The sequence below is a fragment of the Pinus tabuliformis genome, chromosome 6 (assembly GCF_031772625.1).
Source record: "Pinus tabuliformis cultivar Carrire ecotype Pingquan chromosome 6, CPIR1, whole genome shotgun sequence".
Classification (NCBI taxonomy): domain Eukaryota; kingdom Viridiplantae; phylum Streptophyta; class Pinopsida; order Pinales; family Pinaceae; genus Pinus; species Pinus tabuliformis.
Genome location: NC_142292.1, coordinates 1,856,982,939 through 1,857,055,027, shown reverse-complemented (window position 1 = coordinate 1,857,055,027; position 72,089 = coordinate 1,856,982,939).

The following is a 72,089-nucleotide window of genomic DNA, read 5'->3' as shown; positions in this document are numbered from 1 at the left end:
ACACTTGAATAATTGATTATGAGGAGTTTCCTTTTCATTGTCATCAATGCCATACACATGGCTATTTGGCTCAAGATTTCCCCCTTGGAGTTTCGTAGAAGAAGAAGACAAAAGGGAGCCCCAACAAATGAAGTTCCGTAAAATGCAGAGGAGGAAGAAATAGATCAAAATCAGGAAGCAGGGAGCAACATGATGTTGGTTTCGGTCCAATGGAGGTTGAAGAAGTTCTGGTCTCAGTGCATGGATGCTAAGGTGTACAGGATGATGATCGACGACTAGAGCCTTAGGAAGATATTCAAATCATTGACCCTCCTCCCTAGTCTGTGGGTATTTCTTTTCCTCCCCCTGCCTCTTTATTCTCAACTTTGCACTCTTTACTTGATAGTTTAACTAGGCCTAGTCCCTCCAAGCATTTGTTTACAGATATGGCTACAATTTGTAGTCTATATTTTGGTTTGGATAGTATCATCACATATATCCCATCTCTCAACATTTTTGTGTATTACCTGATCGTCCCAGATCCAACATCCTCCCTTTTTTCATCATCTTTGGCCTCCCATTATAATTTTCATCTTCATGACAAGAAGGACATCCCCTTAGCATCCATAGGAGGCCTAGGTGGTATTCATGAGCCTCCTAAATCAGGGAAGACTAGAGGTATGAAATCTAATTTATCAAAGGCTCAAATTAAAGCAAAATTAGATATAGTGGATGGGAAACAACTCTCTTTGAAAGGGGTGCTTAGAACGGTGTAATCCCCTGTGGTGGTTACCAAACAATTGTCTTATATTTCAATTATAGAGGGTTTTCTAGCACCCATAAGAAGCTAGCGCTGAAAGATATTTTCATAAACTTGTGTCCTAATGTAATTATGCTTCAAGAAACCGTGGGTAATGGAGAAGTTGTCTTGGCATCACTCAGTAAAATGATGTCGGGATGGTCATTTGTGATCTCTGATGCAAAGGGAAGATCTGGGGGTTTAGCTATGGGTTTTAAAGACATAAGTCTTAGGATTTTAAACTCTTTGGACTCATATATGGTCCTGGGCATTGAGGTCTATTCCTCGAAACTTTATATTGAACTTTCTCTCATCAACATTTCTGTCCCATGACATGACAGGGTCTCTTTCTAGAATTCTCTTTTATCTAAATCTTTTATGATTGTCCCAAATTTTGTGGTTGGAGAGGACTTTAATTTCTATTTTGGGTTATCTAAAACTTGGGGGCCACAGACACAAGTTTACCCCTTCGCATAAATCTTTGTGAACAATTTGATGGCATGTAAGCTTATTGATATTAACTTGATAAAGAATAGGCCTACCTAGAGAAATAAGCGATCGATTAAGGCTAGGGTGGCTAAGAGGCTGGATCATTTTCTAATGAATGAAGACATTATTAACATCATATCACTTTTTAGGCAATGGGTAGGGATGAGAGGAGATTGAGACCATTTTCCTATTATCTTGGAGTTGAAAGGGACGAATAGGAAGGTTGGACCCTCGTTTAAATTCAATCTAGCATGGCTCAAAGAAATCAATTTTAATGAGCTGGTAAAGGCCACATGGATTCCTTTGGCCCTTGACCAAGACCATTCCATAGCACATCAGTTTATGGAAAACCTCAAAAGAATGAAACAGGCAACTATTATATGGGCAAAATAAAAAAGGATAAGGGAAGATGTTGAACTAAAAATCATAGAAGAATCCCTAGAAAAATTGGAATGTATGGAGGGAGATGGATATGAGACAAAAGAAACAAAGGCAAGGATAAAATAACTGGAAACCTCAAAAAGTAAGATCCTAAAAGGCAAAGAAGATCAATAGAGACTCAAAAGTAGAGAAATTTGGCTAGCCTCGGGGGATGAAAACTCAAAGTTTTTTCAAAATTATGCAAGAGGAAGAAAGAATATAAGTACTATATGGTAAATACAAAAAGAATATAGAGGCACAATTTTTTTTTAATGAGCTAGCATCTCTTGGGAGAGACCAATTCAAAGGATTTTTAGAGCTCCATATCAAGAAACGATAGCAGAAGTTATTCAGGTTTCACAACTTTCCCCTAGATATGCGGAGGAGAAAGAAAATGAACTGCTTATGGCTCCACTCACAAGAGGAGAATTCAAAGTAGTTAGAAAATCATTATAGAAACACAAGATTTCGGGGCTAGATGGATGGAGGGTTGAATTCTTCCAACATTTTTTTTGATCTTTTAGTGGACAAGCTTACCTGGGTGGTGGAGGAATCCAAAATCGAAGGTCAGGTTTATGAGCCCTTCAACTCTACTTTTCTGCCTCTAATTCCGAAAAATGATGATCCAAAAACTTTTGAGTGTTAGATGATCCAAAAATACAATTTTATCATAGGTTATAAAATTAGAATAAAATAATTATTAATTTAAGATATTAAATTAATAATTATTATTCTATAATGTTTAATTATTTAATGGAGACTTTTAGAATTAGCATATTGTTGTAACTAGATATGGCTCTCCAAATGTGTCGTATCTTAGGCTCTATTTTAGGAGATTAGTTAGCTAGTTGGTTTGAATAGCATTTATTGTAAATGGACACTTGTTATTTAATAAGTGATCCATAATTAGAGGTAGTTAGGACATGGAGCTTCTAAATAGCTCATTGCAAGAGTGTTTGGTTGTTCGGGTGTAAACTCTTGCAAAATCAATTATGTAATTGTTTTTTTTCTGATTAATAAAATTACGTGTCTGAGGACACTTCTGCCATTATTGTGGTATCAGAGCTCCAGTAATGCTGCAGTGGATTTGAGGAGATTCCAACTCAACAAAGTCCTGGAAAACTCCATTTAGTTGGCCAGCAAATCATTAGTATGGAAATTGTACAGTTTTGCTTAAAAGGAAAATAAATTTTTATCATTGATTTTAGATTTTTTAAAATCTAAAATTCATTTTTTTATTATAAAAAATTTGCTCCTGCTCAGCCTTCACACTTAGTCACGCAGAGCCGATTGATCATCGAATAATGGCTATGGAGAAATTAATGACGGATTGATTAAAAATACATTGCTGATAGTTTTAATATCAATGTTTTCTTATAAAAAGTCGTATCAATTTCATAAGGCATGTATGTCCGGTTTAATACATCCTTGTCCTTCTGTTCCATTATTTTTCGCTTCTTTCTCTGCACCTCAAAGCATGTTTTGACAGGAGCATCATAAGATTCTTTCAATGGTTTGTACGTCGAAGCTTCCAGCTCCCTCTTGACTCTTTCCATCATATTCTATTTTTCATTAATACTTCTGATATTGGTGTCGAGACTGCGAGAGCGTTGGCTAAACAAGGAGCATGGATTATAATTCCAACCAGAAATGAAAAATTGGCCATGGATGTCAAAGCCCGGATACAGAGAGAGACCCCGGGAGCAGAAATCATTTTTCTGGAACTCGATTACTATAAATACGAATCCCGATGTAGTATCTACTCAGTCCCGCCTTCACTTGTCTTGAAGAAGTTCTGATTTGCTGTTGATCCTGCCTTTGGTTTCCATCCTCCGCGAGGGCAAAGGATCGATTCACAAGCACGCCTAACTGAATTGATCAAAGAAGATGCGGGACACAATCAAATATTTGATTGGAGCTGCAGGACCTAGCGGCTTTGGCTCTAAGTCAACTGCAGAGGATGTCATTGCACATTGTTGTCTCAATTCCGTGACAGCAATTATCACAGGCGCAACTTTCTAGTGAATCTTGCAATGCGCTCTTTACAAACACACATCTCCATCTTTAATGAGTGTATACAAGACTCTATATGCACTGGAGTATGTTCAAGAACACTATTTTTATGGGAGTTGAATTTCCAGGTCCTTACATTCCCTCTCAAGAACAAGTGCCTGGCTTTGAATTCTTAATACCGACCTCTTATGTGCAGCAACTTTGACCGCTTTTATTCTTTCAAACTTCAGCCTGTAAATAGACTTGTATTTCTGATGAAAAGCTGCAGAATCGGCCTCAGAAGGGAAATCTTTAGCCCACAACAATTTCCACAATGGATACTTATGCCCAGAAGCCAGGGGCAAGCACATTTTGTAAATTTGAAGAATATTTTGTGGAGATATAAGTGTTTTATTTTGTATTTGGAGTAATAAGGAGTTTTATTTGTAATTTGTAAATTGGGGAGATATGGTGTGTTGGGTAATTTGTTTTTAAGAAGTTTTTTGGGATCATCACATTGTAACTCAAAGTATTTTTTACTTTGAGGGGGGTAAATTTTTTTTTTTTTGTGCAAAAGAACCATTGTACAAAGTCAAATTTTGAAAGTTGCCTTGTAAAAATTTGAGAAATTGACTAGAGCCAAGTGCAAAGCTCAGTCAATTGTCTCCTGTTTTGACGACTATTCGAGGGTCAAGGCCAAGCCCCGATAGATCGTGTTTTTTGCGTGGTGTGTTGTGCTGACTATCTTGTACTTTCTGTTCTGCTTCTTGGTGCATCTCTTCAACGCTAAAAATGTCTAAGTTGATTAACTTATTTTCTGATTCCGACAAACTTGAAGGCACCAAATCTTATAAAACGTGGCATCGTCTTATTGAAAGCACACTCATTTACAATGAATTATGGCAAGGAATATGTGATGGAGATGTTAAGCCGAATAAACCCACAGATGCAGATGCACTGGCAAAATGGGAAATCAAGAATGTTAAAGCCTTAGCTCTTATTAAATCGTCTGTGAATGATGAAATGTATGTTCATATAGAAAATGCCACAGATGCATGGACTGCCTTGAAAACTTTTAAAGACCTCTTTGATACTCAGCCTGAATCAAAGAAGGTTGATCTACAGTTAAAATTGTTGCAACAAAAATTAACTGAATATGGTGATAATCTTGAATATCTCTCTAGACTTAAGAATATTAAGCAGGAAATTATTAATGCTGGTTTTCCCGCAATTGATGATAGCTTTATGGTCACAATTGTAATTTTTGGGCTTCCTTCTTCCTATACGCATTTTTTAGAGACTTTACAAGTAACTGGAAAATTAGAAAAACTAAAGTTTGATGAACTTTGTGAAATGTTCAGTCAACATGATAAAACTTTTGGGAAGAAGAAGAAAGTTGGTGAAGATGTTTTTCTCACAGAAGCCAACACAAGTAAGTCATTAGCAGATAGTTCTCGAGGAAGAGGCAGATGGAATCAGAATCAAGCAGCACATAATCGAGGTCGAAGCCAAAGCAGAGGAAACAATTTTAACAGAGGAGGAAGAAATAATTTTCAAGGTAGAGGAAACAACCAAGGAAGAGGCAATTTTCAAGGACAAGGATATAATAGTCAAGGTAGAGGACAATCTCAAAATAGAGGTCAAAGCAGAGGCAGAGGACAATCTTCAGGAAGAGGAAGAGACTTAAGTCAAATTGTGTGTCGAAGATGCAACAAAGTTGGCCATTATGTTGAAGATTGTCGAACTTCACTTAATAAAATTCCCAAGTTTCAGCAGCATTCAGCACAATTTGCAAATGATCAAGATGAAGATAACTCAGAATATGTTTTTACTTCCTCACCAGCATCACAAATTTCATCTCATCTTAGAAGTGACTATGAAGATGCCTGGATCTTGGATTCCGGGGCAACTCAGCACATGACTTGTCGACGTGATTTTTTCTGGAATTTTCAAGAATGCCAACTTAATTCAATTTTTCTTGCTGATGATACAAAACATACTCCTTATGGAAAAGGAGTAGTAAAAATTTTTCTCCCTGACATTGGAGAAAAAATGATTTCCAATGTATGGTATGTACCCAGTTTCAAGAAAAATTTGCTCTCTTTAGTCACGATTCGACAAGCAGGACATCAGGTGATTATGGAAGATGGTTTAGTGAAGATTAATTCAGTGAAACAGAACTTGAAAACAGTTATGACAGGTTATGAAGATGGAAAACTGTTACGGATGAAAGGGACAGTTATTCCAAGGCATTCTGATTTTGCAGGGGCAGTGACTACAGGTATTTCACCTATAAGACTATGGCATGTAAGATATGAACATTTGAATTTTGAGAGTCTTTCTCAATTGCAGAAACAAGGAATGGTTAAAGGACTTCCCACATTCAAAAGGGAAAATGCAACATGTGAAGCTTGCATTTATGGCAAACAAAATCAAGAAAGTTTTCCAACAAGTTCATGGCGTGCAAACAGGCGGCTACAACTAGTTCACAGTGATGTTTGTGGTCCACTACAAACTTCATTTGGTGGTTGCAAATATTTCTTACTATTCATTGATGATTTTAGCAGAATGACTTAGGTTTACTTCTTGAAGAACAATTCAGAAGCATTTGATAAGTTTAAAATTTTTCGCCAACTTGTTGAAAATGAAGTCAAAGAAAAGATAGGTACTCTCAGGACGGATAATGGGGGAGAATTCACTTCAAATGAATTCAAAACTTATTGCAGTGAAAATGGAATAAGATGACATCTCACTAATGTTTACACTCCACAGCAAAATGGAGTAGTCGAAAGAATGAATCGCACTTGGTTAGGAATGGCGAGATCCATGTTAACCTTCAAGAGGTTAAGTCCAACATATTGGGCGGAAGCAATTCATACAGCTGTCTACTTAAGAAATAGATCTCCAACTGCTTCTTTAGACGGAATCACACCTTATGAAGCTTGATTTTGTTTCAAACCTTGAGTTAAACATCTTAGAGTTTTTGGGTCAGTGTGTTATGCCTTAGTTCCGAAAGAAAAACGAACTAAGCTTGACTCAAGAAGTTTAAAATGCACAATGATTGGCTATTCTGATGAGAAGAAAGGGTATCGTCTTTTGACCAATGGAAAATTCATTGTGAGCAGGGATGTCATTTTTGATGAAACAAAGAGTAAGAGTGCTGAAGAAATTGAAAATCTTCTTCATAAGTTAGAAACCAAAGGAAGTAAAAGAAATGGAAAAATGCAAAGTCAACCAACTTCACCAAATTGGTATGAACTTGATTTTCCTTCCTCTGAAGATGAGTCATCCATTCAATCTACATCAACAACATCATCTGGGTCTTCTAGCAGTTCATCCACATCTCCAAGCAGCAGCAGTTCTTCAGACAGTGAGTCTTCACATTCTTCACCTGAACAACGAACATCAGTTTATATTAATCCTCTTTACAATGATGGGGACTTTACAGAAGCGCAAACAAGTGAGCACCAACTTCCGAAATGGGCAGTTCAACTTTTGAAAGATGTAAAGCCTGATGAACAGAATAAAACTGGCACCAGAAGGGCACATAGAAGTGAAGGCAATTTTGCCTTGATAGCAAATGATTTTACTGAAACTTCCACATACAAAGAGGCAATAAAACATAAAGAATGGCAACAGGCTATGATTGAAGAATATCAAGAAGTAATTGATAACAACACTTGGAAACTTGTTGATTGTCCAGCAAATGTTAAACCCATAGGGTGCAAATGGGTTTACAGAATTAAGTATAATCAGAAGGGTGAACTTGAAAAGTATAAATCACGACTTGTCGCAAAGGGTTTTGTGCAGCAGGAAGGCATTGATTATGAAGAAACTTTTGCTCCAACAGCTAAATGAAACACCATCCGATTAACACTTCCATTAGCCACGCAAAAAGGATGGAAAGTTCATCAAATGGATGTGAAAAGTGTTTTTCTCAACGGGGATTTACAGGAGGAAGTGTATATGACCCAACCACCAGGTTTTGAAATGGAAGGACAAGAACATAAAGTCTGCAAATTGATCAAGGCTTTATATGGGTTAAAACAAGCTCCCCGAGCCTGGTATGCAAAGATGGATGATTACCTTAAGAAATTTGGTTTTCAACGAAGTGAATCTGATGATACTTTGTATGTGCGACAACAAGGCAAATATCTGGTAATTCTTGTTATGTATGTAGATGATTTGATCATCACTGGAAATCATGATGATCATATTGCACAGGTACAAAAGGAGTTACATGCAGGTTTTAAGATGACAGATTTGGGATTACTTCACTACTATCTTGGAGTTGAAGTCTTCCAATGTACACATCATATTTTCATTTCTAAAAGTAAGTATGCCACAGAGGTTCTTCAGCGATTTGGCATGCAAGATTGCAAGCCCGTTCTCACACCCATGGAGCAAAACTTGAAACTTTCAAAATTTGAAGGGGGGGAAAGGTGGACAATACAACTTACAGACAGTTGATTGGCAGCTTGATTTATTTGACAAATACTCATCCTGATCTATCTTATGCAGTCAGTATTCTTTCACTTTTTATGCAGGAACCACGAGACAGCCACTGGAATGCAGCCAAAAGAGTTCTTCGATATATCCAAGGAACAAAAGATTTTGGTCTTCTTTACACAAATACTAAAAATTTTGTACTTGGTGGATATTCTGATGCCGACTTTGCTGGGAGTATTGATGATCGAGCATCAACATCAGGTTATTTAATGAATATGGGGTCAGCAGCAGTATCTTGGAGTTGTAAAAAACAAGCTACAATGGCCACTTCTTCAGCAGAAGCAAAGTACATTTCAGCATGGGAAGCAGCATGTGAAATTGTTTGGTTGCGCCGAATTTTGTAGGACTTGGGAATTTCTCAGGGAGAAGCTACATCATTGTTCATTGACAGCCAGTCAGCCATCAAACTTGCCAAGAACCTAGTTTTTCATTCAAAGACAAAGCATATGGACACCAAGTATCATCATATCAGGTCTCTCATTGCCAAAGATGTCCTCAAACCAGTTTATTGTCCTTCCGAAGATCAGATCTCCGACATTTTCATTAAACCGCTTGGCAGAATAAAATTTACTACGTTCAGGGATGAACTTGGTATTTGTTGTAATGTATCTTTGGATCATAGGGGGGAATGTTAGATGATCCAAAAATACAATTTTATCATAGGTTATAAAATTAGAATAAAATAATTATTAATTTAAGATATTAAATTAATAATTATTATTCTAGAATGTTTAATTATTTAATGGAGACTTTTAGAATTAGCATATTGTTGTAACTACATATGGCTCTCCAAATGTGTCATATCTTAGGCTCTATTTTAGGAGATTAGTTAGCTAGTTGGTTTGAATAGCATTTATTGTAAATGGACACTTGTTATTTAATAAGTGATCCATAATTAGAGGTAGTTAGGACATGGAGCTTATAAATAGCTCATTGCAAGAGTGTTTGGTTGTTCGGGTGTAAACTCTTACAAAATCAATTATGTAATTGTTTTTTTTTCTGATTAATAAAATTACATGTCTGAGGACACTTCTGCCATTATTGAGGAATTCATACCAATCTCTCTTTGTAATTATCTCTACAAAATAATTGCAAAGCTCCTTGTCATCCGACTAAAACCAATTATCTCCAAAAATGTTTCTAGGGGGCAATTAGTTTTCTAGATGGAAGACAAATTCATGAAGCCATAGGTGTCACTCAGGAATCTATGCACAATATCAAAAAGAGCAAAACAGAAGGATTGATTGTAAAATTAGACCTATTAAAGTCATATAACAAAATCAGCTAGATCTATCTACGCCTCTTGCTTACTCTAGGATTTGGTATTGTCTTTATCAATTGGGTTATGGGATGCATAAAAAATATGAGTTTTGCAATCCTAATTAATAGAGAAACATCCCCTTTCTTCCACAACTAGAAAGGACTCAGACAGGGGTGCCCCTTGTCACCTCTACTCCTTTTATTGGTGGCTGAAGGGCTAAGCCAAATGATTCTCTCATATAAATGTAGGGGAGAAGTAAAAGGGATTGAAGTAGCCACAAATATTTTTGTAACACACCTTCTATTTGTAGATGATATTCTCCTCTTTAGTGATGGATCTAGAGGTGATATTTAGTAGTTGAAAGCCTCCCTTGACCTATTCCTTAAAGCTATTGGTATGTGCATAAATGAACAAAAGTATTCTCTAGTTCATGAAGGTTTCTTCTTGGCAAAAATCAATAGAATTCATATTTTCCTCCCTTTTGATGCAAAGCCTATGAAGGATAGTTTCAAATACTTAGGATTCCACCTCAAGCCATATTCATATAAAAAATAAGACTGGATGTGGCTACTAGAAAAAATTAAAAAGCGTATAAAACACTAGAGTTATGATTGAATCTCGAGGGATGGAAGAATGGTACTAATAAAATCTCTTCTAATTGCAATTCTGGTTTATTGGATTTCCCTCTCTTGGGTCCACAAAGGAAGCCTAGCCCAAATTAGGAAACTATGTGGTCGTTTTTTATGTGCTGGAGAAAAGGAGGAAGTAGTTCTCCCATGGGTATCATGGGATAAGATAACTCTCCCAAAAGCATGGGGAAGATGGGGAATAAAAGACCTCCTATTATTTGTAACAACCCTTGAAGTAAAATTATGGTGGAATATTTTATTGTTGGATAACCTCTGGAATGTTGTGGTCAAAAGAAAATATATTGATCCCATTCCCATTGAGGCATGGGTGCACAATCTAGACAAAATATTTGAAAATGCATCCTTTTTTTGGAAAGCCGCAGTGGAATCCTTCAAGGTTATAGAAGACAGACTTGTGTGGCACATAGGGAATGGGGAGAAGTTCAGAATAGGTATAAATCCATGGGTGGGATGCAACGGAGGATATGAGATTCCAAGGGATTTAAGAACATCTCTCAACAATCAAGGAATTATTTTCTTGAATTAGGTGGAAAAGGCCAGAGTTTCCTTGATTTGGCACCAAGGTTGGAAATCATCCATAGATCTTCACTTAGACCCTCACTAGGGAGCTGAGTGGGAGAGCTACACTAGAGAATTGCAATGAACTCATGTTAGGATAAGGGATTGATCATATGATTTCATATGGGTCCATGCGCCTTCAGGTCAATACTCTCCTAAACATGGATACATTTATCAAATGGATAGGACAGTACAGGGGGTGCAGGCATGGTGGTGGAAACGACTATGGAAACTAAAATTCCCTGCAAAGTCAAGACTATTTTTCTGGTGCCTCCTCAGAAATAAGGTGCCAACATGGGATAACCTTAAAAAAAGAAACAAACATGGTTCGGGTTGGTGTATGCTATGAAAAAACTCTAAAGAATCAGTAAACCATTTGTTCTTAAGTTTCCCATTCACCTTTAAAATTTGGGAGGCCACTTTGAGGCTTTTGGGACTTATTCTGAATTGGGGAGGTGCAAACATTGTTGAGGCCTAGGAAAATTGGTGGAACTCAGTGCAAGATAAAAATATGAGTATATGGTTGGCAAGAAACAAAGGCATTTTTTGTGACATTCCTTCGTCTCCCTCCCTTATAGCTATTGAGTGTGATGCAATTTTCTCTTTGCTTCTAATCTCATAAACAACTGTGTCTCCTCGAATTATTGGAGAGGAACAAATAAACTCATAAATCTCATGCGCTTATTTTGATGGAGCATTTGATGCACATAACAGATCTAGGGCGGGTTTGGTTATAAACATCAATAGACAAAGAAACTTAAAAGCTTCAGTTGGCCTTCGAACTGGAACAAACAACTTTGCAAAACTCCTCTCATTGAAATTATTATTATGTTGGATTTGGGAAATTGGAATTGATACAATACAATTTTTTGGTGATTCCTTAAATGTCATAAATTGGTTTAATGAAGTAAAGAGATGTCAAAATCACACTTTGCTTCCACTCATTGAAGAAATTTTACATATAAAACAGGGTTTTGATTACATTTATGTTTTCCACATATACAGGGAATGAAACTTTGAGGCAGATATCCTTTCTAAGGAGGGTCTACAATAGGATTTGGGTAGACGACATATAAGAGAGAAAAATGAAGGGAGGATTCAAGGATCCAATCAACAGTATGATGGTTGTTATTTTTCATGTTTTTCTTACACTATATAGACAATTTTATCTTCGGTTCGTCTAATTTTTTATGCAGTTTTATCAATTTTTATCTTTACAAGTGTAAGTTTTTCTACTGATACAACTGGTTTCTATTTTGGATCCTATATGCTATAGTTCTTAAACATTTGAATAGTACTTCATGTGGGTTGTTTTCTACAGTACATTGGAGAGGCATGATTTTTGGTTTTTTTTGCATATTTCTCAGTACTGCTTATAGTTAATGTCATACTCTACACAGTCACTATGTGTTTTTGTTTATGGATACATAGGTACAATAATGCTTAATACATTTACAAATACAACATTTTATTTTCTTAATAAAAAGTTGGATTTTTTTTCTTTTTTCGGGAAAAAAATGTTGATATCTAAGAAATCAAATTTACAAATATCTTTATTGGGATGTTTATAGAGAATAATGTTTGATATTTTCTAATAATTTTTTATTTTAATAATCAACTTAATTTAATCATTAAAATAACATATTATAAATTTTTAATATTAAAAAATATTTTTATATAATAAAATAATTTAAAATATAAAAATTATAATATTTTTATTTATTTTATTTTTAAAATCTTATTAGGAGAAATATCTTTTATTTACTAAATAGAGAAAAGTTTAGGAAATACTATAAATGCAATAATTAAAGTTTGAAAAAAAAAAAAAATTATTTTGAATGATCTCGTTAGTCCCTCTTGATTGATGATTCAAGTTTGATAAAAGAATGTTAGAAAGAGGGAATAATGGATGAGTATTTTTCTGCAAATATTTGTGGGCGAGCTCCTCTGCAACTACTCCAATCTCTATTATTCCATCATTTGACTAATCATGGGATACACCGTTTAATTGTAGGAGGAATTTATTTGAGAAATCTATGTAATTAAAATATTTCGTTATATAAAATATTAAACAATTTGTTTGATCATTTACTTTAATGTTCTTAATTAATGTGATGCATTCAAAGACATCAGAGAAAGTTATGGCAATATGTTATCATCAATTTCATGGTATTGTCTTTTTAGTAAGGGGATTGTTGGAAGGTTCGTCCAGCTCATCATCAATTTGAATTGAAAGTGATTGAATTGCAAAAATCTAAAAACATGGAACTAATGGGCTCATAGACTATTTTTAGTCTCATAGACCCTAAAATATCATTTCATTTAATTTCAAAACTCCTTGTCACTTCAAAATTTATGTTACAAACAATCCTCCGTATAACTTCAAAATTAAAGACACATAATATTTTTCTAAACATTCTCATGAGCATAGTTCGAATATAGCACTAAAGTACATGGGAAATTTTAAATTCAGTAAAAGTAATCAAAATATCATGTTTATTTCTTTGTGAAATGGGCCACAACATTATTGCTATCATTATAGCTAAAAAAGTAAGAGCATCATGTTTTTTTTCTTTGTGAAATGGGCCAACTAAAATAGTAAGAGCAATTTAAGTCCATGACACTGCAAGCCTTTTTAGGTGTTAATTTATAAATATCACTTTGAGGTGGTTGAGTGCAGTTGGAGAATTTCACATGGAAAGAGAGTACAGTTAAATTTACAATAATTTCTATATGATAAGAAAAAAGATTTGATCTTAATAAACTTTTCTTTAATGGATGGAATGATGAGCTTCATAGTATTGGGGCTCACAAGGTAGAGGCTTGAGCTTCATAGTATTGGGGCTCACAAGGTAGAGGCATGAGCTTCATAGTATTGGGGCTCACAAGGTAGAGGCCCTTAAGGTTAAGTATGACATTCCAGTATAAATTCCTTATCAAGGGAAAACATTCCATAAGAAAGATTGCATAAATGTATAAATTTTTTCCAACATGTCCCACACTTACTTATAAAATTCACAGAGCAAACCATCCATAGTCACCAATTTGCCCCTTTTGCATTTAAATGAGAGAAAAATAAATCATTCATAAACTATTTTTCTAATCTATCACAATATGTAATTGAAACTTTGTAAGGAACCACTTAGTCATTGGCATTTCTAGCGACAATCAATAGTCACCAATTTGCCCCTTTTGCATTTAAGAGAGGGAAAAATAAATCATTCATAAAATACTTTTCTAATCTATCACAATATGTAATCAAGATTTTGTAAGGAACCACTCAGTCATTGGCATTTTTAGTAGCGATACCTAGCTTGAACAAGTGCGAACTAAAGAAAACATTTTGGAAGTTGTTACTGAGATTTTCTCTCTATGAACAACATTTCATTTTCTGTGCAAAAAAAAAAATTCACATGATATGAGGCATATCACAAGATTTTAAGAGAGTGCAACCAAGTGTGTACTGCATTCAAAGAAGATACATTCATTGTTGAAAAACGACAATAATTAATGTACATGATGTAATTATCTGGGTAAATTTGTTTTTATTGTTAAATCATTTTTTATAATGAAAGGAAGTTATGTAACAAAATAGCCCATATCAATTGATGATTTATCAAGAGGCTTCTAGTAAATTGTAGAATCATTTCTTCAGCAATAAAATTTTCAATCCCTTGCCACATGGAGGTTTCCTTGACACACTCTCAGGGTTTTACCACGTAAATAATTTGTGTGTTTCTTGTTGTGTCACTCAGTTTCTTTCTTGTAAATTTCTTCCTTAATTAAATCTTTACGGGTTCAAATGCAACAAGTGGTATCAGATCTGCGAGGGCTGTGAGGCAAATCCACTCAACTTTAGGGTCCTTGTTAGGGTGGTAAGGTCAAATTAAAAGAAAAAAATTATGTGCACCGATAAAGTTGCAGAGAGATACCGATTGAAGAGTTGTTTGGTTTTCACAAGGTCATAATGTTGTCGCACTCATAGAGCTGACCGGGGCCTAAGACGAGGTATTTTTCTTGATAGTTGCATTCCCGAATTTAATAAAAAAATAATACATTGAAGGTAGCAAGAAATGCAAAGTAAAATATCCTAGCCACAACTTGTACAAAAGAGTAGGGATTATGTTGCATTATGTTACTGTATGCAGAATTTTTTTTTATGAACAAGCAATGAGATTGAAGTGGGGAAGTAGGGTTTCAAAAGAAAAAGGTTCTAGAATTTCTATATAAGGGAAGTTATTGAATTTTTTGGTTTCTTGAAAGAGAATTTGAGCAGGGTGCCTGAAGTTTTTTTTGTAAAGGTGAAACCCTATTTAAAGAAACCAGAACAAAACCTAGTTAAAGAGACTAGAATAGAGAAATTCAGAAAAAACCTTTAGAGAAAATCCTAATTGAAGGAAACATTAAAAAGGGAATACCCTAGTTGGAGGACTCAATGGAATTTTATCACTAATAAAGTAGGAAGAAATGGAAAAAATGACAAATGCTAAATTTGAGGTGGATGAGTTCACCGACAAGAATAATTTTGCGTTGTGGAAACTAAAAGTAAGGGATGTTTTGGTGCAACAATGGTTGCATAGAGCTTTAGATGGGGTTAGCAAGAAACTTATTGGCATGAAAAAATTGGATTGGGAGGAATTGGATGCATGAGCTCTTAGTACCATTAGGTTGTGCCTAGAACATGAATTTCTCTTTGATATTGTTGAAGAAACCTCAACAACAGGTTTGTGGGGGAATTTGGAAAGACTGTATATGACCAAATCTTTAACCAACATAACTTATTTATATGGGAAACAGTACAGCTTTCAGATGAAGGAGGATATTAAAGTTGCAGAACACTTAAATGTTTTTAATACACTTATTTTCCAATTGTCATATATAGTAGTCAAAGGTCAATCCAAGGATAGGGAAGAAAAAAAGAAGTTATTCCAAATCAAAATCAAAAGGCATGAAGTGTAAAGCCAAATGTTGGTACTACAACAAAATAGGACACATCGAGAAATACTTTTGGAAATGAAAAGAGTCCTTTGAAAACCCAAAAAAGGAAGCAAATCAAGTCGAGTCGAGTATGATTCATGAAGTTTTATCTAGAAGTACGTTTTATTTGCTGAATTAGGTAGGGTAGAGGAAGCTTTACCAGTTTTCAATGTATCTCATAATTATGAAAATTGGTTGGTAGATTTTGGTGCTTCTCATCCCATGAGTTCGCACAAAAATTGGTTTAGTTCATATCAAGCTGTGAATGGTAGTTAAGTGTTTATGGTTAATAATGTATCTTGTCATACTGTTGGGGTGGGAAATTCCAGAATTAAGATATATGATGATACAATTATAACATTAACTAATGTTAAACATGTACCTGAGTTAAGAAACAAATTGATTTCTTTGGGAGCATTGGACTCAGAAGGTCACAAGTTTATAGGTCAAAATGGAGTGTTGAATGTTTCAAAGGACGCTCTAGTTGTTATGAAGGCAGAGAAGATCAAAATCCTTGAGAGACTCAAAGGAATTACTCAATTCAATGAGGAAGTGACTATATCTGAGAAGGCAGAATAAGACAATCGCCTATGGCATCAATTGTTCGGTAACATGAGTGAGAAGGGTCTTCAGTAGTGATGAATCACAAATTTCTTCCTAATTTGAAATCCTTGAGGTTGGATTTTTGTAAACATTGTGTATATAGTAAAAAATGTAAACAAAAATTTAAAACTAGAAGTCATAATAGTAAAGAAATTTTGGACCATATTGATTTTGATCTTTGGAGTCCATCTCCTGTTGTATCTTATGGAGGTGAATTATACTTCTTAACATTTATTGACGATGTCTCCAAGAAATTTTGGTTCTATATGTTGAAAATAAAAGATTATGTATTTAATGTTTTTAAACACTTTAAAGCTATGGTGGAAAAGAAAATAGGTAAATTAATTAAATGTTTAAGAACTGACAATCATGGTTGTAACACCCTCCTCCAACATCCACTCAAGTAACCCTGCCAACCAGGGTAGGCATGAGATGGGAGGCTACTATGATCAAATTCAACCTCCTAGGTGACCTTAAGGAAGTGGAATTGACAGAACATCACACACAGTCATCCAACATCATCAACAAAACCCTCAAGACAAGTTAGCCACTTAGACAGCCTATCCCTGGGACCCACTATTGTTATGGACCTCTTAGGCCATAGTCGCTCTCATGCTATGGGAAAGGGAGAGACCAAAGAGCTAAATTCTCTCTCATAGGTCTCCCTACAACTGACTGTGGACTAAAGTTTCTAGTTCAATGCTAGCGAACCCGAGATTTAAGCCACTTTTTTAGGCCTAGAGCCTAGGCCACTGCCCAGAATAGAATGAAAGCTCATGATCAAGTAACTTACAGTAAAAATAATGATTCAAAAGAAATAAGTTGATCAAGACCTTAAACAAACCCCTAATATCCATGACAAGCATTTCATCAAACATATTGTCAAAATGTAGCCTACATGTGTAAACAACATATTAAGTGTAGGGATCTCATACTTATCTGAGAATCGATATGAACCATTGTTCCCTCATGCGATTTGTTGCCTTATCACTGATAAGGTCATAGACACCATATTCATTCAATTACAAGTAAACACATGCTGAGAGCCATACATAGTTTTTGTCACAAAATGTACATATAACCAACATAATAGGAATAGAAATACCATAAACATATCAGCCATCAAAATCCATATATACATTAGTGCATTTTAACTTGAAAATCGAAGGAATAATTTCTCATTAATCAATGCAATGAACCAACGAGAGATGAGACTACCACTTTCCAACCAACGATAGAATGGATGAGCCAAATCTCTCTTCAGCCATTCACCCTCGTTCCATATTCCAAGCATGAATGTGGGACTCAAACCAAAAGAAATCAACTAAGGCATACCAAGGCTAGACCACCTCACCCTGATCAATAGAAGCTAGGCTTTACCATAATCCATCCTGGATCACTAGGCCAACATAATGAACACATCATAATGGACTTTACTGTGATATCCAACTGATCACTAGGCAAAACATGCATGGATGCCACTGGATTTCTCCACCTACATTGTGAGCAATTTTCGTGTCTCCTAGTCTCTCAAGCTTTACTGCAATCCAAAACCCAAATCACTAGGCCCTAAACCGAGACCCACTCTCCAGGTTTTACCGCATATCCCAAACTCGGGATTTCTAGTCCCAATAGATATCAAACCACCTCTAGGATTTACTCTATATCATGCCATTCACCGGAAAGGATTCCTAGGCCATCCAAGGCAACACTAAATCTGGCTTTACCGCAACCCACAATCTAGTTTAGGAGTTACTAGCTCATGTGTTCTATAATTTTATAGATCCACCTCACTCAACTTTGAATCCATCTGACAATCCAGCTCAACCAAACATGAGAACCCCATCACACCATGGCTATCCGGAAATGATAAGGTTAGGCTGAAAAACACTGTTACACTTGGCAAAACTTATGCCATGATATAAAAGAACCACATGCAATACCATGTTTTCCAAATCTAGTAAGGAAAATTCACATGCAAGTCGATACCTGCAATGAAACCTGTTGTAGCTACTTGATCCCAGCTTTCCCTGCTTGATCTTTGCTTCCTCTTGCCTTCTTTTCCTTTCTTACTCCAATGCCAAAGTGCTCCAAGGAAACTCTAGGTGTCCAAGAGTATGATAGAGAGAATAATGAACGAGCTCCAAAGGTAAACTGAAAAAATGTTACCAACTGATCTTCATAAGCCTTTTTATGAATGAGGTCACTATTTTCTTCATTTTCCATTATTTTGCTTCATTTTCCTCCTCACATGTAACCTGTGACTTTTCACCTCCTTTTTCTCCTAATTTCCATTATTTTCATAAATAATTGTGCCAAAAATGACATTTTTCCTTTCTAAAGCCTTAGCCATTTCCTTTGCCAATTTCCTTAGCCATAAATAACCAAATGAACACCCCATAGGATGTATTTCCCAACATTCAGCTTCGAAATAAGTGTCCCTTTTGGTTATTGTTTTTAACTTTTATTACGTGGAATTGTCACCAGGGTTGTTATACCCTCCCCCTTGGGGGACACTGCCCTCATTGTATAATCACACATATACCTCAACAACCCACTGAAAGAAGATATACTACTCATGAAGCTTTATAACCTAGATCGATGTAGTATTTACAATGAAAGATCTGATCAAGAGAAAAACATCATGACAACATGACAACATACCACATAGTGGAGCTTTATAGCACAACTCATTACGGTATTTACTATGATCATCCTATTGACTTCCAACTCATATAACATCATAACATCATGATAACATAACCACATGATAGCATAATAGCATGACACCCATACCACATAGTGAAGCTTTATAATCATAGCTCGTTACGATATTTACATCCATACTCAAGTGTACATATAACAACATCATCAAAAATATAGATACCAAAACATATACCAAATCATATACCAAAGCATATATCAAAACATCATATAGCATATAGAAAATCATCATAAAACAAATACTAAACAATCATAAATCAAATATAAAACCACCATAAGCAAATACCAACCCACCATAAGCAAATACCAAACCACCATATCAAGCTGCTTTACCTCAAACGGAAAACAAGTAAGGATACATGGCCCGCATTTGATCTGTCATCTCCCATGTAGCTTCATCTGGCCCAAAGTGATTCCATTTCATTTTAACATGCTCAATTTCTCAGTTCCGGAGCATGAGCACCTTTTTCTGCAATATACACTAAGGCTCTAGCTGGAATTCTCCATCTAGTTCCACTTGCAATACAGACTAGTTAATTACATGATCAACATCCTTCGAATAATTCTTAAGAAAAGATACATATAAAACATCGTGGAATTTCACTGTCGGAGGAAGTGCAAGTTGATAGGCTACTAGCCCAATCCTCTCAATGATACTGAAGGGTCCACAAAACCATGGTGCCATCTTGGCACATGACCTAGTCCACAAGAAGCTCTTTTTTGTTTGATACGAAAGTACACATGTTCCCAACCTGGAACTCCTTGAACAACCTCTTCCTATTTGCATAACTCTTTCTCCTATCCTATGTTGCCTTTACAATCTTCTTGATCACCTGCATCTCTTGTACCACATCTGATCCAGGTGGATGTTGGTGGCCACCCACCTATCCCATTGGGACCCCTACAATTATCTCTTTCAGTTTTTCAGTTTCCATAATTGTAGCACAATTTACCATTTCTAGTAGTTTTTTGGGTCCTGAACTTCTGGAGCCGTTTCGAGGCCCTAAATGACGTTTTTTGGGAAATTTGGGAGCAACATGGGTCCATGGACCGATTTTTCTCTTCCCAAAGTTATAGTGCTTGGATAGATATTTCTAATGAGCTATTGTACGCATCAAACGGAGATCAGGTGCCAAAGTTACGACCCCCGGAAATTGATGTACCAATTTACCCAAACGGGGCCCACAATTTGGCGTTTCATCTTCTAGGGTTAGGTTTTGGGATGTTAAGGGTTTTCCATTGTTTCTCAACAATAAATAGGCCTTTGATCCTCATTGTAATACAGTTCACAGGCATGTAGTTTCCACATCTCTTCTCAGAGATAAGCTACCATCGCCCTAGCTGGTTTCTTTCCATTTCTGTTTGTAAGCATATTTTAGTATTTTACAGTAATGAAATGAAGTATTATTTCCGCTGCATCTTTGTGTATATGGTTATCTCTGTATTTTGTTGCGTTCCTGTTTAAATCCAGATCAGTGGTATCAGAGCGGTCTACTTTTTCTCTATTTTTCTTTGCATGTCCCCAATGAGGTTGGGATATAAGGAGTTAGGGCTTGAACTGGTTGAACCCTTGCAAGACCAGCCTCGCAAATCTCAACGACCTCCCATGGCGGATGAAAAGAAAGATGAGGTGGCAGGAAATCCTATCAAAATCTTTCTCGAAGAAGCCCTTGAGTAGAAAAGGAACACAATTATGGATAGCTTTGCGCAGATCCTTTAGCGACTGTTGAAAAGTGTGCAACAAGAAATGCTAAATTTAGAGTGTGCTAAAAATAGACCTGCTAAAAGTAGCATACCTAAAAATAGCAGTTTGGCCAGTGAGGTCATTGCCCACATTGGGTGAGAGGTGAAACTGCTAAAAATAGAAATTTCTAAAAATAGCATTTCTGGGTCCCTTCCTATTTACAACAGTGCCTAGTCTATCTATAGGAAGTAAAATTAATTTTGGTCTTAAAAACAGTTTGAAATATTAATTAATTAATTCAATTGAGTTAATTAATTAAGGAAATTTGAATTTGAAGTATTTGTGAGAATGCACATGATTTTCCTCCACTGATTGAGGGAATAAGCACGAGTTCTATAATGAGAGAATCAGTTGACTTAGTTCTAACTAGTCAACTCCAGTTAGATTATTTTAACAAGTTGTTAAAATAATAAAATATAGTTTGTTAATGGTTGCATGCATGTGACAACTATTATTTTAGATAACTGAGGATTCACTCATGGATAACTGTTGCATGTCAGTTCTGTCAGAAACCCAGTTGAGATCAGATGTGGGATAGTGTACTATCAGATGCTTAACTATCTCTAGTAAGTACTTTTTGCATGGTTGAGGAACTAGTGTTCTCAAGGAATACGTAGTTGGACCATTGGTTGTTTTTGGTATGTTGGAATTAATAGCATGTGCTTTTGCTATTATTTCCTAGGCAAACTATGTAAGGACCATGGGGAAAGTCTATATAAATAGTGCTTGGGTGGTTCATGAGACATATCTTCATATCTTCATAGTTCATTAAGAATGAATAGCTTGAGAGCTAATTCTTTTTGTATTGTGAAGAGGATTTCCACTTGATTGATAATACATGGTTGGGGTTTTATGCTAGTGCTTTCCCCTAGATATATCTTGTGTTATGTGTGATTATTTCTCTTGATCAATTATGCATGTTTCTACTTGATGTTGCTCATGAATTCGATTATGCTTCCGCTTAATGTTTTGTAGAAGTAGAACAAGTATTATGCTTTAGGACATTGCATATATCAATTTGTTCTATAGGTGAAATTTCTACAGCGGCTACCCAGAGGCGACGCATCGGCTTCCAACAGCTACTCTGGAAATGCCACACCATTTAAGGTACAAGTTAATTTTGAAATCCCCATCTTTGAGGGTCAAATAGACACAGATGCCGTAGACAAATGGTTAAATCTACTAGATGGATATTTTTCTGTTCATGAATTTTTGAGTCGGGAAAAGAATGTTTTCACTCTTCTCAAAGTAGCCCCCCACATCGAGGACTGGTGGGAAACCTACTACGAACAAAAGAATGAATGTACAGGCTCACTATTTTCAGCGCATCCACTTGGGATTTGTTCCGGGATGCCATCAAGGAGAAGTACTACCCTGTCAAAAGCTATGAGGACAAATACATCAAATAGACCACACTGCGGCAGGGAAGGGACCAAGGTGTGCCGGAGCTTACAAACATTTTTCATACCCTTCACACATAGTTGGGTATCAAATACAGCGACTACCTACACAGATACATCTAGGAAGAGATGGAGTTCCTGAACATCTCCTCGCTCGGCATAGCATATCGATACGTTGTCAAAATCGAGCAAAAGTTAAAATAGAAGAAGCAAGACTTTGGATCTACAAATTCGAAGGCCAAAGGACAAAGCCAAGGCAAGGTGACCCAATACAACCTGTCGAAGCCGCAAGAAAAGAACAACACCACAAAGTTGAAGAAGAACACAGGAAAGTGGTGTGAGTTCCACAAGAGTCCCACTCATAGCAAAAGTGAGTGTCAGACCAAGCAGTCACTGGTGGCCAAGTTGAAGGCTTCAAAATCAGATGCATGTTCGGACTCTGAGTCAAAACCTGACAAGGGGAATGGTAAAGGGAAGTAGATCATTGATGCGGAGCCCAGCGTCATTGTTGCCACCACCAAGATTCAGAAGAATGAGCCCGAGGATCCAGAGGAGTGGGAATGTATTTTCCACTCACAGATGTGGGTGAAGGGTTCGCCTCTACAATTCATTGTTGACAGTGGCAGCCAAAATAACCTCATTTCAGCAGAGGTCATGAAACAATTGGGCCTACTGACTACACCACACCCGCAGCCGTACAGTATCAGGTGGCTTCATGAAGGATGAGATCTCAAAGTTCACCAGCAGTGCCGCCTTCCCTACAGCATCAAACCCTTCACAGACGAGGTATTGTGTGATGTTACACCTCTGGATGTTTGTGATGTATTATTAGGCCAGCCATACTTGTGGAAGCGACATGCTATGTATGAGTCAAGGCCTCACATTGTCGTTATTTCTTTGGATAATTCATTATATAGGATACCGGAGGTAGCCCCACCTATCACAACCTCTTTGTTCTCTACTAAGAAAGGAAGCAAGCTCATCTCGCAGACTAGGAAATTCATTTTGTGTCTAATTCACTCCCAAAGTAAGGGGAAGATCGCCACCACATCCATGACCCCCATGAAGGGTTCCGTCATGCAGCAGCGGCAACAACAAAGAGATACGGTCATGACAGAACACGAGAACAGCTTCTCCTCACCCACATGGGTACCACACAAGCTTCAGGTGGGCAACAAAGTCTGGTTTCATCTGCAGAAAGAACGCCTTAAAGAGCCCATCAAAAGTTCAGACCACTCCGACATGGTCCTTGCACCGGTACCAAGGCTAAGAGAAACAATGCTTTAGAGCATAATATTCCTCCATTCCATTGCTTGCACTGAGTGTTCAATTTGGACTGTCGTCGACCAAGCTTCCCACCATTAGTGGACACATGAGAAGTTACAGAACAGTGCACCATAGACCAAGTTCAACAGGTGGAGGAACTCAATACAATGGGGAACAATGCTTCCTAAGGGGGGAGGAATGGTCCAGGTGGATGTTGGTGGCCACCCACCTATCCCACTTAGACCCCCACAACTATCTCTTTCAGTTTTTCATTTTTTGTAATCGTAGCACAATTTACTATTTTTAGTAGTTTTTCGGGTCCTGAACTTTTGTAGCCGTTTTGAGGCCCTAAATGACATTTTTTTGGAAATATAGGAGCAACATGGGTCCATGGACTGATGTTGCTCTTCCCAAAGTTATATTTCTCGGATAGATCTTTCTAATGAGCTATTGTACGTGTCAAATGGAGATCGGGTGCCAAAGTTACGACCTCGGGAAATTGATGTACCAATTTACCCAAATGGAGCCCACAATTTGGCGTTTCATCTTCTAGGGTTAGGTTTTGGGATGTTAAGAGTTTTCCATTGTTTCTCAACAATAAATAGGCCTTCGAGCCTCATTGTAACATAGTTCATAGGCATGTAGCCACCACATCTCTTCCCAGAGATAAGCTACTATCACCCTAGCTGGTTTCTTTCCATTTCTGTTTGTAAGCATATTTCAATATTTTACAGTAATGAAATGAAGTATTATTTCCATTGCATCTTTGTGTATATGGTTATCTCTGTATTTTGTTGTGTTCCTATTTAAATATGGGTTAATTTCTGCCAACATATCTGGTCCAATCAATACTTTGCTAACCGAATCACTCCAACTAATGGGAGTGTTACAACTCTACTCGTACAATGTCTCAAAAGGACTCATCCTCAGTGACTATTGATAATTGTTGTTGTAAGCAAACTCTAATAGAGGGAGATACTCTTCCCACTTCCTCTGTTGATGCATCAAATACATCCTCCACATATCTTGTTGACCCTCTCTGTCTGTCCATCTGTTGCAGATGATAAGTTTTATTAAAGGCCAACTATGTGCCCAAACCTGCAAATAACTCTTTCCAAAACTTGGAAGTGAACTTCACATCCCTATCTGACACAATATTCTTCAAAACAGCATGTAGTCTAACCACATCTCTGATGAACACCTGTGCCACATCACTAGCTGAGAACATAGACTTCACTGGAATGAAGTGTGCAACCTTTGTTAACCTATCCATAATGACCATGATGGAATCATGTTGCTTCACTGTCTTCGGAAACCCTGTGATGAAGTCCATGGAAATGACCTCCCATTTCCATTCTAGAATCGTAATCAGTTGTAGCAGTCCACCTGGATGTTTTCACTCTTCCTTCACTTGTTGACAATCAAAGAATCTAGCCACAAAATCTGCTACATCCCTCTTCAAATTTGGAAAATAGTAATATATTCAACATTGTTAGTGTCTTCTGATAACCTGGGTGACCTAAATATGGTTTTTCATGAAACTCCCTCAATATCACCTTCTTGAGCTCACTGTTATCCGTTACATATATCTTGTGTCAGAACCTGACCAATTGATATGTTGTAAGATGATAGTCCATGACCTGTGAACCTACACCTGTACCTGTACTTGTACTATCACCATGCTACAACTTGTGCACAATCTCCATATACCTGACATCCTGTTGTCCTGCCTATAAGATCCTATCCTGTAAGTTTGTACCATAGGAGCTCATAACTACTAATTGATGTAGCTGTACATGTGTACTGAGAGCATCTACCACCTTGTTAACTTTACCTTTGATGTACCTGATCTTGAAATCAAACTTGTTGATCGTGGCCAACCATCTAGCCTGCATGGCATTCATATTTGACTGGTCAAGCAAATACCTCAACCCAATGTGATCACTCATAAGCACAAACCACTTGCCAAGAAGATAGTGCCTCCACATCTTCGGTGCATGGTATAATCATTGCTAACTCACGATCATGTGGATCATGTGTTGGGTAGTTCTTCTCATGTTTGTTTAGTTTTCGAGACTCATACATACCACTTGTCCATTCTACATAAGGACTCCACCAAGCCTTGTCTTGCAAGTATCTATTCATACCACAAACTCTTTGTCTAGATCTACAATCTGTAGCGCTAGTGCATGTGTCAACAATTGATTAAGCTTCTCAAAGCTAGCCTCACACTCCTTTGTCCATTCAAACTTCTTACCTTTCCTTTGCAATGATGTATGGGATAAGAAATCTATGAGAAGTTCCTGATGAACCTCTTATAATATCATGTCAGATCCATGAAAGATTTCACCTCATCCACATTCTTAGGAGCTACCCATTCTATGATGGCCCTTATTTTGTCTGGATCTACTGCAATTCCTTCCTTGGAGACCACATGCCCCAAGTAATGTACCTTCATCTGAAAGAAACTACACTTGTTGAGATTAGAATACAACTGATGCTATCTCAACAACCTAAACACTGTTACTAAATTCTTGGCATGCTCTTCCTCTTTTTTAGAATATACCATTATGCCATCAATGAACACAATAACAAACTTATCCAAATATGGATGCAACACACCATTCATCAAACACATGAATGTAGTTGGAGAATTAGTTAAGACATATGATACAACAACAAACTCATAATGCCCGTACTTGGTCCTAAACTCAGTCTTGTAAATGTCCTCCTCTTTGATGCATACCTGATGATATCCGGATCTCAAGTCAATCTTCAAGAACACTGTTGCTCCCTTTAGCTGATCGAACAAGTCATTAATCCTTGGAAAAGGGTACCTGTTCTTGATAGTCACTTTGTTCAACTACTTGTAATCAATGCATAATCTAAGAGTACGATCTTTCTTCCTCACAAACAAGACCAATGCACTCCAAGGTGATACACTTGGCCTAATATATCCCTTTTTCAACATTTCCTTCAAATACAAATTTAACTCAACCAACTCAAGTGTGCTCATCCTGTAAGGTTCTTTTGATGTTGGAGCTGCCCCTACCACTAACTCAATAGAAAATTCTACCTCCCTGTGAGGTGTAAACTCTGTAATGTCCTCAGGAAATACATCCTGCAACTGTTTCAACACTGGGTATCTACTCAACACATTTTCATCCTCAACCTCCTTACCCTTATCAATATAAATGTGTACTGCAAATAGCTTGCACCCTTTTCTATGGCTACGCTTTGCTTCCATATCTGTCACCATCCTAACTGATGTGGATTTCTTCTTACCTTGCAAGAATCTTGGTTCTCCATTTTCATCAACATACTCAAAATCTTTGTCATAGAAGTCAACCTTATTTCTACATAGATAAAACCAATCCATGCCTAACAACATAATTTATGATCCTAATGGTAACACATTCAAATGTGTTGTTGTAGGCATACCATTTAAATAAAATGCACAAGCTCTTACCCAATGTGGAACTCGCTTCTTTGTACCTGTAGCCAACTGCACTAACCAAGAATCTACATAAAATTCCTTATTCAAACCACACAATCTACCAAGTCAGGACTAACATAGCTATAATTTGATCTAGGGTCAGTAAAAGTAGCAATAACTTGATCACAAAGCTTACCATCCATCTCAATGATAGATTCTCGGTGTTCTACCTGCCTACTGTCTAATGTTGCATAGATACGTGGAATACTCTAATGTAGGCCTTAGATATACGTGCATTGTATATCTAAGGCCTACCACCCTGATTCTATGGAAAAACTTTCTTAAGGTATTCCTTGTCACGTGTCCAACACTCCAACCGACCAGTACCAACACCTCTATGTTGTTGTTGCGACTCATGTCTCTATCTAGCTGCATTAGATCTATTTTGCGGTGCCACATTCTCTTTCTCATCTGCATGTTGAGGCCTTGTCCTCTTAGGTACCATTTACCTTTACCTTTCTCCTTTCATTTCCATCCATGCTGAGATTCATTCATATTCTTTGATTGCTCATAGCAATGCTTTAGTTTCCCAATAACTTCCTCACATGACCGAGGCTAATCATACTCAATCTGATCTCTAAATGCTAATGGAAAACCACCGAAAAACCATTGAACTTTAGCCTTCTCATCAATAATATATGGTGCATACCTCAATAACTCCAGAAACTTGGTCGTGTACTCCTTATTTGTCATTGATCCCATCTTTAGCTCATAGAATTATTTTTCCTTACAGTCATAGTACCTTACTGACAAGTAATTCTTCCTAAAAAGCCTCTTGAATTCTCACCAACTCAAGTCATCACTCTTGATGTCCCTAGCCTGCTTAACATCTTCCCACCATATGTATTCTTTACCGCTGAAGATAGCTATTCCAACCTTCCTGTTATCTGTGTAATCATGCAACTCAAATTATTTGTTGATTCCAAGTATCCAAGCCTCTGTGTCTTCCAAATTCTTCATATACCCATCAAAAGTAGGTGGTTTTTCTTTCTTGAACTCATCTGGAAAGTATCCCCTATCATTCCTCCTGTGAGGATGATAGCAACAATGATCATGATGTCTATCAGAACCAAAACTAGAATAATACCTATATTCATCGCCCCTCCTTTCTGAAGTTTCCAATAACCTGTTATCTCTCACTGTATGAGATCTATCTGACCTATGTCTACGAGGAGATCTACTACCATATGACCCATTAGGTTTTTCCTCATGTCCATGGTTGATCTGAAGTGGCCCTTGTCGTTGAAAGTCTCACAAACTCTAAAGAAGTATAGAATTCACCTCTGCCTGCTTCTCTTGCACCTGTATGATCCAGTCATTATCTGCCTTACAACTCCTTATCTCCTCCTTCAAACTTCTCAATGTAACTACCAAATCTGAAGAGTTTACAACACCATAGTGCTCTTCGGATTCATAGGGACAGTCCTTGTGGTCAACCATTTTGCTAGCCATTTGATATTTCTCTTTGTGCAATGCATAATATGTCACATAAACTAAATCACAATAAGCCAACGTACCTTAGTATAGCTCAAGGAAGATACCTTGTCTGCAAGATCACCAAATCAGCATGATACATGTATAACGTAACCATAACAATATGTCGACATGCACAAGTAAATGTATCAAATGTAGACATCGCTCTAACTAGGATCTAGTCATCAATGCAAGGCCATATCAACAATGCATGATATGACCTCATGCATGACAACAACCATTACTCCATTATACACATTGCTACATGCAACCAAAAATATGCATAAGAAAATCCTATCCAACTATAAATATGCATAAACGCATGTAGTCGAACATAATCGAGTAGTTATTGCAATCAACCTACAAGACTGATACATGTGATCAAAACACTCAAAATGTAACTTAACATGCAAGGATGTAAGTAGGCATCATAAAATCAATATGTAAGCATCATATAATCCATATGCAACTAGTCACATGCTAATGACAATCAATCTTCATGAAATCAATATCAAATCATCCATTATAACCATACTACAACCCTAATAAATCATCAAGAAAATGTAACAAGTATATAAGTGTAAGAGACAAACATGCAATTGACATGCATGCATGACTAACATTCAACCCATCTAGTCCATGAGTTGAACTATGCTTTGATACCACTCTGTAACACCTTCCTCCCACATTCACCCAAGTAACCTTGCCAACCAAGTTAAACATGAGACAAGAAGCTACTACGATCATTTTTGACCTCTTAGGTGATCTTAAGGAAGTGGAATCGACAGAAAATCACTCATAGTCATCCAACTTCATCAACAGAACCCTCAGAAGACAAATTAGCACTCAGACAACCTGTCCCTAGGTCCCACCTCTTAGGCCATAATCACTCTCATGCTATGGGCAAGGGAGCGGAAAGAGACCTAAAGTCACTCTCATAGGCCTACCTACCAGTGATTGTGGACTAATGTTTCCTGTTATGTGCCAACGACCTCGGGATTTAATGGAATGAAATATCATAAACAATTAAAGTACTAGGAAACAATGATGAAAAATAAATAAGTTGATCAAGACCTTAACCAGACCCCTACTAGCCATGACAGGAATTTCATCAAACATATTGTCAACATGTAGCCTACAGGTGTAAGCAATAGAATTAAGTGTTGGGATCTCATACTTATCTGAGAATCACTATGAACCATTGTTACCTCATGCCATTTTATGTCGTATCACTTATTAGGTCATAGATACCATATCCATTCATTTATAAGTAAAAACATGCTGAGAGCCATACATAGTTGTTGTCACAAAATGTACATATAACTAGCATAATAGGAACAAAAATACCATAAAAATATCAACCATCAAAATCCATATATACATCAGTACATTTTGAAATGAAAATCAAGGGAATTAATTTCTCATTAATCAATGCAATGAACCAATTGGAGATGGGACTACCATGTTCCACCCAACCATAGAATGGCTGAGCCAAATATCTCTTCATCCATTCACCCTCGTGCCATATCCCAAGCATGAATGTGGGACTCAAATGAAAAGAACTCAACCAGGGCATACTGAGGCTAAACCAACTAACCCTCATTCATAGAAACCATTGTTTACCATAATCCATCCTGAATCGCTAGGCCAACACAATGAACACATCATAACTGACTTTACGGTGATCTCCACCCAATCACTACAAAAAAAAGCATGGATGCCACTAGATTTCTCCACCTACACCGTGAGGAATTTTCCCGTCTCCTAGTCTCTTAGGCTTTACCACAATCCAAACCCAGATCACTAGGCCTTAAAACAAGACCCATTCTCTAGGCTTTACCGCATATCCCAAATCTCAGAATACTAGGTGATGAGCACTAGTATTACAGTAAGAATGTTACAACTCCTGGGGCTACCAACCTTAATTTATCAACCTAGGATTTGTACAAACTTGGAGGTGACATTTTTGTATACATAATCAAATGCGATGGGTCCACTCTTTGTCACTGCTAAGATGGTGATAGACCACTATGGCTTCTCACACTCAAGTTGAACTGGCTCTTTAACTGTCACTGGCTCAGCTGCTTGCAACTCCAAGCTAGTGCGATTTGATGGAGGAATATTCGAATGAGTGAGGATTAAATGAGGAGAATCTATCTCCTACAAACACTCCTCCTTGTTTCATTCAAGTTTCTGCCCTTAATTAGCCAAAATTACCATGATTTTCTCTCGAAAACCTGCAATCAATGCACATTAGTCCACTAGACATAACAATTCACTTTTACTCATCTCATTAAGGAAAATATAATCAAAATATGTAAGGAATTATGAGAAGAGTTGGTTTAAATAAGCTTGGAGGTGTATCAAGGTCCATATAGTTACCCAATGATGACGCTCATCATCACCCCCTACTGAAAGTGTTTCTCATCCTCTAGGAAACTCAATCTATATCCATGTCCTTCATTGCTCTAGTGGCCTCCCTCACATCCCATGCTTATGTTGTAGTTTCCTCTTCCTATGAATAAAATTCATCCATCTTCTCTATCACTTTCCACTTCTTTCTTTCTTCCTCTTCCTTCCTTCCTTCCAACATTCCTAAGTGTAGTGGTGGACTAAGTCTCAAGCCAATCCAATTGACTTCGAGTCTTTATAGAGCTTGCTTGTACATGGGAGTTATGTTCAGTGGCCGTCTCATTCTCTGAGGAGAATGGTATTCTCTGATTTTCAGGGTGTAGGGAAAGGTGTTCCATCTGCTTTGGAAAGCTTACATGTTGTCATCTCCTAAAAACTTGAACATGTCTTGGAAACGTGTGACTACTTGCTCTTGGGCAACAAGGTACCTAGGTGTAAGATTATGATCATTTGCAATCAGGTTGTGTGTGCTGATGACAACTATTGGGTTAGATTTCTTAGCTCTTATCATCAGGGGTTTTGTCTCTTCTCTTGCCATTACCTTCTTCATATCTGTAGCTCTTGCCTCCTCATGATTCATCCATGATGCTAAGGCCATCAATTGCAAGTCCCCTAGTTTTGAATTTGGGTCCCACACATTCAAATCTGTCAAGGCCAAGTTGTGTAGGTAAAACTCAGACATTTTAGCTCTATCCTCCAAGGTTCTTTGATCATATATATCAATGAATTGTCTATAGTCTTGAAAGGGCATAGTGCCTCTCTATGATAAAGTCTTAATTTGGAACTGTAGCCACTGCTCCTTAAGATACAAGGTATAAGACTTTGTTGGCATCCTACACTGGATTGCCTCTAAGGATAAACTATTCATGGCTGCCAACTGGCTTTACCTTTCTTGTAACTATCCCCTCATTCTTGCACTCTTCTTCCAAATAAGCTTTCATCATTGCCTATCTATCCCTTATGCTTCTCAGTTCTCTTCCCATCTCCCTTACTTTCTCCTCAATGTGGCCTACATCCTCCATTATTTTAGATTTGACAATTTGTGCCCACTTGTGTGTTCTTTCCCTTTATTTCTCAAGCTCAAAGAGTAAGGGGATGGAAAGTTTTTGTGGAATGACCCTACCCCCTTCAATGAACTTGTAGTAAGAGTCAAGGTTTAGTTTAGGACTAGGTTCCCTCAGTTCTAGATCTTCCTTCTTTGTTTCTTGCTGAGTGATACCTTCTTGATCCATTTTCTGAGTTTCATGTAGGTTTAGTAGACTTTCCTGTAGGATGGCCTCTGCTTCCTATAGGCCCTTTTGTGTCTCTTGTATAATACCTTTTCCTTTCAATGAGGTAGACCTGGTGACAGGCCTCCTAACATAAGTGATGGGAGATTTGGAGTGGCTTGTCCCGATGATCCTTTTGCCTGACTTTTCTTAAGAGGAGCTACCTTTTCTTGCTTCTTTTGTGAGTCTTCAATGACAATAGGAATTTTGGTGGTTGTGTGAGGTCTTCCTTGCTTGATCCTTGTGCTTTTTCTTGTCCTAAAGTGCAACGGGGTTTGTCTCTATCTCTTCCCTTTTTGCTTGATAAGTGTACTTAGGGAAGTAAGAGTAGCTGCTGCCTCTTTCTCAATGGGTTCTGGAGATACGCTTTGGTGATTCCCCCCCTTATTTACCTTGAACTATAAACCTATGTTCTTCCTTGCCTTTTGTTTCCTCTTTTCCATTCTCCTTCTCATCCTTGTCTTTCTCTTCCTCTTCTTCCTCCAGTTCCTCACTCTGTTCATCTATTTCTTCTTTTGCATCTTCTTTTGTCTCTTCTTCATTTTCCTCTTCCTTTTCTTCCCCTTCTTCCTCCTCTGTTTCTTCTTCATCCCTTTCACTAGCAGTGGGGATTTTTTCATATTCAAGAGCTTTTATTTCTCCCTATGCCTGCATGTCTCTGAAAGTTGTCCATGTAATAGTGATTATTAGGATTTGGAGAGCATCTTCTAGGATAAGTTTGACTAAACCATGATGTGCTAGTTGTTGATATTTCCCTTCTTGCACTTTGATGCTCATATCTATTAGTGATTGAAGAAGAAAGTAGGGTATGCTTACTCTGTTTTGAGGAGGTGTTTCTACTCTAAATCGCAGCTCTTGGAGAAGCCTGAAATGGTATCCATACACCACACTATATCTCCCTTCACATGATATATATTTAATGAGGTGGTAGCTAATTTCATTCCAAGGGTATGGAAGAATTTCTCTTCTGACCCCATTTTTGTCCCCCATTGCCTCCTCCCATTCCAAAAAGAATTTCTTCTTTGCAAGGGTGTTGTCACCCTTATCTTCCTTTCTCCAAGTCAACCCTAAAGGAAGTGTGGTGAATCTACCTATGACTTCAGGGATGATTTCTACAGAGAGGCCTTTCACCACAGTAGTGGCATGGATCCTAGTTAGTGGTATGAGTGAGAGAGAAAAGTCTCTAGACACCTCATCATCATATCCCCTAATTTTTTTAAAGAAACCCATCCAATTGTGCCTTGTCAAGATTTATACTACAGGAGGGTGCTGATGAATTCTCATTGTGTTTGTGGGTTCCCTATTGTTAAAACCCCTCGTCATTTTTCCTCTGGTAATTGTGGAGGATTTTATGGGTATAATTCCAAATTCTAGTGGGTGAGATATTTTTAGATGACAACTTTGTAATATAATTCCCCTAGACTTCAATGTCCTTAACCAAATGGAGGGTGTTTCAATATTTTTTAACTCGAAAATTTGGGAAGGTATAGCTTGTACCTCCTGGTTACTATCTGATGAAACCAACCTTTGATCTCTCCTCTCTAAATGCCCATTGAAATCCTGTAGATGCTTGCTTTGTATCCTGTAGATCCTCCTATAGGATCCTGTAAGTTTTCCTGTAGGATCCTATAGGCGCTTCTATGCTGAAAATTACTCACTGTCTTTCTTGTAGATGCTGCTTCAAGAGACAAGAGAAACCTTGCTTCAATGAATCCTCAAGATTGCGAATTCCTCCTTTGCATGTAAATCAGTGTTTTATTTCCTCATATGGGTGATTGTGTGGGATGGTGTGGTGGCTACTTAAGTACGAGAACCCACTTTTGGACCACTGGTCCCACTACCTCTCCACCATTCCCCCTTACCTCGTAATCATTTCCCACTTCGATCATCTGTAACTTAACCATTTTTTGCCTCATCTCCTTTTTCTTCTAATTTTGACTGCTGCCACATGTGGAGAGATCTAACTATATTCTCCTCGTCGACTGGATGAAGGTGACTAAGTTAATTGGCCACCTTTGCTTATAAAACCAACTCTTACACAATCCTACATTTTTAATCATCTTATTCTGATGAGAGAGATTAAGCGAGATGAAATACCTGTGGATAAGATGCCTTGACGATGCTTCTTATTGGAGAATGATGTCCTTGTGTTGTGTATTTGTTGCATATATTTTTTTATTGGCCTCCTTTGATGCTTGGTTCATTTGATGTTTAAGTACTGAAGAGTTATCCTGATGATCCTACTGCTACTGCTAAGCTCTAGAGGAGCTTCCTTGACATTGGGATCTCTATGCTGAAGATGACTACAACCTGTGAAATTTTGTTTTGTTGGATAGGCTACTATAGGATTTCCTACAGGAAACCTACAAGATGTCCTGTAGCTACCTCTCCCCTTTTCATTTTTTTTCTCTTTTAGAGCATGAGGATTGTTGTCATGGGTAGAGAAGGGGTCTAGTGATTGGTAGGTGAGAGGTATAGCCTCAAGTATTGTCCCCTTGTCCTTCGTTCTCACTTTTATTTTTATTTTTTGAAAACTGTAATATTTTTGCAACTCACTTATTGGATGAATGCAGGGGTAATAATGATGTTGATAGGTATGGTGATGAAGTGGTGGAGTAACATTTTATTTTTTTGACACAGACTGATCATCCCCTTGCTCTAGGGTCACTTTTCTTATGATTCCCAAGCCACTATAATTCCTACAAGATCCTCCTGTAGGTTCTTAGAGAATCTTGTAGGATTACAGGGAATCGTGTAGAAAACATAGAGTCGGTGTAAACTAAGCTGAAGGAGTTCATAAATGGAGGGATTGATGGGATAATGAAGAAGATGGGATGGAGGAATGAAAATATGAATTGTATAGGTCCTTCTGATCCTCTCTTATTGTTCTGGCCCTCCTATTGACCTGCAAACAACATTTTCAAAGTTTTTATTTTCTCTCTTTTTTTATATATATTTTTTTTTTTTTTTTCTTGAAAACAATAAGTCAACCTCCAAGAGCTTTTCATCCTAGCTTCCTCCCCTGGGTGCCTCAAAAGAGGTTTTCACCCATAGATATTTTATTTTTTCTTTTCTCAACACCAATGGGATGCCTCAGGAGGTTTTCACCTCAGCCTCTTTATTTATTTATTTTTCTTCTTCTTTTTTCTCCTTTTTCTTTTCTTTTCTTGTTTCAAGGACTTGATGGGGTAGAGGCCAAGACTTTGTTATGAAACCAGCTCACAAAAAGATAGAAAAGAGAGATCCACGCCTTAGAATTCAGCCTCTTCGAGGGGGAAACCTCCTTTACATTACATAAATGAACAATTCTTGGATGATACAAATGACAAAACCTCCTTTCTATATATAGGAGTCTAAGGAGTCACAATATAATCCAGCCGACCTAACAATAATAATATAAAGCCACAAAAATAACAATAGAGGGATTCTATGGGGCACAGAAATAACAATATGGGGGTAATAGGGGCACAACAATATAAATAGGGGGTATAACTACAATAGTAATGGGGTAATCACTAGTATTATAGGGACCCAACATGCCCCTCTCCTTCAAAAAAGTGTTGTCCTCAACGCTTGAGCAGTTCTGGATACTTCTGCATAAAATTCTCATCCTCCCATGTGGAATCTTCAGCAGATAAGTTCTTCCACTTGATAAGATACTCTGAAATTGATCGATTTCGTAGCTGTCGAGTTCTTGTTTCTGTGATTGCTTCCGGTTCCAATATAATTTTTCCTTCCTCGTCAAGTTCTGGCAATATTGTTTGAATTGGGAGCTTGTCACCTATAACCTTCTTTAAACATGAAACATGGAAAACTGGGTGCAATCGAGAAGCTGCAGGAAGCTCCAATTTGTATGCCATAGTACCAATCTTTTCCAACACCTTGTACGGACCATAATACTTTGGTGATAATTTATTATCCTTCTTAGCTTGCTTTAGGGACATTTGCTTATATGGTTGTAGCCGTAGGAATACCCAATCACCTACATCAAAACTTCTTTCACTGCGATGTTGATCTGCCTGTTGTTTCATTCTATTTTGTGCCAACACGAGGTTATCCTTTAAGAGTTGGAGGACTTGTTGTTGATGTTCGATGTGATGTTCCACTGCCTGAACCTTAGAATTTTCTCTTAAATATGATGTGATGGATGGTGGTTGATACCCATAAAGTGCCATAAATGGGGTCATTTTTGTTGCTGTATGGAAGGAAGTGTTATACCACCATTCAGCCAGAGGCAACCATTTGACCCATTGTGTCTGTTTATCAGATACAAAGCAACGAAGATATCCTTCCAAACATTTGTTTACTATCTCAGTTTGCCCATCAGATTGAGGATGATAAGATGAGCTATGAGCTAACTGAGTACCAAGACAAGAAAATAATTCTGTCCAAAAATTTCCAGTGAAAATGGGATCTCTGTCACTTACAATAATCTTTGGGTTTCCATGTAGCTTTTGAACTGTTTCCATAAATGCAGTAGAAACTGTACTGGCTTTAAATGGATGTGATAATGCACAAAAGTGTGCATACTTGGTAAGTCTGTCAACTACCACCATGATGACACTCTTTCCCTCAGACTTGGGTAAACCTGTGATAAAATCCATTGAAACCTCCTCCCAACGTTGGCTTGGAATGGATAAAGGTTGTAATAGACCTGGTGTCTTAATTGTTTCAACTTTATTTTGCTGGCAAACCAAACATTCCGCCACAAACTTTTGAATATCTGATTTAAGGCCATCCCAAAAAAATTCCTTCTTAACCCTGTGGTAAGTTTTTAAAAATCCTGAGTGCCCTCCTAAGGGAGAAGTGTGCAATTCCATAAGAATCTTTTGTTTTAGCTGGGAATTCTTACAGAGGTATAAGCGATCTTTGTACCATAACGAATCATTTTGCCAGCTAAATGTATCAGAAGTACTGGAATCTTGTTGTAGCTTTTGAATAAGTGCCCACACTTCTTCGTCGTTCTTCCATTCCTCCCTTGCTTCGTTTATCCAATCTGGTTGGATAATAGAAATGGCACACAACAATGCTTCCACATCCTCATCCTTTCTTGAGAGTGCATCTGCCACCACATTTTGCTTCCCTTTTTTGTAGATGATTTCAAAGTCATAACCCAACATCTTTGTGACCCACTTTTGTTGCTCTTCAGAGGATAATCTTTGTTCTAAAAAGTATTTAAGGCTATCATGATCCGTTTTTACCTTGAAGTGTCTTCCCATTAGGTAGGGTCGCCATTTCTTAAGTGCATGGAGTATTGCCAACATTTCCTTCTCATAAATAGCTTTGCTTAAAAACTTTCCCTTGATTGGACGACTTTCAAAAGCAATGGGTCTTTCATCTTGCATTAGAACAGCACCAATTCCATTTCCTGAAGCATCACATTCCACAATAAAGGTTTTTGTGAAGTCCGGTGTAGCTAAGACCGGTGCTTGGCACATTGCCTCTTTAAGATGTTCAAAGGCCTTTGTTGCTTCCGAAGTCCATGAAAATGAATCTTTCTTCAATAATGTTGTTAGAGGTGCTGCTATTCTCCCATAATTCTTAACAAACTTGCGATAATACCCTGTCAACCCAAGAAATCCTCGCAGATGCTTTATGGATGTGGGGATTTTCCATTCCTTAATGGCTTTAATTTTGCTAGGGTCTACCTTAACTCCTTCATGAGATACAATATGACCCAAATATTCCACCTCCTGGACTCCAAAGAAACATTTGGATCTTTTTGCATATAATTGTTTCTCCTCCAATAGTTGTAACACCCTGTCAACATGTTCAACATGATCCTTCCAAGACTTGCTGTAGATTAGTATATCATCAAAAAATACTAACACAAATTTTCTAAGGAATGGTTTGAAAATTGAATTCATCAAACCTTGAAATGTTGAAGGTGCATTGGTAAGGCCAAAAGGCATGACCAAAAATTCATAATGACCCTCATGAGTTCTAAATGCCGTTTTCGGAATGTCTTCAATCTTCATTCTAATTTGATGATATCCCGAACGAAGATCCAACTTGGTGAAGTAAATTGATCCATGCAATTCATCCAGTAATTCATCAATAACAGGAATGGGGAACTTATCTTTAATAGTGAGCTTGTTGAGCTCCCTATAATCTGGACACATGTGCCATGATCCATCCTTCTTGTGCACCAATACTACTGGAGCTGAGAAAGAACTTTGACTCGGTTGAATTATACCAGCCTCTAGCATTTCTGCAACCATACGTTCAATTTCACTTTTTTGGACATATGGATATCTCTACGGCCTGATGTTTGGAGGAACACTTCCTGGAATCAGATGAATAGCATGATCATGATCACGCATAGGTGGGAGACCTTTGGGAGTCTCAAATACCTTGGAATGATTGTCCAGGACTTTTTGGAGATCTGGAGAAATAGATGATTCCAATGTGGAAACATCTAGCGAACATAATTGTGCAATTACACCTCTTTGCTCCTTTTTTAGAAGCTTTGTCATGCCATTAGAGCTGATTATCTTTCCTGGTTTCCCTGCAATACCCCTTAATTCAACTTCCTTTCCTTCCATAGAAAATTTCATGAAAAGTTCTTGAAAATTAAAAGCTATTGTACCCAAGGATTGTAGCCATTGGACTCCTAGTACAACATCAGCACCTCCCATTGGAATGGAAAGCATTGGGCTAGTCAATACATATTCTCCCATGGATAGCTTGATATTATGGCACTTTCCAGAACAATTTATTGTTCCTCCATTTGCAATCATCACTTGACACTCTGGTGCTGGATATAGGAAGCAATTCAATTCTTTTGCTACCCTACAATGAATAAAATTGTGGGTGCTTCCTGAATCAATCAACACTATTACCTTTTTCTTCTTGATTTGTCCTTCTATCTTGATGGTTTGAGGAGTGGTAATTCCCGCCAATGCATTACAAGATATGGTCGGATTTATTTGTTCTTCATCTAGGCTTTGTTCCTGGAATATATCCTCTTCTTTTGACCTTTCTTGCTCCTTTTCTTCTTCCTCTTCACAATCTATGTAGAATAATTTCTTCTCAGCACACTTATGACCTTTTGTGTATTTGCTATCACAATTGTAACAAAGCCCTTTTGCTCTTTTTTCTTCCAATTGTTGTGGTGTCAACCTTGTAGGTTGTGGAAGACTATGGGCAACAACACTTCCGTCTTTATAGTTGTGAATGGTATGCTTCCTAGTTGCCATAATTTTGCTTTCCATTTTTCTTGCTAACCTGAATGCCTTCTCTAATGAATCAGGTTCCCAAAGGTGCACATCATGTTGGATATTATCCTTTAAAGACCCTATGAACACATCAATCCTATGCTCCTCTGGAATATCTTTTACCCTTATGTTCAATTTTTGGAACTCCTCAATGTGCTCCATTATTGAACCCTTTTGTTTGAGACTTATCAATTGGCTAAAAAAAGTGTTGCTTTTTGTATCCTCATAATGTGCTATCAATTCTTCCGTAAAAATTGCCCAAGTGATAAATTTTTTACGAGAACAAAGCCATTGATACCATACAAACTGATTTGGTTCCAAATATAAAGTTGCCATACGTACCTTTTGTGTGTTTTGCACATTATTGAGATCGAAGAATTGCTCCATCTGTAATATCCATGTGGCGGGATCCTTGCCATCAAACTTCCTCATATCGATTTTTGGAACATGGTGAGTCTTCGATCCAACATTAGAGTCTATGGAATCATGATTAACATTTCTTTTGTTCTCATCATGAGTTTCCTTTACTACCTTTTCACCATTAGTGACCCTTTCTTGTAGCAACTTCTTCAATTCTTCCATGTCTGTCTTCAAATCTATCTTCAAATTTGCCATCGAATCCTCCATCTTAGCTTCCATGCCCTTTATCTTAGATTCCACGCCATTTACCTTAGCTTCTGTTAGCTTTTGTGAGCGTGACATTTGTTGCACTTGTTCTTGTAATTTTGATATATCATGTAGCATTTCTTCCTCTTCTTCATGAGTCATGCTAGAGCTTTCAGGTTCCTTACTAGGTGTTTGCATTTTCTTTCCTCGGGGCATCAGTTACCGATAATAATGCTTTACTATGCCCTTTGAATTCCGTTAAACCAAGCTTACACAAAAATTAAAAAAAACTACACACCTTTTTTCACTTTATAGAAGCCTGATATTGAATCTGATGTATCTCTGTAATTTCGGATCATCCAATTCTGAAATTTCTACCTGTAGTAGCCTTCTGTGTCCTCTTTCCAATGCCACAAGTCTGAGCCAAATTGGATTCTCCAAGGAAGAGTTATGTGAAATCTCCCACAGTGACTTGCTTTTAGACTGGTTCAGTAGAGCGAACTTGTACGACATGCCACGAGTCCTTGTTTCAACCTTTGAATCTGAAACACACATACAAGAAACTACAGTCTGTCCTCTTTTTGTACCTTCTTACAAAATTTCAATCCGATCCTCAGAGAGAAAGTTATGACGATTTCCCCAGGTCACTTGTTTTGAATGTAATTCAGGAGTCTGCAAAAAGACAAACTTCCTTAGATCATATCTCCGCAAATGTCACGTGAAAAGCTCTGACATTCCGATCCAAGGTTCAACATGATTTCTTCTCAAATGGGTTTTTTTTTCGGCTTCTGAAACGTCACATAAAAAAATTTATAGCGAAAATTCCACGATGACCTGTTTGGAGCAGCGAAACCCTAGAATCCAAAGCTCTGATACCAAATGTTATGAAACCAGCTAACAAAAAGATAGAAAAGAGAGATCCACGCCTTAGAATTCAGCCTCTTCGAGGGGGCAACCTCCTTTACATTACATAAATGAACAATTCTTGGATGATACAAATGACAAAACCTCCTTTCTATATATAGGAGTCTAAGGAGTCACAATATAATCCAGCCGACCTAACAATAATAATATAAAGCCACAAAAATAACAATAGAGGGATTCTATGGGGCACAGAAATAACAATATGGGGGTAATAGGGGCACAACAATATAAATAGGGGGTATAACTACAATAGTAATGGGGTAATCACTAGTATTATAGGGACCCAACAGACTTGCTCCATCACCATCACTGTCTTGCTGATGCCATTGATGAATTATTGCTTTGACAAGGGATTCTTGTAAACCTTCAATCTGTTCCCATTGACAAGTAAAGGAATGGACTCTGCATCAATGGTTCTTACTTGTGCTGAACCATTATCATGACATTTTTCTATGACATAAGGCCCTAACCATCTAGTCCTAAACTTTCCTTTAAAATCCTTTTATCTAGAATCATACAACAAAGCCGAATCACCTGTTGGCATTATGATGCATGTGTTGTACTTGATGGCAAACAACTCATAGAAGATCAACTCACTTATATATATCTAGATGAATCTACAGAAGAGATATCAGATGACAATTCTCAGTATGACAAGTCCAAAGGGGGAGATTGTTGGTATTATGAGACAAGTGTTGTCCTTGATGGCAAATCACACAAATGATAAATTATAGTGCAGCAAATTTATTTGATAAATTATAGTGCAACAAAGTTTCCTTCATGTAGAGAAAAGTTCACGCACTTTTATGCAGAGAAAATTTTATTCCATGTAGAGAAAAGTTCACGCACTTTTATGCAGAGAAACGTTTATTCCATATACAGAAAAGTGCACGCACTTTTATGCAGAGAAAAGTTTATTCCATGTAGAGAAAAGTTCACGCACTTTTATGCAGAGAAAAGTTTATTTCATGTAGATAAAAGTTCACGCACTTTCATGCAGAGAGGAGTTTATTTCATGTTGAGAAATGTTCACGCACTTTTATGTAGAGAAAATTTTATTTCATGTAGAGAAAAGTTTACGCACTTTCTTGCAGAGAAAAGTTCCCTTCATGCAAGAGAAAAGTTCACGCACTTTCATGGTTGGTTCATGGTATTAGTCTGACAGTTTTTGATCCTATGGTTTTGGTCCGTGGTATTGCATCCAAAAGTGTTGATCTCACGCACTTTCATGGTTGGTTCATGGTATTAGTCCGACAGTTTTTGATCCTATGGTTTTGGTCCGTGGTATTGCATCCAAAAGTGTTGATCTCACGCACTTTCATGATTGGTTCATGGTATTAGTCCAATAGTTTTTTGATCCTATGGTTTTGGACCGTGGTATTGAGAAAGGACTAAGGCTATAAAAGAGGAAGGAGATCATTTGGCAAAGCATCATCTGAATTATTGAGTATCTGATAAAGTGCTAGATCTGGAATACTGTGATTGGGTTATGGTGCAGATTTGGATCTGAGCTAAAGAGGGATATCACCGGTTGATGGAGAACAAGATCTAAGGATAGATCGGGTCAAATGGCTTGAAATGAACTATCTCTATATATTTGATTATGCTTATTCTAGATCTGTATATTGAAAAATGATCTGAACTGGGTATAACTTAAGTTTGAAATCGCCGCAAGTCATGTTTGAATATTTATAGATCTGTACGTGGGTTGGCTTTCGTGTAAGCGCGTATATATGCAGGTTTGGTTCATTGTAGTAGTGTATACAATTTGAGCTATGATATTTGAAGTCACAGGTGGTTCTGGTTGTTGATGGGTTCTGATGACAGTTTAAAGGTGTTAGTATTCTGCATATCCTGTTTGGTTGATTGTGTTTAGCTTCAGTATTGATGGATGAGAACTAATATTGGATCAGGATCATAATGACTCATATTTATGTGATCTAATGGACTAGATCTGGGTGCTAACACATATATTATCCTTGTATATGTATTGATCTGGTGTTTGGGTGATTCAGAAAATTGATTGATTATGTGCTTCAATGATATTAATGGGTCTAGTATGAAAATTGGATGAAACGTGGCCTTTCAGATTATGTGTTGTGATTCAGGAGTATCCAGTCTGAAAATGTATGAAACGTGGTACCTAGAGGAGAGAAGATTGTAGGCCGGCACCTACGTACTAGTATCTTAGCTAGTACAAGATCTAAAGGGGTGGTAGCTCCCTTCCAGTAGCAGTTGAAAACTTTGGAGCATTGTAGTAGGTAGCAGCCTGCGTACTAGTAAATGGATCGGCTAGTACAAGAACTATGGGGGTTGTAGCTCCCTTCCAGGAGAGATTGGAGAACGAGAGAGGGTTGTAGCTCTCTGCAGGTATAAGCCTGCGTACTGGTATAAGACTGCACCAGTACATAAATACTGTAAAAGGATTTTCTTATTAAGAAGAAGATTGAGATGACTTGCAGCAGGTGGTTTTCTCCCACATTGGGTTTCCACCTTATATCATGGTGTTTATGTGTGTGGCTTAGGTGTGATGATCTGTTCTATTTTACTGCACCTGTTTAATGTTAATATGGTTGATAATGTTCTAATGCACTCATTAAGGATCAACTAACTAAATCATAAGAAGTTGTGGAAGTAGCATATATGAATCTGAATATGGAAATGAAAAAGTTTTATTGATGTGAATACTGATTCACCCCCCCCTCAGTATTATTTCCAACAATTGGTATCGGAGCCAAGTCCGTTGGTAGAAGCTTGATCACTTGAAGGAGATCCGTAGAACAATGGGAAAGAAGCTTAAGAAGAAAGCGCCTAAGCAGAAGAAGACATCTCAGAAGAACTATGACAGTGGAAGAATCGATTGGGGATTATGTGGAAGAAGCACTTCAGATTCAGAATCATTTCAGAATGAAGATGAACTATCAAGTATGAATTTGTTATCCTCTGATGTTCCAGCTATCTATCCATTTGGAAAAGATGAAAGTGATAGTGAAACAACTAAATTTGCTTTTATGGGTGAGCAAGAAAGATATCAAATAGAGGCATAAATTAAAAGGCTTACAGACAAAATTAGAGATCAGCAAGATCTATTGAACAAAAGGGAATGTGTCTTCAAAGAAGAAGCTGCCAAACTAAAAGCTCAACTAGAGGAAGGAAACAAGGTAAGGAAGTTATTCAAGGACAAATATCAAAAGTTGCAGGAGGAAGTAACATCACTAAGAGATGAAGTCAATGAAAGAAGCACAACCATCAAGAAACTCAGAGATAGATCCAGTTACTATGAAAGTCTTGAAGCCATGATCCGCTCGCTAAAAGAAGATCTTGAAGAATCAAAGAAGCAGAATAAAGAACTACTCCAAGCTCATGAAAATGAAGTTCTTGAACTAAGACGTCAATTGGAAGAAGAAAGAAATGCTGAAGAAAACATGAAGAAGCAGTATCTTGAAAAGGAAGAGCAACATCAAGTTGAGGTAAATATTCTAAAAGATAAATTAGAAGAAAAGGATAAACTATTACGATTTCAAGATAGTACTAAAGTCTTGGATGATATTCTTAATAGTCAAAGGTCTCCTGCTATCAAAACTGGTCTTGGTTTTCATGAATCTATTGAAGTTTAATCTAGTTCACAAAGTAAGACAAGGGACTCGACTGCAAAATCTGAAATGCTCAATAAGGAGATGAAAGGTCAATCTCATCATCAACCAAGGAAAGAAATTCTTCAAAGAAAATATTTTACTCCTCCTATGAATAATGTTGAATGTTATGTATGTCATAATCTTGGACATGTTGTAGCCAGATGTAGAAGAAGAAGGTTTCAAGACCGTCATGCAGAAAGATCATCACATTCAAGGTACTTTAATGGATATTGCTTTGCTTGCAATATGTTTGGTCACAGAGCTGTTGATTGCTATAGAAGAAATATGAGACATGTAAGATGTTACACATGTAACAAGCTTGGACATATAACTAAGGAATGCAGGAACAAAGTATGGGCACCATACCAAAAGGAGAAAACATCATCATCACACCTCAAGATGTGGAAGAAGAAAGAAGTACAGTCAGAAAGAGGCGGCATAGCACAACATACAGACATAACAGAATCAAAGGGAGCTGGAAGTGTAAAAATTCAGTGTCCTAAATCTCATATGCAAGTTTCTTAAAGAGAATTCACGTATATACGCGAGTTGGTTATGGCATAGTCGCGTATATGATTGTTTGAGGAAAGGCAGAAGGGAAAGGTTCAGGAAAAGGATCAGTTATGATTCGGTTTATTATTTGTGATGTTTGATAATGGTTACAATCGTTGATGATGTGTGGAAATGACTTGATGGTTAGAAGTGTTTTGTTTCTAACTTGATAATGATGATGTCTTGATACTTCTTGTTGATATGCATGATCAGATCTGATAGTAACCAAGATGGCACACGTTTAGGGGGAGAATATGCTTTTAATGAATTGTTGGCATTATGGTTAATATTCCTTGGTGATGATGCGTATATGGATAAATGACTCATTTTTTTATGATTATGAGTTGTTCAGATGATTCTTGGGGTTACATAGTTGATATTTAGATCATATTTGTGGTTGATTCTCTAATGGTGATCTTCATAAGGATAAGGAGAAGTACATAGCTTGATTTCACATCTTCTTTACTTGATGATGAGTCACTCATATGTTGTTTTCCTCATATGCATAAAGATCATATATTATGATTGTTCTTGGCACATATATGGATGAGGATTGTTGGCTGGATACATGGATGATTATTCAAAGTTGCATTGTTGGAGACATGATGATGATGAGTTCTTACCTATATGATAGGTTGTTTCGTACATATGTTGATTAATGCAGGTATTCCCAATTAATGATACTTGGTTCATGCAGATCTAGATGGTTATGGTGTTTCTCACATATGATAGAATGTGAATGATTCTGTATATACAGAATTCTATTCAAAAGGTTGAGTTGATACGGACATACCTTGATGATTCATGCACTAATACAAGTTGCTGGTCTAGTTGTTGTTGACATATGCTATGGAGCAGATCATACAGTGTCGTTGCTGATGTTTATCATGAACTTATTTAGGTGTTTGGTCTCTGTTATAAATGTCATGTATATCATTCGATGTAAAGGTCATATCAAGACTCATGATGTAATAGTGTGTCTCTATCTATTGTAGTCATTTGATGAAATATTTCAGTCATATCAAGGTCATGTAACGACCTATGTTGGTTTCCCCACTATGCCTGGAATGAATGATGTAATGTACTTGGTTGTCATTTTCTGGTATATCCCCACTTGGTTGGGAGATGGATGTATGTATGAGTATTTGGTGCTAGGAAGGTCACGTATGATGTATAGAGTCATGTTCTTGTAGAACACCTTTTTGCAGACTTTGGGGAGCATGAACAACACAATTCAGCAAGAGCAGAGCTTTCAGCATGTGGCATGGACCGATTGGTACACCTTGGCATATACAAAGGGGGAGCTCATTCAGAGATTTCAGCAGGTACTCAGGGGGAGTATGGACAGCGGAATGTTTATCTAGGAAAGAGAATATCTTGGTTTGCCCTTTGCCCTTGATGTCAAAGGGGGAGAGTGATTTGGTGTTGTTTCCATCAAGTCCAAAGGGGGAGATTGTTGGCATTATGATGCATGTGTTGTACTTGATGGCAAACAACTCATAGAATATCAACTCACTTATATATATCTAGATGAATCTACGGAAGAGATATCAGATGACAATTCTCCGTATGACAAGTCCAAAGGGGGAGATTGTTGGTATTATGAGACAAGTGTTGTCCTTGATGGCAAATCACACAAATGATAAATTATAGTGCAGCAAATTTATTTGATAAATTATAGTGCAACAAAGTTTCCTTCATGTAGAGAAAAGTTCACGCACTTTTATGCAGAGAAACGTTTATTCCATGTAGAGAAATGTTCACGCACTTTTATGCAGAGAAACGTTTATTCCATGTAGAGAAAAGTGCATGCACTTTTATGCAAAGAAATGTTTATTCCATGTAGAGAAAAGTTAACGCACTTTTATGCAGAGAAAAGTTTATTTCATGTAGAGAAAAGTTCACGCACTTTTATGCAGAGAAGAGTTTATTTCATGTAGAGAAATGTTCACGCACTTTTATGCAGAGAAAAGTTTATTTCATGTAGAGAAACGTTTACGCACTTTCATGCAGAGAAAAGTTCCCTTCATGCAAGAGAAAAGTTCACGCACTTTCATGGTTGGTTCATGGTATTAGTCCGACAGTTTTTGATCCTATGGTTTTGGTCCATGGTATTGCATCCAAAAGTGTTGATCTCACGCACTTTCATGGTTGGTTCATGGTATTAGTCCGACAGTTTTTGATCCTATGGTTTTGGTCTGTGGTATTGCATCCAAAAGTGTTTATCTCACGCACTTTCATGATTGGTTCATGGTATTAGTCCAACAGTTTTTTGATCCTATGGTTTTGGACCGTGGTATTGAGAAAGGACTAAGGCTATAAAAGAGGAAGGAGATCATTTGGCAAAGCATCATCTGAATTATTGAATATCTGATAAAGTACTAGATTTGGAATACTGTGATTGGGTTATGGTGCAGATCTGGATCTGAGCTAAAGAGGGATCTCACCGGTTGATGGAGAACAAGATCTAAGGATAGATCGGGGTCAAATGGTTTGAAATGAACTATCTCTATATATTTGATTATGCTTATTCTAGATCTGTATATTGAAAAATGATCTGAACTAGGTATAACTTAATTTTGAAATCGCTTCAAGTCATGTTTGAATATTTATAGATCTGTATGTGGGTTGGCTTTGGTGTAAGCACGTATATATGTAGGTTTGGTTCATTGTAGTAGCGTATACAATTTGAGCTATGATATTTGAAGTCACAGGTGGTTCTGGTTGTTGATGGGTTCTGATGACAGTTTAAAGGTGTCAGTATTCTGCATATCCTATTTGGTTGATTGTGTTTAGCTTCAGTATTGATGGATGAGAATTAATATTGGATCAGGATCATAATGACTCATATTTATGTGATCTGATGGACTAGATCTGGGTGATAACACATATATTATCCTTGTATATGTATTGATCTGGTGTTTGGGTGATTCAGAAGATTGATTGATTATGTGCTTCAATGATATTAATGGGTCTAGTATGAAAATTGGATGAAACGTGGCCTTTCAGATTATGTGTTGTGCTTCAGGAGTATCAAGTCTGAAAATGTATGAAACGTGGTACCTGGAGGAGAGAAGATTGTAGTCCGGCACCTACGTACTAGTATCTTAGCTAGTACAAGAGCTAAGGGGGTGGTAGCTCCCTTCCAGTAGCAGTTGAAAACTTTGGAGCATTGTAGCAGGTAGCAGCCTGCGTACTAGTAAATGGATCGACTAGTACAAGAACTATGGGCGTTGTAGCTCCCTTCTAGGAGAGACTGGAGAATGAGAGAGGGTTGTAGCTCTCTGCAGGTAGAAGCCTGCGTACTAGTATAAGACTGCACCAGTACATAAATAATGTAAAAGGATTTTCTTATTAAGAAGAAGATTGAGATGACTTGCAGCAGGTGGTTTTCTTCCACATTGGGTTTCCACCTTATATCATGGTGTTTATGTGTGTGGCTTATGTGTGATGATCTGTTCTATTTTACTGCACCTGTTTACTGTTAATATGGTTGATAATGTTCTAATGCACTCATTAAGGATCAACTAACTGAATCATAAGAAGTTGTGGAAGTAGCATATATGAATCTGAATATGGAAATGAAAAAGTTTTATTGATGTGATAATACTGATTCACGCCCCCCCCTCAGTATTATTTCCAACATCACCTTCTTGAAACTATTTGTCCTTTATGTTCTTGTCATGCCAGATCTTTCTTTGAACTTGAGTCACCTCTGTGTGCAGGAGGGCCTACATTCTAAACGCATCTAACCCATTCAGCTGGAGCAATCTCTCCTGTTCCGGGATCTAGATCTAATTGTGCTGCCATTCTTAAGGTGTTGTATTCAAATTCAATGGACATCAAGGCCTTCTTCCCATAGACCAGCACATAAGGAGTGATTCCAATGGTGGTCTTCATGGTGGTATTGTAGACCCAAATGGCTTCAACTAATCTATCTACATAGTCCTTTCTATTGCTGCTAATCACTTTTGGTCATCTCCACTTGGCCATTAGCTTGTGGGTGGTAAGGAGTGGATGTTCTATGATTGATCTTGTGTTGGCTTAACAAATTTTCAATCATGTGAGATGTAAACTAGCATCCTTGATCAATGACCAATTCTCTAGGTTACCCAAACTTATAAAATACATTTTTTCTTAAGAAATCAGCCACCTTCTCCTCTGTTGCTACTATCATGGCCTTGGCTTCAACCCACTTGGTCAAATAGTCAGTGCACACAATTGTGTACTGATTTTTCCTAGATGGAGGGTCAATGGGTCCAATGAAATCCATGCTCCACTTGTCAAATGGCTCAAAATTCACTTGAGGTTGTAGAGGCTTTTCATCCCTTCGGGTAGGTTTCCCCATCCTTTGGCATCGATAAAACTGACTAGTATACCTCCTCACATCCTGGTGAAGAGTGGGCCAGTAATAACCAACTTGTAGCACCTTCAATGTTGTCCTTTTGGCTGTAAAGTGGCCTCCACAAGGCCCATCATGACTGGTTAGAAGGATCTCAAAGAATTCCTCCTCTCTGACACATCTTCTCAAAATTTGATTTGGGCCTAATTTGAAGAGGTTGCCCCTAATCCAAGTGAATGGGGCACTCTTCCTCACAATCTTTCTTTTTTCCTTGGAGGACAAATTTGGTGGAAATTGTGCAGACGCCAAGTAATTTTCTATGTCAACAAACCATGGAGAGAGAACTGAAATGGTGAATAAGTGCTCATCCAGTAACTGATCATCAACCATTCCTTCCTCCCCTGCAGGCAAAGTTAATTTGGATAAAAAATCTGCAACACCATTCTCTTTGTCAGGCTTATCAATAATAGTTAGATCAAAATGTTGTAATAAAAGTAACAATCTAATAATCAAGGCATTTACATCAGGTTTATTCGTCAAGTATTTAGTTGCAGCATGGTTAGTATGTACAAATGTTTAGTAACCTATAATGAAATGCCTAAATTTCTTCAATGAATGCACAACATCTAGGAGCTCCTTTTCAATCACTGTATAGTTCAGTTCATCCTTTGATAGATTCTTACTGATGAAGTAAATGGCATAAGGTAACTTGTCATCTATCTAGACTATAACTGCTCCTATGGCTTTGTGAGAGGCATCAACGTGTATATGGAAAGGAAGAGCCCAATTTAGGCCTCGGAAAATAGGTGTAGTGGTCAAGTTGTCCTTTAGGGTGTCCAAGGCCTCTTGACAACTTTCTGACCATAAAATTTCAGAGTCTTTGGCCAATTACCCAAATAAAGGAGAAGTCAACTTGTTGAAGTCTTTAATAAATATCCTATAATATCCACATAAACCTAAAAAACTTCTAACATCCCTTTGTTTTTGCGGTGGTGGGACCCTCTGGATGATCGCTATCTTATTTGGGTCCACCTACAATCCTTTCTGAGGTATTGATTGACCTAGAACTATCCCTACATTCATCAAGAACTCACATTTTTCGGGAATAAGGGACAGGTTCATTTCAATTCATTTGTTCAACACCTTACCCAAATTAGACAAAGCCTCCTCGAAATCACACCCATAGGGTGTAAAATCATCCATATAAGTTTCTACTGCATCATGAACTAGCTCGGCAAAGATACTTAAGACTTCCCTCTAGTAAGTGGCAGGAGCATTGCATAAGCCAAAAGGAAGGACCCTACAAGTGAAAGTAACCCAAGGATAGGTGAAGGAGATTTTATCCTTGTCTTTTAGGCTAATGTGGATTTGATTGTACCCTCTGAACCCATCTAGGAAAGAGAAAAACCTTTTCACTGCCAGGCCATCTAGCACTTGGTCAATGAAAGATAGAGGGAAATGGTCCTTCTTTGTTGCTTTGTTTAACTCTCTGTAATTGACAAAAATCCTCCACTTCCCATTTTTCTTTGGAACTAACACCAAAGGAGAAACCCACTCATTGTCTGAGATAGTGTAAATAAATCCCATATCTAGCAACTTTTGCAGTTCTTTTTTGACTATATCCTTGAGAGCTGGATTCGTTCTCTTTTGGGGTTGTCAGATTGGTTTGCAAAATTATTTGATATAAATGTGGTGAGTACGCACTGAGGGGTTCACTCCCTTAATTTCCTTGTAAATCCAAGAAAAGGCGTCCATATGTTTCCTTAGCATGTTGCACAACTTTTCTTGTTGATGTACAAAAAGAGAAGGGTTGATTTTCAAAGTTCTTTCAGGGCCGAAATCTATTGTTTTGACATGAGTAGGGTTTGAATAAGCTAACCATAGATCAATCTAATGGTTTGTATAGGTTTCATTTACTACTTACTCTAAGGACAAGGTGTTGGGAGTTGGACTTTAGAGTATGTGTTCAATCAAAACATCTTCATCCAGTTGTCTTCCTCCCATGGAAGTTTTTAAGGTATAGAGTTTGGTTGAGTATATTTCATCTTCTTCCTCCTCTTCTATCAATAAAGGCAATTCATGTTATAGAGATGGTTGAGCAGGAGAGTACCAGACCAACTGCTTGGACAAATGCCCATTTTTTATAGTCTTATTTCCATCCCTGTAGATGATGTAGGCATTGACAGTGGCTAACTAAGGCCTCCCAAGTATGAGAGGATAACTAGTAAGATTGGCCTTAGGCTGGAGAACTAGAAATTTTGCAGGGTACTCCCATGAGTTAATGGATACCATCACATCCTCAACAATCCCCTCAAGGGTTACTGTGGAATGGTTTGCAAGTTGCAAGACTGTTGTGATCTTTCTTAACGAGCCCTGTAGATTGAGTTTGAGCATGGTTTCCTTAGTAATTACATTAATGACAGCCCCAAGATCAATCAAAGTGTGTGGGACAATGGTGCCATTGATGTGCACATCTAGTACAAGGCTTCTAAGGTCCAAATATTTTAGGAAGATTACCTACCCCAACATTAAGTCACACAGTTTTCCAATGACATTAATGGTATTGGTGTCTCTTTTTTCCTCCCTAGATGTTTGAAAAACTTTTCTTTAATAATATTTTTGTAAATATGTACATTTCTAATGGCTTGGAGAAGTGGAATTTTGATGCATAGATTTTTCAATTCACCCATAAGTTCATTCTCTTCTAGGGTATGTTCGACTGGATGAGTTAATCTCTCAAGAAATGGTGGTGGATTCACTCTAGGCATGCTTTCCTCTCTTTCCTCCTCACTCTCCCTAGGTGGAGGTGGAGGTTGGTTTTCCAGAAGTACTCTCCTAGATCTTAGGTTGATTTCTTGAATCTCCATAGCATAAACAAGATCAGATTTGGATGGGAAGGCATATGAGGTTGTTTAGGTGAAGCACGGTGTAAAAGTTGTGTTTGAGTAGGAGGTGAAGGCAATAAAGCTTGAGAATTGTAATGGGGGCCTCCACCCCTGGGGTGGTGCATTCCACTGAGGCTGTGGAGGAGTATATGGATGAAATTACTGGCTAGTTGGCTAGGAATGGTATTGAGGTGCAAAATATGAAGGAGAAGGTGTATGCGAGGAGGGATGAGCAGGGGGGCGCCAAGAGGGAATTGATGTGTTCTGGTTAGGGTTGTAATATGCATGGGATAACCCTTGCATGCCCTGCTAGTATGGACAAGGCTCATGGGGTCTCCTTTGATTTATGTATCAGAGTTATTCAGTCACCCCTTCAGTTCCCTGATACAAAACTTTTAGTCAAGGTAGAGAAGGACACCTATCTTTGGAGTGGTTTTCTTCATATACCAAACATATTTCAATCTGGTTTAATGGACATTCATTCCTAGGGTGCCTCCTTGTGCATCTAGGGTAGAAGATGGCTAATGCTCTCTCTGCTTCCTCCTGCTTTCTCTTGATGTGCATAGTGTCCATCTGTAGGGCAAGGGTTTGCAACATTTTACTCTTGAAATCTTCCATCATATTTCCAATTTCAACTTTTATGAATGTGTTGGAAGAGGATGGGCTAGCCACAGCCCTACCCTTTTTCCTAGCTTCCCTAGAATGATTGCTAAAGACGTCCTTGATATCTTCATATGGTAGCTAGTATATGTCCCCTACTACTAGCAGGTTCAGGGTATCCAGAATATCTTCCCTTATCCCTTGGAGTAGGACTAGCTTCAATGACTTAGGATCAAGTGTGCACCTAGCCCTTTTGTAGCTAAGATGGAATATATCTTCATAATCCTCTAGGGATTCATCATGCCCCAAGGTCATCCTAAAAATTTCCTCTTTAGTGTCTTTGGACCTACGGTAGTCTTGGTACTTGTTGTTGAAGGCTTGTTGCATCTGATCCCAGGTTTTGATGCTATCCCCATGTAAAACCATGAACCAACGCAGAGTTGCATCCTTGAGAGTAGATGGGAATAATTTCAACTTCTGCTCATCAGTGTTGTAATCATAAGTTCTACATATGACATTGAACTCAAACAAGAAAGTATCTGGATCTTCTGAGGTTAGGCCATGGAAATGATGGAGAGAAGAGGGGCTTATGTTTTTCATTTTGGTAGCCCCATTAGTTTCTCTGATGTGAAAGGCACCCTCAACTCTTTCTTTGTTTCCTCTGTTATTTCTATTTTCAGCCGTTAGGTCAATTGGAATGGGTTCTCCTTCTTCTTCTCCCCATGTAGGCTCTTCAAAAATCTTTGGTTGTCCGCCTAAGGGGTCCTCCAATTCACAGCCACCGAAGAAGAGGGAAGGTTGGATGTTTGAAGTGGTGGGGGTATTTGGTAGAAATTTTCCTAAGTTATCCCTATTCCTAAAATGCATGAAAGAAGTGTTTTTGTTTTGTTTTATGGTTTCTTTCAAGATTTGAGAAATAACAAACTGAATGGAAACTAATAGTTGAATGAAATCTTACTTGCAGAATTGAAAAGAAAGTAAACCAACTTACAATTACTTTTGCAGAAATGAAGCTAATAGCAGAATGTTAGAGATAAGAAATAGAAGAAATAAATAAGAAATCACATCTTACTCAGACACCTCCCTAACAACGGCGCCAAAAAATGATGAGCATCAGTATTGCAGTGAGATTGCTACAACTCCTAGGGCTACCAACTTTACTTTATCAACCTGGGGTTCATACAAACTTGGAGGTGATAGTGTTGTATACACAAGTAGATGTGATGGGTCCACTCTTTGTCACTGTTAATCTGGTGATAGACCACTATGGTTTCTCAAACCAGCCTTCTATTGATTTAGAAGAAGCTTGATTACCAATGAGGAAAAGTGGAATTTTCACTAATTTAAATCTTGTCTACTGTGGTAAGAAAAGACTAAAATCAAATGCTTAAACAGACCATTCATCTAACTAAGTGCTAAGAGGCTTTGCTTTAAAAGAATGCTAATTTAACATGTGTGTAATCCTATTGTCTTAGGTATGCAATCTGAAATAACCAAACATTCTACTGATGTGGCAGGTGGGTTAGAGATGGTGCTGGAAGGTTAGATAGCTTGGGAGGCAAGTAGGGGTCTTCTCCCATCTTCTTGGATGCCTTTTCCATAATTCGGCCTCAAAACAGGCCACTACAGGTTGTCCTATAGGATGTCCTAATGCCTCCTACAAGACGTTCTAACGCTCCTACAGGATCCGGCCGAGGGAAATAGTAGTGATTTGTAAGGTGGTGTAGGGATTAGCGATGCTGAATGGTGGGATAAATAAGGCAAGGGAGTGGTTGGGACTCCATCAGAGCTTCAAAACAGAGTTTGTAAGATGGATGGATTTGCTCAACAACCTTGGAAATTTGTTCTTATGGAATGATAAATTGGGTGAGGGACTTAGTGGGTTTTGATGATCATGGATGGATGAGGTTAGGTTGGGGTTGTTGGTCATGATATCTCCTTGAATTTTTGAAACTCATTCACTGCATCAATCACTGGTATTTATCCATGAATAATGTCAAATGAGAAAGATTTTCAATCAACTAAGAAAACATAATTTCATTATCTAGTTTCCTATCATGCATGGAAAAACTAATTTGAAACCATTATGAGATCTAATACAAGGCTAAAGATATCATAAATGACATTTAAATCATATTCTTGAAAACTGAAAATATGCTCACCTAAGTAGCAGAAAACCCTAAATTCCATAAGAAATCAGAATTCTATCTTTTTGGGCTGCATAGGAGTTCTTTCCTCAAACCACGGTCCCTGAAGGGAGGGGTGAGGCCAAAGCTACCTATTATCAGCTTTTTGGTGTTGCTTTATCTTCCTAAGTTACTGCTAAAGAAATGCACAAATGGAAGCAAACTAATAAAATCCACAACTACTTGCAATGAAATAATGTTAAAACCAATTCAACCATTAATCTATGAAATCAATTAAACATACAAGTACAATAAGAGGAGCATTTATTACTAGGTTTGGGCCCTAACCCAAGAGCTTCATCCCTCTGAGTCAACTTAGTGTTGGATTAAGGACATGCTCATTTTCATTATCATATCAGAAAATTACATAACAATGTCTTCCACAAATCTTGAACTCAAAAATGCTTAGTGCTCTTACATAAAAATTTGAATCCTAATGAGGCTCTAGGACTCTTTATTTATACAACTGAAGTCTCCAATGAATTCCTTAAATCTAGGGAGGCTTGGATCCCAAACTCAAGATGAACTGGCTCTTTAATTGTCACCGGCTCAGCTGCCATTTGATCTTCATGACTCGACTTCTTACAACTCTGAGCTAGTGTGATTTGATGGAGGAATATTTGAATGAATGAGGATTAAATGAGGAGGATCTATCTCCTACAATCTCTTCGCCTTGTCTCATTCGAGTTTCTGCCCTTAGTTAGCCAAAATTGCCATGATTTTCTCTCAAAAACATGCAATCAATGCACATTAGTCCATTAGACATAACATCTCACTTTTACTCATCTCATTAAGCAAAATATGATCAAAATATGCAAGGAACTATGAGAAGATTTGATTTGAATAATCTTGGAGGTGTATCAAGGTCCATATAGTTACACAATGATGAGGCTCATCACTAGGCCCAATGAAGAGAAAACCACCTCTAGGCTTTACCTTATATCTTGCCATTCACCGGCAAGGATTCCTAGGCCATCTGAGGAAACACAAAATCCGGCTTTACTATAACCCACAGTCTAGTTCAAGGGTTACTAGGCCACATGTTCTATCATTTCAAAGATCCACTTTACTCAGCTTCGAATCTATCCAAAAATATAGCTCAGCCAAACATGAGAACCCCATCACACCATGGCTATCCGAAAATGGCAAGGCTAGGCCGAAAAGCACTGTTACACCTAGAAAAACCCATGTCATGATAGAAAATAACCACATGCAATACCATGCATACCAAATCTAGCAAGAAAAATACACATGCAATTTGATACCTACAATGAATCCTATTGTAGCTACTTAATCCTGCCTTTCCCTACTTGATCTTTACTTCCTCTTGCCTTCTTTGCCTTTCTTGCTCCAATGCCAAAGTGCTCCAAGAAAATTCTTAAGTGTCCAAGAGAATGAGAGAGAGAATAATGAACGAGATCCAAAGGTAACCTGAAAAAATGTTACCAACTGATCCTTAGAAGCCTTTTTATGAATGAGGCCTCTATTTTCTTCATTTTCCATTATTTTCCTTCATTTTCCTCCTCACATGCAACCTATGACCTTTCACCTCCTTTTTCTCCTAATTTCCATTATTTTCATAAATAACTGTGTCAAAAATACCATTTTCCTTTCCAAAGCCTTAGCCATTGCCTTTGCAAAATTCCTTAGCCATAAACAACTAAATGAACACCCCCTATGATGTCTTGCCCAACATTCAGTTTGGAATAAGTGTCCCATTCATCTGTGGTTATTTTTTTAAACTTTTATTACATGGAATTTTCACCAGGGCTATTACAACGATGAATTCACTTCCTTAGAGTTTGAACAATATTATAACGATGAAGGGATTGTTAGACATAAAACTATTGTATATACTCCTCAGCAAAATGGTGATGTTTAATGTATGAATTAGAATCATATGGAAAGATCCATAAGCACGATGAAAAATGCTAACCTCCAAAAGGACTTGTGTGCAAAAGTAGTATCTAATGATTGTTATTTGGTAAATATATCACCTTGAGTTGCAATTAATTGTAAAATTCCTAAATAGGTTTGGGTGGGTTAGTCTAGTGATAATTCACACTTAATAATTTTTTGTTGTGATTCCTATGCTCTTATTCCAAAGAATCAACATTCTAAGTTAGACCCAAAAGAAAAATGTTATGTCTTTGTTGGGTATGATTATGAAGTGAAAGGATATAGGTTGTGGGATCCTTCTTCATGCAAGATAGTCATTCATAGAGGTAACATTTGATGAATCTTCTCATCTAAACTTAGATGTTGGAAAATTCGAACAGGAACATGTATTGCCAAATCAACAAATTCAGTTGGAGGCTAAACCTTTTTCAGAAAGTCAAAAGGAAGGAGAGACTTATGAAGAAAAAGGTGCAAATGATGCAAAAGATACTATAGAAGTTCAAGAACTAAGGTATTCTTAGGTTGAAGGTATTGATCTTCATGAGATTTTTTCACCAGTCATAAAACTTGTTTCTATTCATACCATGTTAGCACTAATTGCTTTACTTGACCTTGAGTTAGAACAGTTAGATGTTAAAACAACTTTTCTTCATGGAGATTTAGATGAAGAGATTATATGGAACAACCAAAGGTTTGTACAAGGTTGCAACATAAGATTAGTTTGCAAGCTTAGGAAATCATTGTATGGCCTAAGGCAGTCTCCTAGGAAATGGTATAGGAAGTTTGACTCCTTCATGGTGAGCCAACACTTTACTAGAAGTGATTATGATCATTGTGTATACTTTAAGATTTTCAATGGCATATTCATTATCTTAGCCTTGTATGTTGATGATATGATTATTGCGAGAAAAATAATGGAAGAGGTCAACAAGTTAAAGGATCATCTCTCTAGGGCATTTGATATGAAGCATCTTGGAGCAGAAAAACATATCTTGGGCATGGAGATACGCAGAGACATAAAAAATGGAAAGCGTTGGTTATCAAAACAGAAGTATGTGGAGAAAGTACCTGAAAATTTTAGTATGAATAATGTGAAACCTGTTAATTTTCCATTAGCTTCCCATTTTAAGCTTTCTTCAATTTCGAGTCCTAGAACTGATGAAGAAAAGAAGTATATGTGTTGTGTACCATATGAAAATGTAGTAGGCAACTTAATGTATGCAATGGTATCTACAAGACCTGACATTTCACATGAAATTGGAGTTGTCAACAAGTTCATGGAAAATACAAGAGAAAAACATTGGTGAGTAGTGAAACGGCTACTTCAGTGTTTGAGAGGCACAAGTGACCATTGTATCATATTTAATGGTAGTGAAGGTCCAGTCTGCATATATGTGGATGTTGATTATGCATGTTATTTGGACAAGAGGAGATCTACTACAGGATATGTATTTACTCTTACAGGTGAAGAAATTATCTGGATATCAAATCTTCAAGAAGCAATTTCTTGGTCAGTTACAAAGGAAGAGTATATAGTTTCTTTAGATGCCAGTAAAAAAGAAATATGGTTGAAGGGTCTACTTGATGAGCTTGGAAGGATGCTGGAGAAAGTGAATGTGTTATGTGATAGTTAGAGTTTTATTCATTTGGAAAAAAATCTATCTTATCATAGCAATGCTAAGGACATTGATGTAAGATATCATTTTGTGAGACATGTGATCGATGGCGGCAAAGTAGCTCTCAAGAAGGTTCATACACAGAAGAATCGTGTAGACATATTCACAAAGCTAGTTTTAGTAGAGAAGTTTCGATAGTATTTGGCTTCTCTTGGCTTGAAAAAGAGATGATGAATGACCATGGGCAAGGAATTAGGAAAATTATTGTCAAGGTGGAGATTGTTAAAAAATGACAACAATTAATGTAAATGATGTAATTATCAGGGTAAATCTGTTTTCAGCGTTCAGTCATTTTTTCTATAACGAAAGGAAGTTATGTAAATAAATATCCCATATTAATTGGTGATTGCCTGAGAGGCTTCAAGTAACTTAGAGAATCATTTCTTGAGCAATAAATTTCCAATCCCTTCCCCCGTGGAGGTTTCTTGACACATTGTCAGGGTTTTACCATGTAAATACTTTGTGTGTTTCTTGTTGTTTCATTCAGTTTCTTTCTTCTAAATTTCACCCTCAATTAAATGTTTATGGGTTCAAATGCAACATGCAACAAACTTCTAAACAAAAAAAATTATAAATGCAATGTACATGGTATTGAACTATGCATAAACCTAATTTTTTTGCAACTGTAAGAGAAATTGCTAATTGCATTTAAACCAGAAACTCCAGTGTACAAAATGGGGAGAAAAAGAATGTGCTTAGTCATTTATGCCATTATAGTGAAACAAGATTTGTGAAGTTTCTAATTGGGATTAGAGAAGGAAATGTAGTTGTTGGTTTATATTTTATGTTAAAAACTTTTTGTTAATGCGGTTGTTAACTTGGTTTCTATGAGTATTTTAAGAAAGAGTGGATGAATGAAATTATTATGATTAATTTGCATCAACTCCCTACTCAATCTTGAATTTCTGATCTACCGATATTTTGTGCAAAATTTCCTATTTATACCTTGTTTTATTGTTGTATTGCACAGTCTATTTCACTATTAGTTGTTGTCTTCTTCTTAGGTCTTGGAATTAATATTGGGTTGTTCTGTTAAGCTAGATTTAGTGTGTGGATCTGTACTTGAGCAGCTCCGATGAACAAAGGCATTGTGGACTTGAGGTTTCTGCACCAAAATGAATAGATAACATTGAAAATAGCTCCAAATTAAAATGAAAGAAAGGTGTGATACTCAATCATAAACATCTACAAGACTACTAGAGGTAGTGGGTTAGAAGGCCCAACTGTTAATTACTTCCAGTGGCCTAAAAGCATAAAACTATTTAGATTAGAGAAAGTCCAACCCGATGCTAAACAATGAAAAATATTAACAGTTAAGATTAGAAAATCCATCCAATTTGTCTACAAGTAAGACTGATACAACCAAGTTTATATTTCTAAACATCCACGTCCTTCACACTATCTACTACTCAATTATAAATGACGTTAAATACATGATGGGTATAGTATGACTTAATTAGATTGGATGATTAAGGAAAAGTCAGACATTATTTATCTTCTCGAGATTAAATTAATAACTTTATCCACCACTTCCTCTAAATTATGACAATATGGAAAGCATGCTTTAAGGTTGGATTCAATGGTCCATCTCGTAGAGTAGGAAAAAGTGCAGAGTAACATGGGTACTACTCTCAAGAGTTGAGGACCTTGTACCATCATATCCTTGCTCTTGAAATGTTTGGAGATGGTCCAAAACAATCCATTCTCGTCAAGAGATTTTTAAGGAGTTTGGGAACCTTATGAACTTGAAATGATCAATTTATGTAAGAAGGAGTTTGGAATCTTTTGGGATCTTGATCTAGATCCTCTCTTTTGGGGAGTTTGTAGAAGCGCTATGTGTGCTTAAGAATTATTTTAATCTCTCCGCATGTAAATAAATTCAGGAAACACTTAGTTATGCAAGGTATAAAAATAAATTGAACTATTATTTTTTTCATACCAAAACATTAGAGAAAAAATCATATTTGTTTATCAATCATGTTAGTCGTAAGTATTTTCAAGGCTCAATAAAGAGAGCTCATGACTCTTTAAGTAAGTTGCACAAAATTTAAAAACATCTAAAAGTTTCAGAAATGGTATATTTGGTCATGTTGTACTAGCTACAATCACCCTCCAAAATTTTTCCTTCGCTTTGTTTTGGAGCCTCCCTACCAAAATCCTAGCAGCTTGTCTTGCACTTCCCAGGTACTTATGTTTTCAGTTGAGTTTATCTTTCGCTTGAGAGCTTGTGTTTGCTAACTTGTCTTGTTTTCTGACCACAAGATGACCTCCCATGACTTGGTTCACACCTAGTCCTTGTGTTGTCTTTGCAAACTACGTAATCCTAGATGGAAACCTGCCTTGCTCTCTGAAATTGTACAAAGTAGCCTGACAGTCAGCCCTGCTCTCCAGATATGTATAAAGCAGTTTGACAGGAAACCTTTCTTAGAGAAATTGCACAGAACATCCAGACACTAGGTTATGGCTCAGGAATTGCGTAGACCCAATTGACAGCTTGTCTTCCACTGGGAAACTGTGTAGAGGATGAGAGGAAGCCAGGGCCACTCAACCCATGAATTGCGCAGAAACATTCCATCAATTACTGTCTGATGCATGTGCAAGCAAGATTCCCGGTTCCCTCTAGAACTGCACAATATTCCCATGCATCCATGACATTGTTTCCCAAAAAAGAAAAAAGCATCCCTAAAAATAGGGATCTATTTTTAGCACTGGGAGTTACATGCAAGTTGATTTTAGAAACTTCCCGCAGAGTGTTTTTTTTTCCTAGATTTTTGGCATGCGTGTCATAAACCCTAAATATACCAAATATATTTAAATTACGCCCTATAGCTCATTCTACAAATTCGATCTTGGATCTTTGGCATTCCCAAGGCATCTAAGAACCTTTGGCATAGTCAGCACAACATTTCGGTGTAAGTTTTGATTTTCAAGTCTTTTCCTGCTTTTTCGGTCGCTTTTATATCTTTGGCTTGTTTGAGTGTTGTTTTGCTTGTTTTATGGAACTCTTGTTGGTGTTTTAGTTTGTTTTAATTTGTAGAAGCATCATTTCAATTTTTACATTGTCTTTCTTAACCATCACATGTATAACATTGTTTTTGCATTAATGTTCATCATTGTGGCAACCATATCCACCAGTGTCGTTGTTCGTCTATTTTATTAATTCATGCATTAGTTTTAATTACATGCATGATCATTCACTTCTTTCTACACCATTCTTTGCTTATGCATTCAGATCTACTCATTTTGATGTTTCCCTTAGGCAGATTTGGGTTGACTTATCTCAGATCTTGCTTTACCTAGCATGCACTGCACATTCCTAGAACTCAAGGCTCTGCCTTGGCTTTAGGAATTGTGCAAAGGATTCTTGTCACTAGCCTCCAACTGTGCTCTGTTCAATTTTGCGAGTCAATGCCTAATCTTTCCCACTAGGATTGTGTAATGCATAGTCCCAGCCAATAGTCAAGTTGGACTGAACTGCGCATTGCGCAGTTCCAACCCATAGTCAACCCATATGGACTGCACTACACATAGTTCCAATTAGTAGTAGGTCTCACTAGCAACTGAGACTATGCAATTCGTAGTTCCAGTTGACAATATCCCAGCCTTGAGAGTCACTACTATGCAATCTTGCCCAGAAGTCACCCAGCTTGTTGTATGATCAATCCTTGAAGCGCTTTGTGTTTTTTAACTGACATTTACTTGTCATGAGTGTCTGCTCTGTCTCTAGGTACATCAGTTGTTGAGAAGTCTCTCAGCAGTAAAGACATCATGGTTTCCAGGATAGTTGGATCAAGGGACAATGTAGAGAGCAGCACTAGAGACATGGTTGAACATGTGCCAATGAAATTTCCCATCTATGCGGACACACAATTGTTCAAAGAGAAGGACTTGAAGATCACATGGAAAGAGATAAAGTACACATTTGCAAGCTATTTCAAGGAATATCTAGAAGATCGACAAGTCTATGTCAAAATTCACAAGTCAAGCTTGTACAGGGTTGCATGCAACTAACCCGCCTTCCCGTGCGCGGATATTATTAACTGGGTTGTCTCACATACTGATCCTGAGATGATGACATTGAGCAATTCCAGTGGGACACAACTTTCCACCTTCAGGATGGAAAATTACCATCATATGTATCACTTGCCACAACCGGTGAACTACATGGATGCATTGTTCTTCACTCCCAATAACAATGTAAACACTAGAGATATCATGAAGCATTGGGTAAAAGAGCCATCAAAGTTCAGGATGACACCTAACCAGGTCTACAAGACGAAGTCACTCAGGAAGGATTACCAACTCCTAGTCATATTCGCATGTCACTTGTATGGTCAAGAGAGCATGAAGACCTTCCCGCAGAGTTGGGTTGTTATGTTAGATCAGTTGGCAAATGAAGGAAGGCCTTTCAACTGGTTGGACATGTTGGCTCTTCAGCTAAAAGTGCATGTGCCTAGTGCCCAAAATTCACCTAAGGATTGAAATGCAAGATTTTATATGTTCGGATACCTAATTGATGCAATATGTTCTCAACAACAGTTCCCTATCATGGGTTGGACATGGACACCATCAGAGGAAGCAGTGAATATTTATTGCAACTTTCTCTTTGAGTGCAGTTACCGAGGAGTCATGGCGAGGTTGTCTGGCCACTTCATTGCCCCGCTATACAAGATAATATTGAACATGACCCACCTTGCATGTCCCAGGGAACGATGCAAGCATTGATCAACATTGAATATTCGTATGGCTCAACCGGTGGTACCTTCATCAGGATTTTTGGCATGGAGAAGCCTCTGCATGAGATACTGAGGTTTTCCACGGACAAGCTGGCAATGTAAGAGGTTGCATACCACATCTCCACAGGGTTATAAGTAGCACTTCATAGGAGGAAGAAGGCACCATGGCCTACTCTTCCTTTCTGGATTGGTTTGTATGAGATCCGTACCTTGAAAGAATCAGATGTTGAGACTGAGGACATGAAGAAGTTCAGATGTGGCATCAAGAGTTTCAATCTGCATGATCTCACTGCATATGCAAGAACCATTGTGTGAAGGTGTACTTCCCATGGGTACACGGGGCATGTTATTGGCTAGAGGAAGATCCTTGGAGGTATTTTTATATCTCCTCTAGGCTCAATGAACCAGTCAGCATAGCGGTAGAATAGAAATCAACACTCCATGCAGCAGCACCACAGGAAGAAACAACAACAACAATGAGTAGCAAACCAGCGCAAGACAAAGGCAAGATGAAGATTTCCGAGATTGGAGAGGTTGAGCGAAGATACAAGTTCAAAGAAGACCCACTTGTTGAGAGATTAGCTTTGGACATAGATGAAAAGAGGTGAAAACATGAAAGGAGAGTAGCACAGTGAAATAGGGAGAAGAAAATATTGGAAGAAGCAGAGAGGAAGTTGCAAGAAACAGAGAAGAATCTGAAAGAAGAACAAGAGATCAGGAGGAGAGAAAGGGAAGAAAGGTAGAAACATGATTAGGAAGAAGGACAAGGCACACTGATAGAGAAAATTGCATAGATATACGTTGAGATAATAGAGGAGCCAACAGATGATGAACAGGGTGAGAATTTGTAGGTTCGGGAACTTGCTCAACATGTTGAGCAGTTGGTTCAAGAAACAAACATGGATACGGAACAAGAGATAGAGGATCTAGAAATCAATCTCATGCCAAGGGCATCCAAGGTTGTACCATAGCCTCTGCGACTTCTAGAACCACAACCGGACTCGAGTGAGTAAGGAGAATTTTTTCTCCTTGATGATTTTCCGTAGATAGATGTGTACAATGTAACATTTGATGAGACACAAAAAAGGATTGTATAGGCACAAAGAAAGTAGCTCTTGGATGATTATACATCACCTCCACATACAGAATAAAGGGTGGTTGTACCATATGTTAGAAGACATCCAGTTCCCATGGTCAAGGCTTCTAAGGATTATGCATAAGCCATGAGTTCAATGGTCAAGTTATTGATAGTAGAGAATGCTCGAATGGCAAAGGACTTGCAATAGGCTAGGTGGAGAACAGAGTAGTTCATAGGATCCACCATAACAGAGATGAAGAAATAAATAGTGGCAGAGATATCCAATTTGGAGGCCACCATGCAGAAAATGTATAGAATATTTTTCACCATGCATAAAGCAGTTTTTCATCTATACAGTTTTCAGCAGCAGTGCGCATAGACAACCCAAAATTGCAAATACATGCACACTACTATTGCGCACATGCAAGAATGGACAAGGAGGTACAAGGTAGCCCCGCTTTACTTGCACAAGAGGATGAAGCCAAAGGCTGAGATAGATGAAGCACAGATTTAGATGTTTATCCGGAACTATGAGCAGCTCCCTCCGCTTGTCACTAGCATTGAGGCTTCCTATGCACAGTTGTTCAGGAGTCTAGGTGTCATAGTGAAAATGCACAAGATCCCTTTCGTTAGAACCCTCACATAGGCCATGAGGAAGAAATAAGTCATGTTGGATGTCAAAAATTATATAGAGTAGTTGATGTGCATAGCCACCATTGATGACTTGTAGCTCAGCACAAAGAACATACAAAGGTAAATCAATGGTCTAGCCACACTCAAGACAATGTTGTATATGCTTCAGGATGAGATGGATAGAGGTTTCACAAGAATATACCCGAAAGCCATGGAGGCAAGAGTCCGCTTCGACAAAGATGTCATCAAAAAATATGAGGACACAATAACATAGTGCCAAGCTTGGTATTAGTTTTCCACCAAAGATTACCACGAGGAGTTTACCGAATTGGTCCTTCCCCAAGACCCTGAGTGATGTTGTTTGTCTTGTCATGCTAACTCAAGCATATTTTTGTCCCACAAGGGTATATGTGGAAATTGTATTATTGTAAACATATTGTAAGTGAAATTCCAAGTGTCATTAGTGGAATGTGAATAGTCATTGTTGTAATGTGAAGAGTCATGAAGGTAGTCCAAGAGTCAAAGTGGAATGTCAAGGGTCTCCCCACCCTTTGTTATATATATAACCTCATAACTCATGGTACAGGATTTTGGGAGCCAAGCTTTTAGCCAAGCATTGCTTAGAGAAGGCTTAGAGAGTATTGTGATGTGCCTTGGCTACTCCATAGTGTAGAGCGAGTACATCTCTTTGGACGAGCAAGCAGTGTTGACTGTAATGTTCCACTATTGGGGCTAGTGGCTATCAATGGTGTATGTATGGATGGAGATTTCACTTTATATATATATATATAATAGAGCCAACACGTTTTCATGCATATGTTGTTATTGTAGTTGGACTATTCTAGTTTCTTTAGCAATGTATGTTATTTAAATTACACATTTGTGTATGAACTATTTTATATATGATTATATGAATCTTGTTGGAATCATGTTGTTGGTTTAACCTGTCACTTTGGATTGTGGACTATTCTGATTTCTAGCTTTTGATGTCATTCAACTCATGTGTTCCTTTCAGGCTACATACTATTACAGCTTCTAAGTTACACACTTCCTTTTCCCCTCTATGTGTTAGAACCACCATGCATCTCACTTGACTTGCTGCAAGGTCACACACTTACTTTCGACAAAGATATCACACTTACCTCTGCGTGTTATCCCATTCAAGGCATAGCTTTACTACCCATTGTTGGGACTCCTACTCTAAACGGTCTAAGGTCTAGCTGGGACTTCTTACTGGGGATATCCCCTTAAATTTTGGTGGGTCTAACACTATCAAAATTTATGGCACTAGAAGGAGGGCCTTGTGACAAGCCGAGTCCTCAAAGTCTATTTTGAATCTTCATGACTTTCATTATAGTTAATCCTACAACATGTTTGTCTCATGGATGTGATTTTGAAGTGTTGAAGGATCTCTTTAATGACTTGTCATGTAACACATATGATGGTGAACTCAGAGAAGCTTTAGTTAGTCATGGAGTGCCCTTCATGGGCTTTTGTGAAAGAAATGAAATCCATGAGGATCACATTGCATGCTCATTGTCTGCATTCACGTTTTGAGGGCATGCACTACAATGGTGTGTGACATTTCCCGCAACCTCCATTCACTCTTATGATCAAATGATCAGAGAGTTGGCCCATGCTTTCTATCATTATGACTGAAAAACACTCAATAAATTTTTTTCTCGAATTACGAAAAGCACCTGATGAATCCCTTTTGTAATTTTGGAAACACTTCCAAAATCTCATTTTTCAAATCTCAGAAGATGAAATTGATTGGAAATTTCTCCACAAAAGATTTCAGTATCTTCTTCACCTATCTAAAAATGTTGTGTTAGAATCATTTGAACCCCTCCAAGCATACCTTGGTGTTAGAGCTACCAAATCTAAGACAGAAAAGGTTTTTGTCACAAGTGACCCTTTGTCTGCTTCTCATCAAACAACTCTAGCTCTGCAATGCGAGGTGGGAGAAGTTGCAAACCTATCTATTGAAATGTCACATACTCCCACCCCACCTTCTCTAGATATCTGTGCAGATTTGGCTTGTAAACATGTTGTTTTTCCTATGAATTTGTTCTCTCAATCTCCATCCTCTCATTCTATTGATCCCCTAGATTTTACTGTGTTGTGTTCTCCCGTTCCGAACTCCACACTTGTTGTTCACAAGGATCAAGTTGTCGACAAAGTTGGTTTTGAGCATCCAACTTTCACTATCATTTATGATGAGTATGTGTGGGAATACGAAGAAGAACCAATAGTGAAAGATGACCTCCTTCCATCTACACCTCATCCAATTTTTCTTGACATCTTTGGTGATTCTGCCATTTCTGATTTGTCTTGTGAGAGTCCATCGCTAGATGTTTTTACTTTCGATCATTCATATAACACACCGAATGTCAATACATCATTTGATTGTGGACAAATCTTTCTTTCTGAATCCACCCAATCTATCATCTTTTATTTCTGAAAACTCAAAGGGTGAACATTCTTTTCTCTCATCAACCCCTCTGTATGATTCATCATATCACGAGGATGTTGATGAACATCTGGAATTTTCTCATTGTGGTTGTCGTAATCTCTTTACTCCTTCATTCGATCATGATGTTGATTCATTTGTTGTCGATATTTCTAAGCCACTAGTCTTTGATGATCTACCTGATGATGAAGTGGAAACTCCTCAAGCTGTCAAAGGAAGTTCAGCCCGAGCTGATGGTTATGTCAAGTCCTCATTGTCTTGATGTTAGTTCCACTTTAGATCAAAAATTTGTTGAAACACCCCTGGCTCCTCATCACTCTCCTGTTTGCATTGAAGATCAATCTAGTTTAAATATTTCACACCCTCCACCTAAATTTCATGATCCCATCACTCATGCATTGGAGGAATCATACACAAAAATAACTCTTGCTAAGCGAAATTTGTCTTCCTTTTATATGTTTGCTCATTTTTCACGGTCCAAAGAGTGTACATGCTCATCATCTGCACACAGTGTGTTGAAACACCATGGTATCTCCACAGAAAATTTTTCTTGCACTTTTACTCTTTTCTTTTCTATGGACACATTCAATCTTCAAGCATGTTGGTCTTTACTGTCTTATCTTTCTTGCGTGTTGGTTTATTTGAATATATTTCTGATAAACCATGCCTTCACCAACATGGATCAAATAATGCGTTGGTGGTTGCATTGGAAATATCACTTTATGTGAGTAGGCCCATGCATTTTTTAGCATAGGAGTATGAATAGTGTTTTCTTTTCTTGCTTGTTTTTATTTCATTTACTTCTATTCTTTGTGTGTTTGTTTTGTTTTCTTGTTATGCACCCATAGGTTTAGCTTTACATGAAATTGTGTTTAGCTCTTGAGACAAGAAGGGTGAAGTACAAGAGGACTTGTACAGCTATTAAAAATTGGCTATCTATTGTCCTCTCTCTTTATGAATATATTTTTGTGTTCATTCAATGATACCATGATGGAAATTACATTCTTTTTAGAGTGAGTCTTGGTGAAAACACAATGCTTGCACTTTTAACTAGTACCTCTTACTCTAATTGGTTTTTCTATATTTGACTAATCTTTGTCAGCTCAATCAAGTAGAGTAAGGTGAAGGGGGAAACCTTAACAAGTATGTCAGAGGTATATATAACATACTTCTCTGAAGGAAAAACCTCCTCTGCTCTCAATAAGTTGGGATCCCTCTTCCGCCTCATGAAAAATAAATAGGTGTCTATGCATAGTTCTCTGAAAATGAAAAATAAAATAAAGCTGAAAGAATAGAAAGGCTTCTTGCATAGAGATGTGATGCAAGTAACTATATTGGGGTATTGGTTGTGCTCACAAGCAGTGAAGCGATGCTTATGTTCCAACGTGACTTCACCGGGGTATTGTCTAGGCCTACTGGCAGTGGAGCAACACCGGAGATGAAACTAAAACTCTGACAATTATATTATTTGTGCATCAATACACCCCTCATCCTCAATCGAAACAAATCAATTGACTTGGCTTGGTATGTGTGCCGATAGATCAAGAGAATGGAAGACACTATATCTTTAACGCAAGCTAGTGATGAAGTCATGATGATCAAAGAATCGAACAATACTTCTAGAAGAGTTAGACTCGCTTTACACAAAACAACGTCCATATAGAAAGCTAGAGTTCTACCAGTGTGTTTCCAATGTTGTAGCGGCTACAACCACCCTCCAAAAATTTTCCTTCGCTTTGTTTTGGAACCTCCCTCCCAAAATCCTAGCAACATTTCTTGCACTTCCAAGAGAGCTATATGAAAGGAAATTGTAGAGAGAAACACTGAGATGTGGTTGAACAGGTTCTAATGAAATTCCCATCTATGTAGACACATAGTTTTTCGTAGAGGAGGACATGAATATCACATGGAAAGAAATAAAGGACATATTTGCAGGGAGTTTCGAGGAAGAACTGGAAGATCGACAAGTCTATGTCAACATTCACAAGTCAGGCTTGTATAGGGTTGCATGTAGGTACCCCGCCTTCCCGTGCGCGGATATTATTCACTGGGTTGTCTCACATACCAATCCTGACATGATGACATTGAAAAATACCAGTGGGAAACAACTTTCCACCTTTAGGACAGAAAACTACCATTAGATGTATCACTTCTCATAGTCAGTGAAATATGTGGATGCATTGTTCTTCACTCCCAACAATGTAAACACTAGAGATATCATGAAATGTTGGGTAAAAGAGCCATCAAAGTTCAGGATGACTCTCAACTAGGTCTAGAAGACGAGATCACTCAGGAAGGATTACCAACTCCTGGTGATATTTGCATGTCACTTGTATGGTCAAGAGAGCATGGAAACCTTCCCGTAGAGTTGGGTTGTAAAGTTAGATTAGTAGGAAAATGAAGGAAGGCCTTTCAACTGGTTGAACATGTTGGCTCTTCAGCTAAAATTGCATGTGTCTAATGCCCAAAATCTACCTAAGGATGGACAAGAAAGATTTTATATGTCCGCATACCCGCTTGATGAAATCTATGCCTAACAGCAATTCCCTGGCATGGGTTTGACATGGACACCATCAAAGGAAGATGTGAATGTCTATTACAAGTTTCTCTCTGAGTGTAGCTATCAAGGAGTCATGGAAATGTTTTCTGAACACTTCATTGCCCCGATGTACAGGATGATATTTGAATAGGACCCACCTTGCAGGTCCTAGGAATCGATGCAAACATTGCTCAACATTGCTAATTGATATGCCTCACCCGGTGGCACCTTCATCAAGATGTTTGGAATGAAGAAGCCTCTGCATGAACAAGCTGGTCATGCAAGAGGTTTTGTATCACATCTCCATAGGCTTATCAACAACACTGTGCAAGAGGATGAAGGCACCATGGTCTACTCTTCCTTTTTAGATTGGATTGTACGAGATCCATTCCTTGAGAGATGCAGATGTCGAGACCGAGGACTTGAAGAAGTTAGGATTTGACACCAACAGTTTCAATCCATATGATCCTTACTACATATGAAAGAACCACTGTGTGAAGGTGTACTTCCCATGGGTCCATGAGGCATGTCATTGGCTAGAGGAAGATCCTTGGAGGTATTACTATAACTCCTCTAGGCTCAATGAACCGGTAATCATAGTGGTAGAATGGAAAGCAACACTCCATGAAAAATCACCACAAGAAGCAACAACAACAGCAATAGTGAGCAACAAACTAGCACAAGACAAAGGCAAGAGGAAGATTTTCGAGCGTGTAGAGGCCAAGCAAAGCTGTAAATTCAAAGAATACCCGCTTTTTGAGAGAGTAGCTCTGGAGATAGATACAAAGAGGTGACAACGTGAAAGGAGAGTAGCACTGAGAAAGAGGGAGAAGAAAATATTGGAAAAAGAATAGAGGAAGTTGCAAGAAATAGAGAAGAAGTTGAAAGAACAACAAGAGCTCAGGAGGAGATAAAAGGAAGAAAGGAAAAAACATGAACAACAAGAAAGAAAAGGTGCACTGACAGAGAAAATTGCTCATATACAAGTTGAGACAACAAGGCAACCCGTAGATGATGAACGGAGTGAGCAAGTGTAGGTTCGTGAATTGGATCAATAGATTAAGAAGTTGGTTGAGGCAACAAACATGGAGACAGAATAGGAGCTAGAGGATCAAGACATTGATCTTATGCCAAGGGAAGCTGAGGTCATACCACAGTCTCCGCTAGCTGCAAAACCACAACCAGTGCAAAGCGAGCAAGGAGAATTTTTTCTCCTTGATGATGATCTGGAGATGGATGTGTACAATCTAGCATTTGATGAGACACAATAGAGGATTGTACATGCACAAAGAAAGAAGCTCCTAGATGATCATACATTACCTACACACACAGAAGAAAGGGTGATTGTACCAGGTGTTAGAAGACATCCAGTTGCCATGGCTGACCCTTCTAAGACTTATGCATAAGCCATGATCTCAACGTTCAAGTTATTGGTAGCAGAGAATGATCGAATGGCAAAGGACTTGCAACACACTAGGCAGAGAACAGAGCAGTCTACAAGATCTTCCATGACATAGATGAAGAAAGAAATAGTGGTGGAGATATCAACATTGGAGGCCACCATGCGGATAATGTATAGAAGATTTTGTCACTGTGCACAAAGCAGTTATTCATTTATATGGTTTTCAATAGTATTGCACACAAACGACCCAAACTCTCAAAGATATTCACACATCTATTACGCACACGCAAGAATGGACAAAGAGGTACAAGAGAGTCTCGCTTTACTTGTATAAGAGGATGAAGTCAGAGGCTGAGATAGACAAAGAACGAATTCAGATGTTGATTCAGAACTATGAGAAGCTCCCTCCACTCATTATTAGCATTTAGGCTTCTTATGCACAATTTTTCAGGAGTCTAGATGTCATAGTGTGAACGCACAAGATCCCTTCCATCAGAACCCTCACCCAAGCCATGATGAGGAACCATGTCATGTCGGATGTCGATACGTACATAGAGCAGTTGATGCATGTAGCCACCAACGATGACTTGCAACTCAATGTAGAGAACATGCAAAGGTACATCAATGGTCTAGACACACTAGGGACAATGCTACACATGCTTCAGGATGAGCTGGACAAAGGTTTC